This window comes from Harpia harpyja, chromosome 21 (assembly GCF_026419915.1).
Source record: "Harpia harpyja isolate bHarHar1 chromosome 21, bHarHar1 primary haplotype, whole genome shotgun sequence".
Lineage (NCBI taxonomy): Eukaryota > Metazoa > Chordata > Aves > Accipitriformes > Accipitridae > Harpia > Harpia harpyja.
This window is the reverse complement of record NC_068960.1, coordinates 20,199,029-20,270,888: the sequence shown is the minus strand read 5'-3', so window position 1 is coordinate 20,270,888 and position 71,860 is coordinate 20,199,029. Positions and strand designations below refer to the sequence as shown.

General features: G+C 44.3%; 1 protein-coding gene across 1 annotated transcript; it reads right to left on the bottom strand.

The window, feature by feature from the left end:
* Positions 1-36,386: 36,386 nt before the first annotated feature.
* LOC128135009 (olfactory receptor 14C36-like) lies at positions 36,387-39,760 on the bottom strand. The gene is made up of 2 exons (XM_052773426.1): positions 38,618-39,760; positions 36,387-37,388 (listed from the first exon to the last, which is right to left on the bottom strand). The coding sequence occupies exons 1-2, from the start codon at positions 38,868-38,870 to the stop codon at positions 36,403-36,405; spliced, it is 1,239 nt and encodes a 412-aa protein (XP_052629386.1). The 5' UTR covers positions 38,871-39,760; the 3' UTR covers positions 36,387-36,402.
* Between the last annotated feature and the right edge of the window lie 32,100 nt (positions 39,761-71,860).

The following is a 71,860-nucleotide window of genomic DNA, read 5'->3' as shown; positions in this document are numbered from 1 at the left end:
ACTCTCCTTTGTACTGCATTTGTTGAAGTAAGAAACTAATTGGATGGGATATCAGGTGTTTGGGGTTTTTTTCCTGTTTCACAGCTAGGACATGGTTGATTCTCCTTTAATACCTGTATTGGTTTTGTGTGACAAGGTTTTGGTAGCGGGTGGGGTTACAGGGGTGGCTTCTGTAAGAAGCTGCTGGAAGCTTCCCCTGTGTTCGAGAGAGCCCATACCAGCCGGCTCTAAGACAGACCCGCCGCCGGCCAAGGCCGAGCCAATCAGCGATAGTGGTAACGCCTCTGTGATAACATTTTTAAGAAGGAAAAAAGTTGGGACGGCGGTATTTCGGCAGCCGGAGAGAGGAGTGAGAACATGTAAGAGAAACAACCCTTTGGACACCAAGGTCAGTGAAGAAGGAGGGGGAGGAGATGCTCCAGGCACCGGAGCAGAGATTCCCCTGCAGCCCGTGGTGAAGACCATGGTGAGGCAGGCTGTCCCCCTGCAGTCCATGGAGGTCCACGGTGGAGCAGATATCCACCTGCAGCCCAGGGAGGACCCCACGCCGGAGCAGGTGGGTTCCCGAAGGAGGCTGTGACCCCGTGGGAACCCCGCGCTGGAGCAGGCTCCTGGCAGGACCTGCGGATCTGTGGAGAGAGGAGCCCACGGAGCAGGTTTTTTGGCAGGACTTGTGACCCCGTGGGGGGCCCACGCTGGAGCAGTCTGTGCCTGAAGGACTGCACACCGTGGAAAGGACCCATGCTGGAGCAGTTCGTGAAGAACTGCAGCCCGTGGGAAGGACCCACGTTGGAGAAGTTCGTGGAGGACTGTCTCCCGTGGGTGGGACCCCAGGCTGGAGCAGGGGAAGAGTGTGATGAGTCCTCCCCCTGAGGAGGATGAAGCGGCAGAAAATAACGTGTGATGAACTGACCGTAAACCCCATCCCCGTCCCCCTGTGCCGCTGGGGGGGTGGTAGAGAATCCGGGAGTGAAGTTGTGCCCGGGAAGAAGGGAGGGGTGGAGGGAAGGTGTTCTGAGATTTGGTTTTATTTCTCATTACCCTACTCCGGTTGATTTGTAATAAATCAAGTTAATTTTTCCCCAAACTGAGTCTGTTTTGCCCGTGACGGTAATTGGTGAGTGATCTCGCTTGTCCTTATCTCGACCCACAAGCTCTTTGTTATATTTTCTCTCCCCTGTCCAGCTGAGAAGGAGGGGGAGTGATGGAACAGCTCTGGTGGGCACCTGGCATCCAGCCAGGGTTAACCCATCACAATACCCTAGTGTTTTCTGTTGAATAAAAAGGTGACTATGTCAAATAACAGGAGTTCCTCCATTCACGTTAGAAACATCCTCTCCCCACATTTGTTTGTTGAAAAGCTGTGTACATGGTTAGAAATTTTGGTTGGAGGGTTGCTGCTGTTGGGCAGATAGCAAGTGCCATGAAAAGAGGATGCCCGAATTCCAAGCGCGTCTGACTTGGTTGTGCTGGTGGCTCTTGTGTGTGTCTCTGCCCTAGGTCAGATGGTGAATTTGGGCTTCTTAGAAGAGCTGGGGAGAGTGGGCGAGGGAGTGGTTTAAAACTGTGTGTTGGACTGAAGTATTTCTTGCCTTGCTGCCTGAAGTGGTGTCATGGTCATTCCTGCAGATGGGGAACAGTTTTGAAGAATGGAGAAGTAAAATTAATCCATGAACCTGCCCGGATTTATTCTGGTCCCACCCCTCCAAGAGCTGCCAGAAGTGGTTGCCCTTAAATGAGGGCATCTAATTTAGCTGGCAGCTTTGTTATGAAAACTGCTGTATTTTCTTGTGGCTATTTCTATAGAGAATAGTAAAATTCTTGTTAGGGTTAGGCTCTCTCTTGCTTCTAATTTTGCACAAGGAGGGGCTTTTTGAGCACCAAAGCATCCCCATTTCTTACGGCTTTGTTTTGTTTGCCTTTGTTCAATGTTCATTCTGTTGGTTCCGTGCTGTACTGTAATTTATGTTCTCGGACTCAACCATAAGTTATAACTTTCATCAGTGTAAATGTTGCAGAAGCAGTTTCGGTCTCCTTTCAGGGAGATCTTTGGATTACGGATGGGTGTGGGTGCTCGTGTTCCTGCCAAAAGTTGACAGGCCTGGTCAGCTAGGGAAAAAAAGTGTCATTTACAGTTTATATGAACAGTTTTCCTTCAATGTATTGTTCCTTTTAAAGATTTACAGGTGATGTTTTGCTATTTTCGTATGAGAATTTAGGGACTTTTAACGCAAAGCTCTCCACTGAAATGTAAAAAGAGTGACCGATGTGTCCTGGAAAGAAGTGCAATTACATAGACTGGCTAGTGTTACTCTTGTAGTTTACAGTTCTACATAAAACACAGGTGTGTGTTTTTTCACTTGGGCTGTGCAGTGGTGAGAAAACCCCACAGACAAAGACAAAACCCCACCCCTGGAACTTCCTCTGAAATTAGAGGTGGGTGAGACGTATCATATTTTCTGCTTCTTCCGCTATCCTGCTTTCTCTTAAACTTGTTTGTATCACTATCATAAATTCCTTGCTTACTCTAGAGCCAAGAAAATGTAAGGTTTTTTTTTTTTTCTTTTTTACAGGCCGGTCATCTCCTGTCAGGCAGACACAGCCATGAAGATGTGCTCAGTCACAGAGGCAGAAGGACTAACAGGTGGGTGCATGGTTAGTGATGGTTTTCCCTTTTGAACAGTACTGTCAGTCACTTCAGGGAATAATGTGTTGGAGGGGATTCAGATTGGTGGTAATTACAGAATCATGATGTGATTATTACTGCAGTAGTCTGAGGGTATGAGAAGAACAAAGGTTTGAGGAGAAGAGGGTAATTTTAATCAGCTGTGAGATTTTTTTACAAGGCAGCTTTTGTGGGTCAGTGATGATGATGCTGGAGGTGGTGGCTGAGATTCTGTAATGGATATTGTTTTGTTCTGGAATTGAATCCCAAATCACCCTCTGAGAGTCTCAGTCAGGCTACTGACTCTGGGAGCATACAGTTTGTTTTCTCAAAAGGGCAGGTAGTTGCAGGGAGAGCCTGTGTGGAAGTTTTAGTAGTTTGGGGACAGAGGCCAGTTGGGGGCTGGGGCCCTCGGGGGAGGGGGCTGTTTGTGCCCTGTGCCCTTGGGCTGGCGCTCACAGCTGGGAACGGGCTTTCCAAAATCCTGTTGGAAGGAGCCAGACGTGGGACCTGTGGCCGAGGTGGGGGCCAGGGAGCAGCCCTGGACCAGCCGGCCTCAGGACCTGCAGCAAACTTGCCTTCAAATCGGCTCTCCCAGCAGGACAGTGCCCAGGAGTCACTTTGATTGTTGCTGTTCTCCTTCAGGAAGCATGGTACGCACCAAGCACACCCAGAGCTGCGCCCGTGCCAGGAGAAGACTTGCAGTGCAGCCGGGGCTGATGGCGACAGTTGCCACCAGCTGTCCCACCAGCTCAGGAAGATGCAGGTAAGATGCCACAGAGGGGAGAGCAAGTGGTTGTCCCTTCTCTTGCAGGAACAGGATTTAACAGCAGAAGGGAGGCAGGCTGAAAGGGCTTTGGAGGTCCAAAAGTGCCTCAGGCAGCTGGAGCAGTCACGTGACAGCAGAGGAAGAAGAGAAGGAGATGCAGGTGACCCATCTGGGACGATGTTTCCGAGGTAACATGTGCCCCACAAACACAGAGAAAGACAGAGGCATTGGGAAGTCATGGAATGGGTGGGAAAGGTGCCTGGGCGAGAGGAGAGCACGGGGAGATGGGAGGCAGTGCTGGAGATGGAGGGGAAAAATCCAGCGTGTTGGAAGTGAGGATGCTTCTGCTGTGCAGAGGCCTTCTGTAAAAGCTCCGAGTTCATCTGCTGGCTTTGGTTTTCCCAGGCTGTGCTTTGCTGAGCCTCAAATGGGGCTCCTGTTCTCGTCCAGATTTTTGCTCTGAAACCATTCAAGTGCTGAGGGCTGGGATTTTTCAAGAGCATCATATTTCTCTTTGGGCTTGCTGGGGAGGGATTGCAGTCATGCAAGACCTGTTGGGGAGCTCAGTCTTCTCTTGGGATGCTCCCTGTGGGACAGGAGGACAATTGCTTTGAGCTGCCTCTATTTCTGGAAGGATTACCTACATTTGCCTTCCATCTGAAATCCTGCTTAGTGCAACTTGTTGGGTTTTTTTAAAAAAAATGGGGGGAGGTGTGTGTGAACAGCTGAGTGCTAGTATACAGTGAATTCCCTTCCCTGCTGAGAGTAAATGGTTTTAGGATTAAAAATAGCCGTTTTGTGTTACAAAAATTGGTGGTGATGGACTCCTGGCTGACAAAATCTCTTCCCAGCTTGCTTAAACATTAAACAGCCTTCACAGTGGCGTTCAGATGATCTCGTGTGAATTCTTGCAATTAATCATGGTTGTCTAAAGCATACTACTTAAGCATACTACTAAAGTGTTTTGGTTGTTAAAAAGTAGGATGAGAAGTTCATAGAGACGTGTTCTGTGTTGGGTTTCAATGAGTTCAAGCTCTTGTTGTGTCCGGTTGAGAGTTTCTGAGGTTATTTTTCCCTCTTTCAGAGGGAGGTGAACATGCCTGTCTCGCCCTCCAGCAGCGAGGATGCCATGTCCGGGTTCAAGCCCATGCCACCCTCAAAGCTTGCGTCGTCGAGTTGAGCGTGGAGGGGCATCACCCCGCGAAGGTTTGGTGTGTTGTAGCAGTCGGTGCTGTGAGGTCTGGTGGGTGGCAGTGGGTGGAAGCAGCTGTTGGGGGCTCCGTCATTTGCATAGCCCAGCCCCCCCCGCATGCTTCGGAATGTTGGGGTCCCTGTGGCAGTTTTTGAATGGTCCCTCCCAGTTGGGTCAACGGACCCAGCGCAGCCAGTAGATCCCGTCGGAGCTCCTCTGTGTGGCGTAAATCCCTCGGCATTTGGGCTTGAGAAGAGGTAAAGTTGGAATCTGCAGCTCTCCTTAGATGACGTTCAGGAGCTGTGGGCTGTGGGTGGGGACTGGCTCTCTGTCTCTGGTCCAGTGACTGGTGTCATTGCTCATAGGAAGAGCTTTCACAGGCGAATCTGCCATTTCCCTTCTTCTGGGGGTTACAGGAGCTGTTTTGGAGGTGAGGGAGATGTAAATTCCCGGTCTTGAGCCAACCTGGATGGAGCAGAGGTGGACTGTGATTTGTCTGACCTCAACTGTGTATCTGTAATGCAGTTGTAATCGTCTCTGCCTGCACAACTGGCGTGAGGTCCTGTTTTATTTTAAAGGAGATATAGTGAATAAAATCAGTGAATGTAATGGGGGGTCTTTCTGACCAAATATATAAGTATTTATTTAGGATAAGATGAACAGTCCCTTGAACTCACTGGTTATACTGACTTAACTCTGTGTTGCCTAAAAACGGGACCAAGTTTGGCTCGGCCATGGGTGTCTACGTTAGAGACATCCACGTTTAGTCGGATGAATCACACCCCAGTCTCCTGTGTTCCTCATCAGGTCTCTGGCAACTCTGCTGTTAGCCCTTATTGAAGCCAAGTCCAGTCTCTCATTGATTGATTGATTGATTTTAACAGAAAGGAAAGTCAGTCTTAGACATTTGGTTGCAGAAGAAAGTTTGTGTTTGAAGATCGTGCTTGGATCTTCGAGTAGGTCTAATTAGATGCCTTTTCCTCTTTGCTTCATCCCTGATAAGCTTAGGCGCTCTCTGTTTGTCCTGTTTCTGAGGACCACTACCCAAGGCGCCTAGCATTGCAGAGGGAGATGCTGCGTCTCATTTTGCACTGTGAGTTTTGTTAGTCATCAGGAATGAAGTACTTTTAGGAGATAAGCTAACTACATTGCACTCAAGTGAAAAAAGTGCTCTGTAACTCCCGAGAAATAATACTGGATTGTAATCAAAATATAAGTACTTTGAGCAAAAGATGCTTAAAAAGTTAGGTAAAAATTATGAGCACGGTGCAATTATTTTAGTTTGGATTTTTACATATTTTCGATTTAAAGTTTGAATGTAAACGAATCTGGTTGAATTGATGTGGAAAAGATGTTCAAATTGCCAAGTATTTCTTTCAAACAAGACTAAGCAAAGTAGCAGCTAGAGAGAGTGTTTTGGCTTTAAAGTGTTTTGTATTTGTGAACCCAAATCTCCAAGTTGCTGGGCTGCTGGACAGGGTGAGACCTGTGCCAGCCAATTCATCTTTTAGCTCCAAATGGCTTTTGATAGAGAAGCAGGTCTCCTGGGGATTGTGGGGACGTGCTCCTGCATCTGGAAAAGATGGCTGAGTTCCTGGTGTAAGAAGGGCACTGGGGTTTAGAGGTCAGAGTTGAGGCAGGTATGGCAGATGGCAACAGCTGTGATCTTCAGTGTGAAAAATTTATTCTTGTATATTCAAGCAGGTTTTTTTCTCTCCTGTGCTAATCCAGTGTGGAGTATGAGCCAATAAAGAGAAACCGACGCTGTACACGCTGGACACACTTAAGTATTTGTTTTAAAATATGTGTGAGGTCAAGGTAGCACATGCTTTGCAATTTGTGTATTTACTGCAGCAAATTTTCTGCTCTTCCTGGCTGTCTTCTGTGGTTTTCAGCCTGCTTCACCTCCGCAGAAAGAGATACCGTGCGTATGCAAGAGGCCGTTATGCGTCTTCCCTTAGGAGATGTTTTTTTGTGTTCTGCTCTTGAATTACGATCTGAATTATTTATGCCAACGTTTCCAATAGCTTTTGGATTCCCTGGTTCAAGTATTCTGCACCTACCCCAGCTACCTGTTACAATGCACAACTCCCACCAGCCATCAGTTTTTATTTCATGTCATTTTTCATGAAGTAACACACATTGCAGCCAGAATCCTGTGTTGCTGTTGCATGGTTTTCTTTACAGTAGTTTTCCAGCTGTATTCCTCCTCCCCATGATAAAGAGTGTTGCCAAGTATTTCTTGTTATCTTAGAACACACATGGTAAGGATGGTTGCTGGATGTCTCATCCTTTTTAAGGCTGTGAAGACATGCTCTGACAAGGCCTTTTCCCAGTCCCAGGTATTCAGGGATGCAAGCTGTGCCTATCCCCATCAGCTCTGTGAAGGATTTAAGAGAGATTGTGGGCCTGAAGGTTGAACGATGCTTCTGTGTCAGAAGCTGAATTTCAGCAAGCAAAAGCAACTTCCCCGACTCTTGAAGTTGTGTGTCCTTTTAATGCTGCAAAATGTCAATAATGATCCTTGCGTACATCTTTCTCAATTCAATGTACAGTGGCTGTCTTCTCCTTCAGCTAGTTTGGAGCTTAAAACCCAGCTTAAAAATACTGGATAGGGTAATTTTTGGTGGACATGGCCTGAGCCTGCTTGGAAGGAAATTGGTCTGGTTACACAAGTCTTTATGTAAGACCCAAAGAGAGCCTAAGGTTTTGAGTGCCCTAGAATGCTCTTTCCAAGTAGGTTAACAGGCACATAGACACCCTGTAATGGCGTCAGGACTCCCCAGGACATCTTCAGGGCAGCTATGTTTTATGTAAGCCACTGTTTTCATGCAACCTCAGCTAGCGTTGTGCTGCTCTTTGCAGGATCGGGTGAGCGGTGTTGTCTTTGGCTGTGTGGGCTTAAATGTGTTTCTAACGCGCGTGTCAAATAATTGCCTGTTAAACAGACTGCCAGTGTGGCTGAAGCCAGTGCTTCTGAAGAAGGTGAAATAAGAGCTTTGAAGATAGGGTCCTGCTGTGAATAGGATCCAGTCAAGTAAGTGTTGATTATGTCCAGTCTGATCTTTGCAGATTGTGGAAAAATTGCAGAGATGTTTGTTTTAACAAGAGAGACATGCCTACCTTTTTGTTTTTTTCCCCCAAACCTTTTAGTTACCTGAAGAAACCCTTGGGTCCACCTCCACCGTCATCTACTTGCTTTCGTTGCGGAAAACGTGGCCACTACATAAAGAACCGCCCGACAAATGGGGTACGATTCTGGGGGACTTGTGATGTTACTTAGTTTTTAACTATTTTACCTTGGCAGTTACGTAACAAATACATGAATACTCATATTAAGACTTGTTTCTGTTGGGGTGAAATGCAGAGGTTATATGGCAATGTTGCAAAGCCCTTCAAAATTCCAGGGGAAGCTGGAATTACAAATGTGCAATTTCCTTTTTTCTAGGTGGTAGACATTCAATATATCCATAGGTGTTTCTCGGTGAACTTTCATGCATGTTTTTATATCTTTCAGTATTAGTGGAAATGTTTCTGTTTTCCACTCTTTTTAATGACAGTTCACAGTTTTTATGGTTTTGTACAAAAGCAAGACATTTCTCTTTGCCCCATCTCTTGAATATTTGCGTGTTTTAATTACACTAAGTCCCTGGTTGAGGATTGATGCCATTTAACCTTAGTCACTGAAGGTATATGCATGAGGTCCGAGTTCAACCTTCACGTGTATAGGCAGTGAATGTAGGTATCTGCAGTGAGTGATTCAGAGCACTGAATTAGTGTCTCTGAACTGCGCTGTGGAGGAGGAGCAGCGGGTTTGTGTCTCTTCTCTGAGTGGATGGTGAGCTAAGGGATATGTCACCCTTAAGGAACCTGAAGTTAAGCCAAAGGATGTCGCTTGAGTTGAAAAACCCTGCTCAAGCCTTTGGAACATCCTGGCTCTATTTGTTTAGGAAAAGAAGTATTTCAGTTGAGCATCCCTTACGCTAGGTAAAAGGAGAGGGTTAAAGGCTTTTGCTGCTTAAAATAATCACTGGAAAGTCATTTTAAGTGTGGGTCTTGAGGTACGTCTGCTTTTCTTTTCTGAAGAGGACACAAATTTTGAGTCTGTTGCCAGAATGAAAAAGAGCACAGGAATTCCAAGGAGTGTCGTGCTAGAGGTACCCGATGCAAAGGGTGCTATGCTGACAAACACTGGAAACTCTGCAATACCAACTATGAAAGCATAAGTATGGAATTAAGTGGACTGACCAAAAAGCGAAGGAGAGAAACCACGCCTAAATATCTGAGTGGCAATGCAACTGAGTTGGCCAGCATGTGTCATTAGAGGGGAGGAAGCACTGTCATTGTATCTTAACCTTAAAATCTGTGATACTTTGTAATATTAAAAGAGGGTGGTCCTACTGTTTGTGTCCCTGGAATTTGGTTCAGGTTGTGGTATGCCAAGAATGTATGTTTCTGCAAAACATTTCAGTAGCGTTTACAGTGGATTTGTTCTCTTTGCAAGCTCATTTTGCTTCTGTTTTATGTTTCAAAAGCTTCTTGCCAAGTTTAACAGATGGCTGTTGGACTGAGATTTCCTCCCCCTCTGACTTTGAGGAAACCCCATGTGTGAAACAGACTGAAGTTTTCCTGTTGCTGTACACTAAGAAAATACTGCCGTGTGCTGACAGGAGTGGCTGTTTTAAAATGCCCTTGGTAGCACTTCTGGTTTTCCATCATGGATGTCCTTTTGTAGAAGCTGTAACATAGACTTCTTGCTTTTATAAAATGTAATTGCTCGGAGACTAACGTTATCCTGAGCCTGCAATTTACATTTATCCTCTGGCAAAGGAGAGGTGGGATTCATTTCACCTGCTTTCTAGCTGTGAAAAGATTCTTTTTCTAGTCTGAGCTTATTTCTTAGTTGATGCAATGAATGGGAGAGTTCTGCAGAAGGAAGGTTGTTCCTCCCTCCCTCTTCTAGTGTTGTGGCTATCGAAAAGTAGTTTAAAGTAAGCGCCTATGCTTTAGGAGGCTAATGTGGAGTGAGAAGAATTCCATCTCTTCTCTTGCTTTGATAAAATCCAAAGCTTGGAAAAGTTTTCCTCTACCCATCTTTAACTCGTTTCTTTTTCCTTCCCCACCCCTCCTCCAGGGAAGCTTATGCTAGAGGAAGGATGGAGAAGCCTCCCTTTTTACCAGAGGAGCCGTCCTCTTCCTCCTCCTCCTCTTCCTCCACCTCAGATGGTCCTGTTCCAGACGAGTTCTCGTGTCTCATCTGTAAGAATATAATGACTGATGCAGCTGTTATTCCCTGCTGTGGCAACAGTTATTGTGAGAAATGTAAGTGTTACTCCCATGTTTGTTAATTCTAAACCTCCCATCTGATTTTCTGAAAGCAGAAAGAGGAGAGAACGAAATTGCTTTGTTACCAGTTCTATTTTACACTTAAGTATACCCTGAACAGAAAAGGGCTCTTCTGGTGTGAAGGGAGAAAAAAGCCAGGAAGCTTTTTCCCCTTTTTATGTACCTAGTTAAGTCTTCTTCACAAGCAGAAGGACGAGTATGAGGAGAGTGGCTAATTGTGCAGGTGATTACAATATTAGATACTGAATGCGTTTAGTTTGTCCACAGCCCTTTGTCTCATACAAAATTATATAGCCAACTCTGGTGAACTTACAGTGGTCTGCAACAAATGGATAGTTAGGCATTTAATCCCCATTCTTCTCCACGGGAGAGTTGGTTAAAACCTTCAGAACTCAAACCTCCTAATGGTTTTTTGAACCTCTTAATGTTTTTTTTGAAACATGTTTTGTTCATTAACCTTGAGGTTGGGGACTTCCCGCTGTACTAGATAGTGGGGAAAAGACTAGTTGCAACATCAAGACACAGCCTAGGCTCCATCTTCAGATGTTCCAATGGTGAAATACAAAACGGTATGGTTATTTGCTGCATACTAGGAATTTTTTACACTATTGAACATTTATAGCTTCATGCTCTTAGTTCAAGACCATATTCAGCCATTAATCATATACATGTGTTTATGATTGGTGAGAACCCCCAAAACTTCCTTAGTTTGGCTAAATACTCTTTTGCTTATTCTAATTCTACACAGGTATTAGAACAGCATTAGTGGAATCTGAGGAACATATATGCCCAACGTGTCAGGAGACAGATATTTCGCCTGATGCTTTAATTCCCAACGAGTGCCTACGCCAGGTAACATGACGACTTTTACATAAAGTGCTTGTAAGAAAAGGCTATTTGTAAAAAGCGGAAAGGGAAGAAAATATTAATTTACATCTCCTTAAGCAAGGCGTAATTGAATAAGGCTAAATTGACTTTTCCAATACACTATTTGTTGCTGTCTCAGAAGCTTACGACTCTTTAGAGACAATCTGGCAAATTCAGGTCCCGCTCTTACTTAACACGATTGCCTCGCTTTCACATTTGGCGTTAACGCTGAAGGACTTGAAATACAGGTCCTCTGAGCTACCAGTCATTAGTATCAGTGTTGAATGTGACGTGTTCATACATCTGTATGTTGGTTTCTTTTAGGATTGATGACATTTAGAGGAATACACGAGTAATTTTCCTCTGTGAAGGCTTTTGTTTGTATATCTGCTGAAGTTTCATCTTACCTTCTTGTAAATGCTTTTCTGCCTGTAGGCTGTGAACAACTTCAAAAATGGAACTGGCTACACAAAAAGGCTCCATCAGCAGATTTGGCAGCAGCAACAGCAGCAGCCGCCACCGCCTCCGCCACCACTCATGACTGTTACACCTGCCGCTGCTCTGGTGAGTGCCTCTGAACCATGTACATCTTCCTCTCTGTCAATCAGCAATTTGTTGCAAGAGAAGGTAAGCTTTTTTTCAACATATGCAGTGATTCTTATATTGTAGTAGAGCTTCTTTTCCAACTGTCTGTGTTTATTCACAAGGGCTGTCGGGTTCCTGTGCGAAGACAAGCAGCATTAGCAAGTCGTCTGGGCCGCCAAGGACAATCAATACGCACCACTGGTAAGGAAGTGTAACTTTAGAATTCCTTTCAAAAAATTATCTTCAGATAAACTGAATGGGATTTTTTGCTTTTTCCTCTCTCCACTCCAAAAGGTCATCCAGGGAGAGGCAGTACAGTTGGCTCAGCAGGTGGCAGACCAGGCTGGGAACTGTAAGTATTCTGCAGAAATTCAATGTATTACTACTTGTAAGCTGTTAAAGGAGGCCGTAGCACTTAACTTCTGCAACGGCTGATTCATAATGAAGTGAGTATGCACAGATAGTTGTGGAGGATACAAGTGGTCGTTAATTTTTCAATGGCCTGATTTGAATTGGCTTTAACAAAGGGGATCTGTGCTTGCAGTGAAATTATTTAAAATAAACCTCCAGTACCTGATTGAGAAGAGGACTCTGACAAAGGAACTCTTTTTGAGGAAACCAGAATTACCTATCAAAATTAAATACAATTAAAGGATCAGGTGGAAAGCCACCCTTTTGGTTACTGGCTGCACAGGGCTGTAGAAATTGATTTCCCAATAGGAGTCAGCCTCCAACATTCTTTTTTTTCTAACAACTTAGTTGATGCCGATTGAGCAAATTCTTGGAAAAGTCAACACTGTTGTGTTATGACCATTTTGAATGTCTTCAGTTTAGTCAGCCCAAATAGCCAAGCTGCTTTCTCTCAGTTGGTGAGAGAGGAGTCTGTTTTATCTATGATTGCAGGGTCAGGTCAGCCCTTCCTTTTGGTATGTATGTGTTATAGATAGGTTGTAAGGGTGCCCTGTGTTTATAAAATCTTAAAGATAAATCAAAACAAACCCCAGGATCCATCCCACAGATTGTCTGAAATCTGCAATTGAGTAAGCAGGAGAATAACAATTTGGGGACAAGAGCAGGCCAAAGACATCATGGTGAGGCAACAACGCAGGAAGCATACGTGGAAGAAGATGATAGAAGTCTGGGAGAAGATGAGTTACTATCTGTGCAGTACTTTGCAGATCAGAAGTGTGAAGTGTTGGCACGTGCGAGATGGGAGTCTCTTTTAAGCCTGGGCAGCCTCCATCCACAGTCGCAAAGCTGAGTACGAGGAGATCAGACTGAGGGAAGTGTTGGGGGTGAGGATGTGGAAGGCAGGTAGGAGGGTCAAGAAATGAGTGTAGTCTCCAATGAACAGAGAGCAGGGAGAAAAAGGCTTCGGTTGAGAACAAGAAGTGCTTGCCACCATGCTCCCGCTTCATTAGCTTTCCTCTTTAAAATGAGGGGAGAGAGAGTAACAGAGTGACGCATGTGGGGGGGTTTTCCTTTGAAGCTCAAATCGAGGCCGCCCGAACAGTGAACGTACCCAAAGGACTCGGGCCCCAACACTACCAGCATCAACACCAGTCTTTGTGCCTGTGCCTCCACCTTCCGTGTATCCTCCAGCACCCCATGCGCTTCCTCTTCCACCGGGGGGACCACCAAGACCGTTTCCTCCTCAGTTTCCACCTGGTCAGCCTCCGTCTGCTGGGTACACTGTCCCCCCTCCAGGATATCCCCCATCTCCTGCAAACCTGTCATCAGCTTGGGTACCAACAGCAGTACCAACGGCTCATTCAAATACCAACCCAACGAGACAAGCACCTCCTTTATAGAGTCATAGAATCATTTCGGTTGGAAAAATTTGTCAGAGCCCCTGGTTTTAACGTAGTTGTGCGTAAGGTTCTCTGTGCCTGTCTCGGCATTGTGTTGTCACCGTAAGCTTGTAACGGGCTGCGGCTGGGTGCTGCTCTGGGGCTACTGACCCAGCTTCAAGGCAGAAAAAAAAGTGGCTTTCTCTGAATGCTGTCGTCAGGAACAAGGTGCTTTAGCTTGCCAGCAGGTGTCTGCAGGCTTTTTTCCGCATGAGTTTGTGCGGTAGGAATGGAAGGTGTAGGTGGTTTTACTTCCGTGAAGGTCATGGGGCTTGGGGGTTTTCTTGGTTGGTTGGATTTGGTTGGTTTGTTCTTTGTTTTTTTTCGTTTTGGTTTGGTTTGTGCTATCAATTTTGGGGGTTCAGGAGCTGATTTCCAGTCATTCCTCCTCCCAAGTGGTGAGGGTGGAAAAGGCTGGAGTGATACATTTCTACCCGGCTGGAGGCAAGCCGACCTCATGAGTGGGAGAGACGCATTCACAGTGAAGGCTCATACAGCGCCCTGATGGCTGAAGGCAACTCCCTGAACTGTAATAGTGTAAACTTATCCGTTGTCTTCCAGAGGATGCAGGAGAAATGTCTTGCAGCTTTGTGAAGCTATAAAGGAGTGACAAAACTTGGAACAAATCAGTTGAACTTCTTGTATAAAATTGGGATCTCTCGCAAGAGAAGTATGTTGGAGATGTTCCCTATGGTGGACAAATCCTAGCAAGAGTTGGCAAAATATTAAACTGCCACAGACTTCTCATTTAAAGAGAAGGCTGGTGGATGAATAGGTAGTATGCCACGTATGCTCCTTTGTCTCATAAGATCTCTTCTTTGTATATGCCTGGCAGTCTGGTACAGTTGAGAGAGAGAGAAGGAAGTTTGGTTTTTTTTTTTTTTTTTTGAATTCCAAAAGGGGAACGAATGCTATTGGGCATAAGTCACTCTCTCAGTAAAACTTTCCAAGTGCCATTTTCCTCAACTTTTAAGGTGTGAGATCAAATTTTCAGTAATACATGCAAGCAACTGAAAAATATCTCCTACTGACTAAAAGAATTTGCTCTTCATAATATCGGATATATCTTATTGATATTGTCCTTTATGTCAGTCTCTAATTATAGCCTCTGTAGGAGGAATGGAGCAATGAAAGGCAGCTAGATGGTGGCCTTCTGTACATGGAAAGATCTTGGATGCTAGCAAAGTCTAAAACCCATTCTTGTGTTGTGCAAACTTTCTGAAGTGCAAGTTGTACACTGCAAGTAATACGTAAAGCATGTAGGAAGTTGCTGCTGTAGGTGTTTTAATTTAGATGTAATGCACAGCAATTAAACATAGGCTTTCCTTCTGTATGTGTTATGAAAATGGTATCGTAAGAAGGAAGATACTCATTAGGAACGTTTTTACTTATGAAGTGGAAGTAGGCAATGCCTATAAACAAGGCAAGGCAAATTAGGTCAAGGCCTCGTTACACTTGTAAGTCAACAGCCGTTCTGACTGAGGAGATTAGTTAATAGGACTACCATCCTAATACCACCCCCTGCCCCCTCCAGCTTTTTGGAAAACGCATAGAAAAAAGTTTGAAAAATGAGCTCATAGAGAAGGGGGTGGGGGAGCCCACTAGGTGACTAAAAGCCATGTCTGTAGTTGGACAAATCTACTCTGCGCGAGAGAAATCCATCTTCCCTCAGTGGCAGAGTAAAGGCAACAATTAGAAATGAGGAGTTGTAATAAGCTATCTTTTTAAAATCAAGTGTTGAAGCTGTCCTTTGAGCATTTCCTCATCCCATTCCAGCCAAAGTGGGTCAGATACCTTAAATAGTTCTAAGCGTCTCTTGACTAACCCAGCTAATATTTGAAGTTGTCCATTTGTGAAGTAGGAAAATGTCCGGTTTGAATAATGCCATCATTAATCCCTGTAGCCTTAGGGTCTGGATATGGACTCTTTGACAAGCATGATGAGTTGTAGAGACCTTTTCACTGTGTCTCCCCCTTTTGCTACTAGTGTTTCTGTAGAGACCCTTGATCCATTAAGTACAGTTCTTACCTCCTTTCTCTCTCCTGGTTTCAGCTGGTAATGCAAAGTAGGGTGGTTTTTCTCCATTTTTCCCTTTCTAAAGCAAGGGTCCTATGGTGTCAAAAATAAAAATGCTCATGCTGCTTTAAATTTAATGTTGTCCTGCCATGTCAGTCAGTCCTGTGCTGCTTCTGATTGCAAGGAAGTCTAAAGAGGCAGGGCAAGCGGAGGGTTGGGGGTGAAAATGGTGCCTTGCTGTGCTTGGAGTTCCAGGGGCAGTAAGCTTGTGGGCTTCCAAACCCAGGTGCCTGGTGTCCTGCTCAGCCTAACTGGGCAGTGAGCTAGCTAAAGCAGATTTGAGCACCTTCTACAAACAGAGCTTAACTTGTGCTGCTCTGCGTGCTGACGTACATCTCTTGGATTTAGATTAAAACAGATGTATGTAGAGCTAAGCCTCTGCGCTATAAAAATGGACCACTGTGTTAAGAGCACAAGGCTCTGCTAGCAGCAGTAGCTGCAGATGTGTTGATGTTTTCATTCATCCTCTTCCATAGGCAAAACCAAGGTAATGCTGAATTTACTGCAACAACTCTGTTTAACAGTCCGCTTTGTCCTTCCTCTGCAGTCAAGTATAATGTCCTTTTAGAATCAGTAGAAGCACAGCAACTACATTGAACTAAAAGAAGCCCGTGTTCAATTGTCTTGTTTAATGGGATTAGGAAGCTGATGGGAATAACCTTAAATCAAAAGTGCTGTGAAACTGAAATGTGTCCAAAACTTGTGCTGTATGTAGTGTCACCCTTAGTGGATTTCAAAGCTTTTCATTTCCTGGCGATCAGTTCTAACTGTCTAGCGCAATGCAAAGAAGCTGTCTTAAGATGGTAGCAACTTGGATCTTTTCTTATATCCACAAGTGTTTTTTAAAAAAGTAGTTGTGGCTTCTAAGTTAGGTCAAGTTATCTCAAAACCATAAGCAGGGTCTGTTTTCCCTCATTTATGCTAATGCTGGGCAAAAGAGCAGAAGCTGATTTGGAAACCTGTAAGTGGAAAGGTGTTTTGCAGTAAGGTGGTGGTGGTTGTTTTGTTGTTTTTTGTTTTTTTTCTTTTGTGGAGTCTTCAGTATTTTATTTTCTCCCCCAGTACTCCTAGGCTGCAGAACCAGCCTCCAAGGCACTATGGAATTACTTCTGCAATTAGCTTGGCTCCTCCTAAGGATATAGATTCCATTCATACTCAGAAGCTGCTTGAAGCGATGAAAGCATGTGGGGTATTTGAAGACGAGGAAGAACTGAATCACAGGTATAACAAGACTGTAAAACTTGTTAATGTCCTGGGGTTTTTTTAGGGCAAACTTAACGTGAGTTTTCTTTACAGGCTGGTGGTTCTTGGTAGACTGAATAACTTGGTCAAAGAATGGATTTCAGAACTTGGTGAGAGCAAGGTAAGGTTTTTTGATAGGTTCTTATCAAAACAGCTGAAGCCTTTTTGTTTCTTCTAAAGGCTTTACTGCTAGGATTTACGCTAAAGTTCAACATTTCACTTCCTTCTTAAGTATCAAGGAGTTCTGTAGTAAGTGCCATTGAAATAATGTATAAAAGATACTTCAGATGAAGACCTTCAAGCCCTTGGGGCACTGAATAAATTTGTGAAGTGGCTCTATCAGTTGACTTGTAGCAGTTAACAAAGCTGAAACAACATATTGTGGGGGGGAGATAGATGGTAACTGGGCAGTAAACTTGCCCCAGACAGCCTGCAGCCCTCAATCTAGTTTGAAGTTATTACTCTAGAGTTGCCTTTGGTATGGCTCTTAGATGGTGTTAATTTGTGTGGGTCTGCTGCAGGGAAGACTGGTAAAAGGTCTTAATTTGTTTAAATTGATGAAACAACTGCTACATTACTCATCTTTGTTGTCGTTGTTTGTGAGTTGCAAGCCCTCCCTTCAGAAAAACAGTATCAGTCTATTAGACTAAGAACTCAGTATGGGAGGGAGAAGACATTGTTTATGGAGGCTGTTGTAGTCTTTGTAAGTAACTTATATGCTAGTTAAACTTGCACGTAGGTCAACGTGTATGTTCTATTGTCCAGAAAACTCTTTGTCTTCTACCCGCAGAATTTTCCCCCTTCAGCAGTAGCAAATGTTGGTGGCAAAATATTTACGTTTGGTTCTTACAGGCTTGGAGTACACACTAAAGGTAAACTTTTGTTGTGTGGTCATAGTTGTAATGTTTGAAAGTGTCTTCCAACAGTAACAGAAGAAATGGCATCTCTTTGCAGGTGCTGACATAGATGTGGCTTGTGTTGCTCCTAGACACGTCGAAAGATCGGATTTCTTTCAGTCGTTCTTTGAAAAACTAAAATGTCAGGAGGAAATAAAAAAGCTAAGAGTAAGCAAGCTCTCTCCTTGATAGATTGTGCAACTCCTCCAATAAGAATATTGATGTTAAAGACTCCTGTTGGTAGTGATTGTCTTACAAACCAAACTTAAAAAGGGACTTGTTTCTGAGCCCCTTGTAAAATCCTGTCTACGCAGCATGAAAGTGTTGAAGTGAAGCTTTTAGTTCCCTTCCCCAATGACTGTACACCCCATAAGAATCTCTGTGGTTCACTTCTCCCCTACCCATGGTTTGGGAATGAGTGGGCTATAGTATCAAAAAGCAAGGTTGTCCCGAGGAGCCTTGCTTTCACCTGAGCTGTAGTAAGGGGCTTGGCAAGAAGGTAACTGTATGCAGGTAGAGGAAGGGGCAGCCTGAGAGCTAAGGAAGTTGAATGTGATGTGGAAAGGCTTCTGTCAGTACCTTTGCCGTGGTGTTCCTCTGGGTGTACTTTAGGACCTCTAATTCCTTCTTCTCTGGTCCTGTTCTTCTGTGGCTACTCAGCCTGAGACTTTGTAGAAGAGATGCAGAGTCAGCTTTACATGAAGTCAATAGGAGCTGTGCTGTGAACATACAAAACTGCCTTGTAAAATGACCCTGCGGTGCATACGTTGTGTACCTTGCGTATAGAACCAAACTCCTGAGAAGTGTTTCTCTCAGCCTGGTCTTCCTTGTGCAGACATTTTGAAAGACTTCATCTGCATAGCTAATGAGGCTTTGTTTAGATGACCGAAGACAGACTCAGTGGGCTGTGGCACAGTTCTAACGAGTGGTCTACAAAATTGAAAACTGTCGCATAAGGTAGCTGATAGCATCTCAGGCATGGTAGAAAATAAAAATACAGGAGGCTAGTGCACGCTGTCAAAGGCGGACAGAATTTTCTCGATTTCTCTGGATGTTAACCAGTAGTAAGATAGCGACAGAAATCTCTTGCTTTTCTTCCTCACCACCAAGGTAAGTACCTTACAACCTCTGATACTGATGGCTCATTGTGCACTGTTTGTTCATTACAGTCCGTGATCAGCCTCTGAATCTCTTGGCTAAATAACTTGTTAAAGCTAGTATTTTACCGTCTTAGTGCTATAGTGCGTGCAGCTTATGAAGAATTCCTTTGGTTTGGAAGCAACTCAAGTCTTTATACTGAGTAGTTAGCAGTGTAACTTCTGCATTTGATCGTAGTTTAGGAGAAACATTAAAGTAGCAAACCATGTTTTCTTACACAGTTATCCTCTCCTTTCCAGGCAGTTGAAGATGCATATGTACCAGTTGTCAAGTTTGAGTTTGATGGCATCAAGGTAAGCATTTCTTTTTTTTCTTGCTTTGGAATAGGATAACTTTTCCAGGGAGCTGTGACTGTGCTATTTTGGACTACAACCTATCCCAGGAGAAGATATTGCAGTAGAACGGGAGCTTATAGGAAAATAAGGCCCTAGGGAGCCTAGCAGGCATGGGAGCATCAGGGACATCTTTTTCTAGACCTGTGCTGTAGACCAGGGTAGCCTGCTTGAATAGCATTTATCCCTAGGATCGTGCAGAGTGGGAGCAGAGGCGGTGTCCTTGCTAAGTCTTCTTAGCTCTGCCAAGCTAGGTATCTACAGAGGGATGTGTACAGTGTAGTTCACTGCACGAATCATGTGAGCAGACTAAATGTTTTGCTGCAAATCCAAAATGAAGTGGTCATGGGACAAACAATCTGGAAAATGGAAAGTAAAAGTACTCATTTGATTCCTGCCTAGGTTTGTCAGCTGCAGGAATCCTGCTATCTTGAATACATCTTATACAATGAATCAAGACCTGCATGCTGTAGTCCCTAAGGAAGTTACTGCTTGGTATCACTATCACAAAGAGATTTATTCAGTGACCTTTTTGTGGCCTTTATGTGGTACAGACTTTCACAGGATAATCTTCTTGCCTCAGACTGTACTAAAAAGCAGATACTTCAGGGTCAAAAGGGCTTCCTGCGTAAAGAAAATGCTCTCTCCTTTGCTGAAGTATAGTTGAGGTGACTGAACTTAAGTCTTAATTCTGTGAATAATTTTAAGTTCCCTTTTCATTGAAATTCTAAGTCTAGAGTAATCTTTTTCAACTTAAAATGCCCTCTTCCTTTCCCTAGCTTAAAAAGAAAGGGGTGATGCAGTGAAGGTTTTGTAAATAAAATTCAGAACTTCGAGAAATTGCATTGAGTCTTCTGGCAAATAAATGTCTTGGGAGATGTATCTATAGTCACCTAATTCTAAATACAAATGTTAACCACTCTTTTTAGACTTGACTAACTGTCCCCCACCAGTGTGCTGTTCGCAAACTGCGCGGCATTCTAACGGTTGGCACTTTTTTCCTCTTGAGATTGATCTCGTGTTTGCAAGACTGTCTGTGCCAACTGTTGCTGATGATCTTGATCTCAGAGACAACTCGTGTCTCAGAAGCCTGGATATAAGATGTATACGGAGCTTAAATGGTAAGCATATTTGCACATCTTTAACAAGAAAATGTTACTAAAATTGGTATGGAATGCAGGTTACACACCCCAAGTTTCTGTACAGGATGCAGAAACTGATCCCCTGTATCCTTGAGATCTGAGGAGGTGGCGAGTGGGCTTAAATTTAGCTGTTTCAAGTTGTGTGTTTAGATAGACCTGTGTTTCATGTTTCTTTGATTGGGGGGGGGGGGTGTTGTTCCAGTTTGCCACAGAAACTGCTTCAGCTGAATAGGTAGAGCACTTGATAGAGAAGAATGTGTGGTAGTGCATTTAAAAAAAAAAAAACAAAAACCACAAAAAAGGCTATTTAAAATACCTGAAGCCAAAGTTGCTCACTGTTTAACACTGACTGGTTTAACTGTTCCTGGCTGTCAAAAGAAACTTAGCTTTCGGAATCCTGTAGAAGGGCCTTATTGAAAATTGTTGGCTGGAGTCTAAAGTATGAAAAAGCTGTTGAGGGCACCAGTTACCTGAGGTGATGCTGAATGTTATGTGTAACCTCTAGTTTTTAAGGTAATACAAAGCAAGTAATGCAAACTTGTTTCCATAGACTTGCAGGAGAAACTGTAAGCTGTTGATCCAGTATAGCACAGAACTGACTTGTACCTGTTACTAGGAAGTTCTGTACTTCAGCTGTTTTTTCTTACAGGCTGCAGAGTTACTGATGAAATACTGCACCTAGTGCCAAATAAAGAGAACTTCCGGCTCACGCTCCGTGCAATTAAACTGTGGGCAAAGCGTGAGTAATGTGATTGTTTGTGATCTTTAAACTTTTCAGAGGCACCTCATGCTGAAAAAACAATAGCATTAGAAGTCCTTCATCTTTGGATGGCTGTTTAAATAACAGGTTTTAGTTCAAGACCTGTTTTTTAGTTTAGATTCAAGGACTGTCCGTGGGGTAGAGATTCTGTTTTTTTTTTAATGGGGATAGAGTGGGGAGATGAGGGGAGTGCCTACAAGACAAGGTGCTACCTTGCTTACCAGGAACCTGACTAGAAAGGATAAAAATGCCCAGTGAAGTAGAAAAACTTGATAGGTAAGGAATAAGAAAATACTGTTTGCGCATGTGACTAGAGCAAGTGCTAGAAGAATGGCAGAACCTTCTTCTTAAGGGAAGTTGGAGCGAAGCAGTAGCTGTAGCAGTGCAGGCAAATTTCAGAGTAGCAGTATTTTGGGAAGTGGTGTGGTAACGATTCTTTTTCTCATCGCTGTAAGGACCGACAGTTTTGGCCTCGTTGCACTGCAGAAATAACTGACTTGGAGGCTGAAGTGTGCTAGGTATTCTATAGAATGTGAAGGTGGTGCTGTAAATTAGAAGGACTATACTTGGGTATGGAAAGACTACAGGCTAACGACAATGTATGCATTGTAGGACGTGGCATTTACTCCAGCGTGCTGGGATTTCTTGGTGGGGTTTCCTGCGCTGTGCTAGTAGCGAGAACGTGTCAACTCTATCCAAACGCTTTGGCTTCTACTCTGGTGAACAAGTTCTTCTTGGTTTTTTCAGGATGGTAAGAGCTATTTATGACTCTTGATTTGCGTAAAGCAGTAACAGTTTCTGAGGTGGTTCTTTATATAAGATTTATACCAACAGCATTCAGTCCTACCCTGAATTACATGGCAGAGTTTTAAATGGGCAGTCAGTTCCTGGCTTTTCTTGTATAGGGAGTGGCCAAAACCTGTATTGCTGAAACAACAGGAAGAGAGCAATCTCAACTTACCAGTATGGGACCCTAGGGTATGTAGACATGGAATTTGGAAGCCTTTAAACTTTCTTCTAAGCTAAGCTGCTGGTGCTGAGCACAATTGTTTGAACATCATAGGTGAACCCATCAGACCGATCCCACGTCATGCCTATCATCACCCCAGCCTATCCGCAGCAGAACTCTACATACAACGTATCTACATCAACGCGAGCGGTAATGGTAGAGGAGTTGAAACACGGTAAAGTTCTCTCCATGCTTATTAACTGCTTAAAAGGTATAATTCTTGCAATATGAAACCACATGACGTGACTTGGTTATATTCCGTGCGGTGTTGTGCCCTTTTAGGCAGAAGAGTTCTCTGAGAAGTATACCTGTTGCAGGCAACAAGGGACGAGTTTTACAATGAACTGTTGTAGTAGACGTGTATTGTGTCAAGGGAATTCCTGCTTTTTGATCTGTCAATTACTGTTCAAAACCGTTATCTTGTAAAGTTTCTCTCACGTTCTGCTAGTCTTAAAAACAAAATGGTAGTAAGGTTTTCAACCTTAATTGTAGGTCTTGCAGTTACAAATGAGATTCTCCAAGGAAAATCAGACTGGTCAAAGCTCTTTGAACCACTGAACTTCTTCCAGAAATACAAGTATGTATGAAATCTGTTACCTGAACTTGAAATGATTTCCGTACTGGTTAGCATAGTGAGTTTTAGCTTGCAGTCTAAATGCAAGATGGCATTGATATGTTTGTTTTTTAGAAGCTGGAGGTAGTCATAGGAATTTTGGTAAGGATAAGCATAGGGAAGATCGAAAAACTGTTTGTGTTTTGCCACTGACACTGTTTTTATTAAAAAAAATCAGCTCTGATACTTAGAATGCAGCAGAACGCAATTCTGAAGGATGTAATCAGTTTTTCTTCAGTTAATGCTGTGCTGCCTGCAGGATATAATGTGTCTTGTCTGGAAGTAATTTTCTATACGTTTAAGGCAGTTTTGGTTTCATTTGAAGGAATATCAAGTCCTGAGCTAGGATATTAATTTTTCTTTTCTTCTAGACATTATATTGTGCTGACTGCTAGTGCCTCTACTGAAGAGCATCACTTAGAGTGGTAAGTCTTGCTTTGAGTGTGGGTTCAATACATCACTGATGCTCAATTCAGTGTTGCGCTTCATTTGGTTAATACAGTTCACAAAAGCAAAGTATTCAACTGTGCAACTAGGCATGGAATACAGTACGGAGTTAAGTAGACAGTTCCTCAGCAAAACTAAAAGCTTTCTTGTGAAGGGAAGTTAACATAAGTCATCTTGCTGTTTAAGAAGTTAACCTAAAGACCCAAGTCATGATGAGAAGGAACGACGAGGGTTAGTGTGCGTATGCTCTGTGTCATGTGGAGAAGCAGATGCCAGGAGTCTAAGGAGACTACTTAGCCAAGGCTACTTCAGTTAGGAAGATGTTCCTTGTTGCAGAGACTGAAGTAAGTAGGGATTACTTGATGTCATCAGATGTGTAGTGGACACTGGAGAGCTTGATCTTTTAGTGACTTATAGAGCAGTGGTCTCCAAACTTTTGTGCACTCCTGTGAGCAAAAAAAAAAAAAATAATTTTTGAACACATAGTTGCAGTCTATATCTACTTCTTTACAAGTTACGTACACATTACTGAAGTTCTAGTCTTTTCTTCCCGGACCCAGTGGATTGTCTTGTGCACCCCCTGGGGTACATCCCCGCCGACACTTTGAAGACGACTGTTGTAGAGCCTTAGAAGACTTGGTTTCATAGCTTTTTTACTGGATGTAATATTTAATTTAGGACTAGATTGCACTCAATGCTAAGTTGCTCTGGTTATGTAGTCAGGCTGTTCCAGAGCCTACTGTTCTCCAGTGAAGTGAAACAAGGCTGTTTAATTGGGGTGAAACCTGACCATCTGCACAGAGCACCTGAATGCTGATAAATAGTGTTTACTAAGTTTTAATCTAGTAGTGTGCTCAGGCATCTTGTGTTTAGTGCTGGAAATGATCATCTCTTGTTGCTATAAGAACAAGTTTAGTTCACCAACTCTTGAATGGATTTGGGAATAGATTGCACATCTCTGTTGTTCATCAACATAAGATACTTGTGAAGAACGTACAGAGTTCTGACTGCCTTCAAAGCTAGCAGTGTTTTAGGTAGAAGGGTAAAATGCCAGTACTTCATTTAAAAGAAGAGCCTTTGTGGTCATGATACATTTCTTGGGTAAGTTTCTGATGAGACTGTTGACTAAATCATTTGTTTATTAAAGGAACTATATTTTTCAGTTTGGCTGGAAAAGGGTAAACTCTTTTCACAGATCAATCTGCAGGAAGACTAGCATCTTTACTCAGGTGTAATGGAAGAGTTGTGCTTGAGCCTTTTCTAAACTGTTGTTCTCCTTGACCTTTGGGGTAAAAAGGAGTTTTGGTGCACTTCAAAATGCAGCCAGAGGTGCTGGGAATCTGCTGCTTGTTGATATTTTCATCATAGTTTATATGTTGAAGTGTTGTATCTGACCTGTTAAGACTACAAGTTAATCTTACTGCCTCTGTCTTTGGAACCTTTAAAGCTCCAGTGTTACTGGAAACATCTCCAACTCCAGTGTGTGTGATATAACTATCTAGTATCTGCTCAGCCGAATGAATCTTACTACTTACTGACTGGTTAGCATTTTTGTGTTAGCATTGTATTATAAAAGGGCATATAACTACTGTGCTGGATCCAGTCAAAAATGAGTAAATGTCTCTTGTTCTTATCAGGATTGGCCTTGTGGAATCTAAAATTCGTGTGCTGGTTGGCAACTTGGAGAGGAATGAATTTATATCTATTGCACATGTAACGCCACAGTGTTTCCCTGGCAGCCGAGACCTTTGTAAACAGTGAGTTTCATTACTTTTCTGAAGTCGAGTTTGGCCGATGTATTGTACCTTGTTTATGTTCCTTCACCTCAGCTTACCCGTGAGAGATGTTCAGTTACGTACCTACTGTTTTGTAGGTACGAGGTCTGACGGGCAAGGTTCTGAGCATGTAGGATCTTTTTAAAGAAGGGAGAACTTGAGGGAGGGGTTCTCGGAGAACTTGAGTATGGGCTGACTCCAATCTTTAGGTGCTGCGTACAACTAAACTGTTTTGCTTAATCCCTTCTTGAGAGTAGATACTAGCATCCAAATAACTGGCATCTGTGCATAAATGATAGATTTGTGAATCTGTCTTTTTAGGAGTGGCTATGTGTCAATGTGGTTTCTTGGAATCGCGTTTAGGAAAGTGGAAAAAGCAGAAAGGGTTAACGTTGATTTAACGTACATTATACAGTCATTCAACGATACAGGTAAGCCTCTATTTTGCTCTAGTCTCGTAGGGTTTCATTTTCTTTATTCTAGCGCAAGCTGCTTTACAAAGTGAATTGTGCTTCCTTCTGGTATTGGCTATTAGCTATTTCTGTAGAGCGTGACATGTAGAAGATTAGCCTTAAAAACATACTATTTTGACACTTTGGCAATGTAAGTCCACCTTGAAACAAAAGTGTGTACTACAGTCCTATATACCATATCGCATATGTGAAATAACAGTTCTGCAGATCATAGTAAACACGCGCAAAGGAACTGTGATTCCTGAAGTGGACAGTCAGATGTGAAGCCAGGAGAGAGATGTCCATTTACTGGGTGTAGCTACACTTGTCAAAAGCAGTTGTCAGTTGCCGAACTTTGAAAGTGGGAATGAACTGTATCAGGCTCTAAAATAAGTTGTGAATGCCTGTTGACAGTATTGTTTCCAAAATAAGAGTTTGTGTATGATACCATCCCAGAACTTTGAAAGGCAGTGAGTGGTCACATTGTAGTGACATGCAGTCTTGCACGTCAAGCTCTGTGTTCATCTTCCGTTATTCCTTTTGATAGATGCAGAAATAAAGTAATGTCGCAAGCGTTGTTAGATAATGCTAGAATAAAGGGGTTTGGGGGTGAGCAGTCATTTGAAAGTAGAGGTCTTTTCCACAGTCTGTTTACTTCTTCCCAAGCTGACTGCTCTTGTGCCTTTCAGAAGTGCATGTGTGCTGAGAGGCTCATGCCTTGCTATCATAATGACAAACTACGGAAATCAGGTTACTCTTCTGAAGTGACAAGTGTGTTTGGCCAAAAAATTCTAAACAGTGGACTCCTTTAAACTCTTCATCAGTGCAAACAAACATTTCTCCATGGTACCAGCATGAGCTGCGTGTTGTGTTGCTCGGACATGAGTAAATGCAGTAAAAGCGGACCTTCTTTTTAGCTCATGCTTTGGGATATGAGAAAAGCACAGAAAAAAGGCATCAAAACTCTTGTCTGAGTTTCAAGCCAGGTGGGGTGACTTCCTCAGACTTGCACTGTGACCTGAACTGACGCTTGTCTTGTACGTTACATCCAGTAGCACTGTGTTTGAATGTTGTGGCAAATGTAAATCCTGTCAACAAGGTTTGTGTACTGCTGAGAGGCTAGAACTGATGTTAAATCCTGTATTTCTGTGCACAAACTTGATTAGCATAGCTGTGTGCTCTCAGTTTAGTGAAGCACAGCCTATAGTATGTTTCAGATATAGGGTTTGAACCCAGAGAGCTTGACCAGAAAAGGTATTTCTTGAGAGGTGTGGTATCCTTTGGCAAATGTGGGAGTGAGCAGTAGTTATGTGCAAGAAAGCTTTTATCATGTGCCGTGACTTTGAGAGAATGTTTTTAGAGGGCAAAGTTGATGGGCTCAAGAGTGTAAGGCTCACAGTTTGGAAGGCTTTTGATAAATGAACTTTATCTCACTTTTGCATAAAAACATTACTGAATTTACTTTGAAGCAACTGTTCCTACTGGTGTGAATGTTCATATTTGTGCTTTTATTTCACTTCTAGGTCTCCTGCAGAAAGACTTGTTGTAAGCCTTTTTGTTTTGGTTGCATGTCCTTACTTTGATTCCCACTCTGTATGTTAGTAAGCTGACTTTCCAGCTATGCTCACGACAGGCTTGTGTAAACTTGTCTAAATGTGACTTAATTCTGTAAAAACTGCTGTGCTACTGTAGGGGTTTTTAGTTGCAGGAAAGGTTGTTTGTAGGCAGTTAAGAAGAACTGGTTTAAATTGTAGTGGTTCTGATCAGTCAGATGTCCTTCAAATCCAGTCTGTCTTGGACAGGTAGAGTTTTAACACCTAAATTACTGAAAAGTTGTATGATGTTACAGAACTGTTAGGCAAAAACCCACAATCGCCACTGTAAATATCAAATAAAAAAAATGAGTCTGAATCTTGAGTGAGGTGTCTGTTCTCTCATCAGCTGAGCACAATTGGGTTGACTGAGAAAGTCATCTAGATCTATCTTCAACCAGCAAACTAAGGGTTAAGGAGTATGATCTCTTCCAGGTTAAAATCAGCTCAGAGGTGAGGTGCATGACTAGCAAACCACAGCTGTAACTGAGCACAGAAATGCATGTTTGAACTTAAAATAGCTGTTACGTATCTGGTGTGTACTGGATGTGAAATGGGCATCTTGGGTCACATTCATCTTGAGACCACTTCTTGTTCTTTGTTTGGGCTGGGCAGAGTTCAAGGCTTGCTGTTTCTAAAGAAGCCATATGTAACTTTGACAAATACCCAATGCAAACATTCCCACTAAGCTACAACACTAAATTTCCTGTTAGTTTACAGCCAGGCTAACAACCTCAATGTGCTAAAGGAAGGTATGAAGATTGAGGCAGCTCATGTGAAGAGAAAGCACCTCCACTATTTTTTGCCTGCAGAAACCTTACAGAAAAGAAAGAAGGTATAATAAAAATTGGGCTCTCTGGCAATATTTTTTTTTCTTTTTTGCTTTAATAATTACTTGAAGACTTCATTATTTTGTTGTTGTTGTTTCAGCAAAGCATGCCAGGTACTAGTCAAAATGCTGGTGGGCTTCAGCGCAAAAGGACTTCTTCAGATGGAAGCTGTTTGGACAGTTCCAGAGACACGGAGTCCAGAACACCAGATAATTCGCGTTCGTTACATAAGATTTCTAAAGTGGACACCTCTACAGCCGAGAGAGAAAGGTTAGCACCATAACCTTAAAGCTGCGAAGAAGCTGCTTTTTAACTGACTCGCAACGTGAATGAGGTCTGGGATTTCTTGTTTGAATCTGTGTTGTTCATAAGCATGTGGAGGGCTCTAATGGCTTCAGGAACAAAGCTGTCATCTCCTTTGGGCTCGTGGGGGGAGGCAGGTTAAAGAAATCCTTGAAAAAATGAATCTAATGTACATGAAGACATGTAGGAAGAAAGGAGAAGTTGATACCGGAGGAATTATTTGGTCTTGAATGTAGATCCCCTTGGGTTAGTGTGTAACTTGAAGCCGGAGTGTTTTCTATGTAGGTCATTTTGTTCTTTCTAACAAAAAGTATGGTTAATGCCAAGCAGTGCTATGTTCTAACGAAGTGCTGATCTTGATCACAGCAACCCTAGAGCTGCTGCTGCTTTGGTGCAGCAGTATGAGAACTCGGGCAGTAAAAGTGTGTGTCACTTCCTGGGAGGTCTGCTTGTTCATAAGCTACTTCAGCGCAGGAGGAATATGTAATCTTGAGAGTAATAGCCCAAGAGTACCAAATGTGTAATGCCTGCTGTGATCAGACCGTTTGGTACTGTAGGAGTAGCATTAAAAATGAAATAAAATGGGATGCCTGTATGGGTAGGGCAGATACTGCTTTTCGTGAATGTACAGAGTGCTGGATATACTAAGCTGGAAGACAGTACAAGTACATAGAGACTGACTAAAGAAAAGGCTTAAGTTTTAAATTTGCGGTCTGAAGTTCAGCAAAATGAAGATCTCCTGCTAGATTGCCCATGAGTTTTTTGCTTGGTAGAGCTGTGACAATGAGCTAAGAAGACAGACATTTGTCTTGCGTGGGCTTTCTGGAAAGGAAATGTATAGTATTTTACAAACTAGCATTTTATAACTCTAGCGTCTGACTCTTACAGAAATGCTGTGTACCAGAAATCTAACGGTGCTAACAAGAGCGAGAAGCTACCTCGTGTAGCTGTGCCATCAGTGTCTAAGGGACTCTCCATTCCTGTTACTGATTCAAGTATGTATTGAAGTAGCGGGTGGAATGCAGTCTTTAATTTCATGGCTGAACTCTAGAAGCGCGGTGTCTCTTACAGAAACGGAGGCTACAGTTGCAGTAAGAACATTGGGACCTCCAGTTGGCAGCACCATTCCAGGACGTAACACAGTTTCTCAACCAGGAGCACGTTTTGTCCAAGGACAGCATGAATTAAGTGGGACTCGAATTACAGATCCTAAGAACACTGCACCTAAACGACCTTATTCACTGACCACTGAAGGGCCTCATTCACCTACATCAGAAGAACGCCCCAAAACACTAGCAGACGGAGAAAAGGTAAGGAAGGGGGGTTAGGCCAGGGAGGGTCTGAAGTAGAAGTAATTCTTGATGTACAGTGAATGACATAACTGAGAAGAAATGCATATATACATCCCCAATGGATTCAGGAATCTAAATTTAAGCATAATGCTAGTTTTACTAGGATGTAGGTGTGAGAAATTGTCTTGAACGTACTGTATAGCTATGAAACAAATTTTTTTTCCCAAGATCTGGCACTAGTGACTGTTTCTGGTCTGGTGGCAGGCTCTCTAAATACTACTGTACTTGTATATTACTGCACTGACCGATTGCTCAATGAACTGGCTTATCTGGAAGCAGTTCTTAATTCAGAAAAAACCCCAAATCTCAAAAGGAAGAGGATATGAATCTTATAGATGTAGAAGTATGAGCTAATCTTGTTCTGGCAGATGATTTTTGAATGCCTCTTGATAGTTTTGCTGCTTTCGAAATCGGCAGCCTACTCAACAGGTTGTCCACTGCTGAAATGACCATGTGGAGTTGTTTGTTAAATCTTGTTTTTGTGGAAGCTTTCGATTAATGCTTGATTTGTTTTCTTGCTATACATAACTCTCCTTAAAGAGCTGTTTGTGTGGCTTGACCTCTGATTTGAGGCAGAGGCAAAGAACAACTAGAAAAAACTCAATTTTGACACTTGTAAAGAATCAGCTTGCAGAAGTGTTACCTACTATGGAATACTTCAGGTACAGATTTCAAGGTTTGGGTAGTACGACTTTTTGCGAGGCTTGAGATTCCTGTGTGGTAAGGGTAGTCTTGTCTAAATGTTGTTTTAAGAATGGCCACTAATACATTTAATGTGTTGACTGGAAGCTGTACTCAAATATGAAGGTAACTTTAGAATAGCAATTATTTTGAGTCTGTGTATTCTGTTCTTCTAGGTAACTGGCCAGGGTTCAGCATTCAAAGGCGGTGGCAATCCAGAAGATGTCAGCAGCAGATCTACAGACAATGTAATTAGGAAGGGGTTGTACTGAGTGGTCTAACTGAAAAGCTGAATGGACTCTTCTAGTGCCTAGACTACCTCACATCAATACTCTACGCGTTTATTGATGTAAACAAAAATATGCTTTTTAGTTTAACTTTTTTCAGTCTTCATTTCCCAAATATATTCTTGTAAGAGTTATCCCTATTAGTCTTTTAAAAAGTCTTGACTGTCACTAGCTGAAACAGCTTTGGAAAAGGCCACAAAACCCAAGCTGCCCTGTGACTTGGATTCAGAATGTATGTAAACAGGTTAACTAGTTACTGCAACCACGTTGTGGTTTCAAGTGTGTATGAACGTGCTTGTATTCATTTGTGGTTTCCTGGTGGACGTGCATATATTGTTCTTCTCTTACACTAATTTCCCGTTTGGCACATACACTCCTGTGCATCTGTCACAATGGTGCTCAGCTTCCTCAGCTAGCAGCTGTCCCCTGCCTAACACGGCCACGCACTACACAAGTATTGGCTCCCATGGAGGCCCATAAATAATTTAAGTATTGAAGAAAATGCAGGAGAGGATGCTACCAAGGTATGGAGATGATAGACGTGCCCCATGCCGTTGTATCTGATTTTTGTCTTGAGACTGCTCCAGCATGAGACTTGAGGGGTTTTTTTTTGTCGCTGGGTAGGAAAGCTAAACTCAGAACACACAGCCGAAGATGTACTTAAACATTGCAATAGCCAAGGCTGTTGTGACACTGCTACCCACCTGCAAGGTAGAGTCTTGAAAGGAATTGGCATGCAGAGAGTGTTTTCAGATAAACCCTGAAAGCTGTTCTACGTGGTTACATGAAAACTTGTAGTAGTCTGAAGGTCTGGTTCTGTAAACCGGTAACACTGCTTACCTGGTTAAGTGCATGAGGGTTTTTTGAGGGGTGGGGAGAGATTCTGATCCTATGAAACAAATGTTGTGCTATCTATTGTAATTTCTTTATAACTTGGTGTTTTTGTAAATGAAGTTGTATGTTTTTCCAGAGTATTTTTGTATGGACTGTAAATTACTGTCTTCCAAAGAGAAATTTAAAATCTTCAGTCTCTTTTTTTTTTGTTTTTTTTTTTTTTTTAAATGCACGTGGGATGTGCTTAAAAACCCCAAACAACTAAACCAAATGTAAGGTTGGGGGGCGGGGGGGCGATGGGGGCAGTGCCACAAAAAATATGTTCTACAAAATGATGATGTCATGGTAGAGTAAATTTGAGGAGACTAGGAACGCTGCTTTCCTGCTTCTAGTATTTCCAGGTTTTGACTTAACACCCTCTGAATAGTGCAGCTTGCAAACTGCATTGACAGCTGAAGTCCCAGTTTTCTGGGCGGACAACAGATACCCCTGACTTCTTTTAAAATTAGTTGCTTGGCTTAAACCACAATTCTGAGCTCTGATCATCTTAAGCATCCACCTCAAACCCTAGTGACAAGACCGAAGGGGCATGTAGCTATCTTGCACGGACTTCATTCTCCAGCATTCCCCCTACCGCTAGTATTCCAGACTTGTGGAGAAAGCATGACCATGTCAATAATCTTACCTTTTTTCCTTATTACCTCTGGTTTCCAGCTTGCTTCAAGTGCAATTCATCTCTTAGAAAATGTGCCTTAGTGGGTTTGAGAGGTCTTATCCCTCCTTCTCCCCTCGAAAAAACCCCCAAACTTAAGAGTGCAAGGCTTAGGTTTACTCACAGGTTAAAGTTAAGAAAGAGAACCCATGTTAGTTAAGTGGCTTTTAGCAGAGCTACCCCTTGAGTTTATAAAATGGTTACTTTGGTTTTGTGACCTGTGTTAAAACCATGGTCTTTCAATACTGTCAAGTCTGTGTACTAGTTACAGTAGGTATACAACTTCAGCACTTGTGTAAATAAAACTCCATCATGAATTTGAAGGAATTAAAGCTGAAGGAGGTGATAAGATAAACAGCAAAGCAACTATGAAAAGTGCTTTGTAATGGTCTACAAGCCTGTAATATTACCATGCTTTTAAACAAATTCTTCCACTTGAGTATTCCAAGACTCTTGAAGGCTGTTGTGCCCTTAACCTCTAGTCAGCACATGCATTTCTGCAACTGGTCTCAAACTAACCTAGCTAATTGATATCAAAGTATATGCCTTTACATGGATTTTTTTTTTAACTCTTGCTTTGCAGAATTATCTTCTAATTGTTCTTTTTTTTGTTGTTGTTTTTTTTCCCCCCTCACTCTTAGGGTGTTAAGAAGAAGTTTAGGAAGAAGTCAGGTTACTAGTTTCCTGGACTTGATCCAGCACAAGTCAGATTACACGCTTTATTTTAATCTACCCTGAGTCAACGCTTGGCCCAGTGCAGAGTGATGTTGCTGTTCTGGAGTTTCCCTGGCTATTGCAGAGGTTGGATGCTGGCCCAGGACTATGCAGATTAGATTACCGCTGTTTTAAATAAAGTTCAGACTGCACCAATTCAACTGAAATGTTTTCCTTTGTTTATGGAGCAAGTCTTCTGTCAAAGTGATTGAAAGGCAAGTTCCTCATGCGTAAAGACTCCTCTCCCTACAATACACAGAAGGAAACAACCCAAGCTAGAGACAATATTGCCAAGCGTGGCTCCTGTCCTTTTGGGTGAATCCTTCCGGCAGGCTTTTATATGCTCTGGGAAACGTCTGCGGTTCTAACTTTGCAGCTGCTGTTGACTCTAGCAGTCCTGTCTGAATGTGGTCCAGCGTAGGTCACCAAGAGTCAGTGCTAGAAGAAGCACTTCTTAGCTGTTACCAATTGCATCATCACATCACTTCCTGGCATAGTGTCTTACCACTGATCATCTGGGGACAGAGATTTTTATTCATTTGCCAGATGGAGCTGGTGGTAGGGCAAGTTCTTTCTGGAATACCTGAAGGAGAGAAAAGCTGTGCGTGGCCTTCTTTCTCATTTGTATTTTTACTGAAAAGTAAAGCAATCGTGCTAGCTTTGCAAGATGCTCACGGTTATCCCCAAACCCCAAGTAAGTAAATGCCTAAACTAAACCAAAACCCAGTAACAAACACATTGTTTTCTCTTGCTTCTACCACAATACATCCCCCTAAGACCCTAAACCCAATACTGAATGTATTTAATTGTGATCATGCTGAACACGAGATGACCAGAGCCAGAAAATATCTTGGACTTGAAGGTGAGGGAGGCTCCTTGATACCAGACGTCCTGCAAACTTTGCTGTTTTCTGTCTGCTTTCTTAGCTGGTTGCTGGGTGTGTGGCTTGGAGGTCCGGCTGGAGGGGGTGAGGGATGCATGATCAATCTCCTTAAAGAGGAGCAGCTCTGCACTGAAATTGTGTATGGCTAGTAACTTTGAGCAAGACGTTCCATTGCAGGAATTAACGTCTCCTGTGGTTTTACATGTTAGGTCTAAGCAAAGGAGTGGGTCATGTGAAGTCGCCTCCGCGACTTTTATTTTATTTTATTTTAGTACATTTTATTTTTCCTAAGGCTCAGCCTAAACCTCCTAAGAGGCAGTTTGTGGCTGTTGCCTCTGCCATAATAATCATAGTCCTCTGCGGAAGACAGCTTGGCTCTGTGATCTTTCCGGGTAGGTTTAGGCTCTTATTAGGTTGCCCCATGTCTCCTTTAGCAGGCTAGAGAGGCCCGGTTTCCTCAGACTCTCCTCACAGCTCATGCTTTAGGCTCCCAGCTCCATTTTGGCAGTTTCTCCACTTTCCTTTTGAAATGTGAAGCCCGCTGGCTCATATGGCATTGTCATGGTTCCCAGGCCCTTCTCCTCAGGGCACTCCTTAGCCAGTCAGGTCCCTTCCCATGCACATGGAGGTATTGTGCAGCTTGTGGGCGGAGATAAAAACAGTTCAATAGGTGAAGGAAAGAGGTAGAAAGCCACCTTAAAACTAACAAGCACTGCAAAGACAATCACTCAACACCTCCCACAAGCAGACTGACACCCAGCCGCTCTCCCTGCAACAGGCACCTTGAATGACAAAAAAATCCACCTCCTTTTGCCCCTGCCCCTGGTTTTGTTGCTGAGCATGACATCATATGTTAGGGAACATGCCTTTGGTCAGTCGGGGTCAGCTGTCCTGGCTGTGTCCCCCCGAGAACTTCTTGCCCACCCCTAGCCTACTCACTGGGAGGGAGCAGAGTGAGAAGTAGAGAAGGCCTAGACACTGTGCAAACACTGCTGAGCAATAGCCAAAACACTGGTGTGTTGTCAATACTGGTTTAGGCAGACATGCAAAACATAGTACCCTACAGGGCTGCTACGAAGGAAGTTAACCCCATCCCAGCCAGACTCAGTCCACTTGAACGGGGGGGCCCAGAAATGGACGCAGTAGCGTACAGGTGGTGTAGGGAGTGATGAGCAGGGGGAGACCATCATTTCCCTCACTCTTTTGGTGAGGCTCCTCTTCTACACAGTCGAGGACACTGCTGGCTTCCTTTGCCACCAGGTCGCAGTGCTGGATCATGTTTTGCCTTCTGTCCCCCAGAACCAGCAGGGCCATTTCCACAGAGCTGCTCCCCAGCCAGGCAGTCCCCAGTCCCTGCCACTGCAAGGTGTTAGTCTATCCTAGGCACAGGACCTGGCCTTTGTCCTTCTACTATTTCATTAAGTTCCTGACAGGACAGTCCTTCTGCCTGTCAGGTTGCCCCTGAATGGCATCCCAAGGCACAGGAATGGATTTCCCAATCCAGTGCCATCGACAAACATGGTGAGAGTTGCCTCCTCCAGGTCGCAGCTAAAGGTGTTAAACTGCACAGGGCCCAGGAGCATCCCCTCTGCTGCCCCACAACGTTCCAGTACATCCCATCTCAGCCTGATCGTCCAACTGGTGTTTTACCTATCCCTTTGTCTACCCTTCCAGACCGTAATGTCCTAAGTTGGGTAGAAGAATATGAGGGAGACCATGCTAAGAGGTTTGCTGAAGCTGAGGAACATGACATCCACTTTTTATCTCCTCAGGCACAACTGCAGGCTATCAGCTTGGCGAGGCATCATTTACCCTTGGTAAGTCCATGTTGACAGTTCTTCCCCTTTAGGTGCCCAGAAATGTCGCTCAAGAGGACTCTGATTGATTGCACACTCTTCACCAATGTCAGATTGTACAGTCTGGGGTTCCCTGGGTTGCACTTTTGGCCTTTTTCAAAGATGGGTGCGACATTTGCTTTTCCTCTCTCACAAGTGACCTCTGCCAATCCAACGACCTTTGAAAAGGGATATTCCAAAGAAAAACCCATTTTCCCCTGTAACTTCACTACCACCATTCTGCCTGTTATACCACATGCTTAATGTCTCTAATCTTTTTCATATATTTTCCCCTGTCCAGGACAGAATGACCATTTCTAACATCATCTTTTCAGCAGATGGTCTGGGCAAAGGCTCTTTCTACTCTTCTCCAATTTTCCCCTCCCTTTAATCTTTGGTCATTTAGATACCTCTCACCTATGCTGCTGTTTTGAGCTTCAGACACTAAAAGCTTACCTGTCCTTCAACAGTCTAATTGTCTCCTTAGCCAACTCTTTAATTATGTTTATATCTGTCTTTTTGTATCTACCTGCCTAAAATATTTCTCATAAGATTATCCCTTGTAGAAAGGCAAACTCCTTAGGAGCCGGCTGTACTTAGCATATGCTTGCGGAATGTGTTTTATTGTTTATGAAACTTGACCATGCTTTACTGTTCTTTGCTTGCAAAGAGGAAGAATCCTTCTGTGCCTGTGGGCAGCGAGTTCTCTAAGGAGAGCAGGTGGAAGATGGTGCGAAGGATCTGTAACACCCAGCTGCAGACTTCAGTGGAGAGTTCTGATGCAAGGAAAAGTGAGGTAAGTCCCAGAGGGCTGATGAGAAAAATGGTGGCATTGGGGAGGTGAGGAGCAAGGTTGTCCATACACAGTCAGACCTCAAGGCACTGCTTCTTCTACCTGTTCAGACCTCCTGAGGAGACACTCTGGATCATTATCACTTGGAGAATGCTGCTATAACCTCTTCTCTAACTAGAGAGTCACTGCAAGTACCTTCATTTTGTTTAATTAAAGAAGGAGTATAGCTCCTTGTTCACACAGTCGCTGGGTCACACGAGGGAGGTAGATGATGAAGTAAAAGTGGGGTGTCCACATGTCTTTGTGGACAACATTATCACAAGAATGAAAAGCGAGAGAAGAAAAAACCTCACCCAATAACGACAACAAATAAAACTAATAAAGAAAGGCTGGGCCTGTAATAAGTTACATTACGAGTCATATGCTGAAGAAGATGGACACAACAGCTTCTGGAAAAATTCCGTCATCCATTTCCACACTGCATCCTTGAGGTCCTGGTTCCTCATACTGTAGATGAGGGGGTTCACTGCTGGAGGCACAACTGAGTACAGAACTGCTATCACCAGATCCAGGGATGAGGATGAGATGGAAGGGGGCTTCAGGTAGGCAAATGTGGCAGTGCTGAGAAACAGGGAGACCACGGCCAGGTGAGGGAGGCAGGTGGAAAAGGCTTTGTGCCGTCCCTGCTCAGAGGGGATCCTCAGCACCGCCCTGAAGATCTGCACATAGGACAGCACGATGAAAACAAAACACCCCCAAAAGACAAAAGCACTAAACACGAGAAGTTGAAATTCCCTGAGGTAGGCATCTGAGCAGGCGAGCTTGAGGATCTGGGGGATTTCACAGAAGACCTGGTCTACAGCATGGCCTTGGCAGAGAGGGATTGAGAATGTATTGGCAGTGTGCAGCAAAGCATAGAAACAACCACTGCCCCAGGCAGCTGCTGCCGTGTGGACACAAGCTCTGCTGCCCAGGAGGGTCCCGTAGTGCAGGGGTTTGCAGATGGCAATGTAGCGGTCATAGGCCATGACGGTGAGAAGAAAACACTCTGCTGAAATGAAAAAGACAAGCAGAAAGGCCTGGGCAGCACATCCCAAGTAGGAGATGGCCCTGGTGTCCCAGAGAGAGTTGGCCATGACTTTGGGGAGAATGCTGGAAATGCAGCCAAGGTCGAGGAGGGAGAGGTTGAGAAGGAAGAAGTACATGGGGGTGTGGAGGTGGTGGTCGCAGGCTATGGCGGTGATGATGAGGCCGTTGCCCAGGAGGGCAGCCAGGTAGATGCCCAGGAAGAGCCCAAAGTGCAAGAGCTGCAGCTCCCGTGTGTCTGCGAATGCCAGGAGGAGGAACTGGGTGATGGAGCTGCTGTTGGACATTTGGTCCCTCTGGGCATGGGGATCTGTTCAGGGAGGTAAAGAAAGTGAGAATTTAGTCACCTTCTGTGAGCAACACCTACTGCATTTTTTTAGAAACCCCTCAAACTACCTCTCTCCTTTTCAGGAAGACCTTTGGCAGGTCCCTTGAGCTCTGGTTGGTGACCACTGAGGGTGCCACTGGGAACAGCTAACTCTGCTGTCGGATTAGGAAGAGAAAGTAATGGGTAATAGGGGAATAGAAACCGGGACTGATCAGATGGCCACTGGCCAGGGGAAGTTACCTATTAGCAGGTCCTGACAAGCAGGTCAAATCATCCCTGAAGAAACCACAAAGGCGATTTTGGTGCTGTCTGTAGGCAGAAAGGTGGGAAGGGAATTTGGGAGGTGCCTCGCAAACCGTCTGATCTCTTTCAGGGTAATGCTCTAGGAGTCTCCAGCATTGTACAAACTCGATTACCAACCCACTGTGTCCCCACCCCCGCCAGGGCAGGAAACAGCAGAGACTGGAAAGTGCCTTCCTTTTCGGCTAGCCCCTGTCTTGACCTTCCTCTTGAAAAATCGACTCCAGAGGTATCCTGGGAGCGACCTGGAGCTCTGAGCAGTCCTGACCCACGCAGCACCCTCCTGACAGCAGGAGGACCCTGCCCTGCCTGGGGTTGCTGCTTCCACCCACAGATTCTCTTTGCAGCGCCGTGAGGAGCTCCCCGGGCAGGCTGAGTGCTGACCCGGGCAGGCTGAGTGCTGACCCTGGCAGGCAGCAGAGTCCCTGTCCCGGCACACAGCCCCCAGGAGCGCAGGGACCCTGCTCGGAAGGACAGCCCTGGGCACCCCTCACTGCACTCCTGGCTTCTCACCCCTGCAGTCATCCCCAGGAGGAGGCAGCTGCCATGCCCTGTCCTACTGAGAGTGCAGCAGGGAAGCCCTGCTCTGCAGCACATCCTTCTCCTTTCTGCTAGGGAAACTGCAGAGTCCTCCTGACAGATCCTACAGGCAGTGAGATGAACCAGCCTTCGGAGATCCCTCCAGGATACTCATTATCATTGTGCTGCAGCTCAGAGACTTACCAGGTAGAGGGCTGTGAAGACTTTGCCGTCAGTGAGCTCTTAGCATCCTCCCACCCCGGACTCTTGAACCTCTCTCTGCCTCACTCCTCTCCTCTTGGCACCTTGCAGGCAGTGCCCTCAGCCCTGCTGCGCTTTGCCGAGGAGCCGCTCCTGGGCAGAGCTGTCTCTCTGCACCACTGCCCACTTACCATGAGCTCCCTCCGTCCCAGGAGCCCGGCACAGCTCAGCAGCAGAGGACCAGCCCAAGGCAGCACTTTCTCTGCCCCCTCTGGGCTCCCTCCGGGGGTCCCTGGGGCTCCAGGGGAAGCTGCTGGGAAAGAGATGGAACAAATCACTGCTGTTCTCTCCCTCAGCTGGGGAGAGACACTTATTGCCAGCACTGTCCTTTCTTCTATCAGAAAAAGAGTTGGCCATGAGAATCACCTTCCTTTGTTCCACCATGAGACAGGACACCTGGACAGGGACAGGGAGGGATCCCCTTTACCCCTCTGAGGGAACAGGTACAGCTGAGTCAATCGAGGCATCTCCTTCAGGCTGTGCAGTCCTGGTGCTGGAAGGGGACTCCGCTCCCTCCTGTGACGACTGCCACAAACCCACAGGAGCTGGGATTCCTCTCCTCTTGCCTCGCTTCAGGTGTGCACAAAATAGGCACCGGCATGTGAGCTCCTTGTCTCTGCTCCCATGCTAATCAATGCAGAGGGAGGCTGGGAGGGAGATGCAAATACCTGGTGACATCTGAGGTGCCAGAGGTGGTCCTAGCTGCAAATGCCAATGGAGCAGTTCATAGAGACAGGCCAACATCTGGGGGCATCCTCTTGGAGGCTGCTGGGAAGTTCCTTTGGCCATCTGAAATGACAGCTGATACCCAAATTAAGGGCAGCTGAACTCATTGTGTTCAGGGCAGCTCACAGAGTGATTCAGCTGAACAACTGTCCCCTGGGCCACAGGGAGAGCTCAGTCTCTCTCTTCTCCATCAGCTGTATTTCCTACATCTCCACTGATTACACTGGCAGCTGTCTCATGTTCAGCCCCACGTTGCCTTACAGAATCTGGGGCAGGTACTCTATGGAATGGTCACATCCAGGCCCACAGAGCTACATGAGATGCCAGGGCTGGCAGGGACCACACAGCACCTGCAGGAAAGCAATTCCCGTTCAGGGCAGGGATGTCACAGATGTTCTTGTCCTCCTGGTTGTGTTTTGGTTTGTACTAATAGTCTCGTCTTTGGGGGGATTTCATGGACTGGGGTGGGATGCAGCTACAGGGACACAGATGCCTGCTGGCAGTTTAGACGCCCTGGGACCCTCTGCTCAGGCTCCATCTGCAGCGCCTGAAGGGCTCTGGTCTCCTGCAGGTCCTCTCTGACAGCTGGCAGTCCCAGGCACGTACCTCAGGTAAAGCTCGAGAGGCGGCACTGGGGCTTATGGTCAGACAGAGGAACTCTGCCTGAAAACCTAGGAAACCTTTTTAATTTTTAAAAAAGGAGCACCGTTTCATCAGCTGAAATGTTCAATACTTTCCATAAAGTGTCAGTGGGATTTCTATCATGCCAAAAATGTGAATTTTCAGGATGTGCACCAATCATGGGAGAAGATACATTGACCTTCCCCTGTACTTGCCTTGGCAGTACTCTGTGTATTATACTGTACATTTATTCTCAGTGATCTGTCTGGTATTTCCACCCGTCCTGACTAAATTGACCATGTCTGAAGTCACCTTTCCAGCAGACTAACTGGACATATGCCCTTTCCATTGTTCTCGAGGTTTCCCTTCCCCTTACTCTGTGACCATTCATATGCCTCTCACCCATCCAGTTGCTGCTCTGAGCTTTGGAGAGGGAAAAAACTTTCGTGTCTTTCAGTAGCCTGCCCAATTGTCTCTTTAATTATGTTTATATATATCGTGTCCTGTCTGTCTATCTAAAATAAGTCTTGTATGGTTATCCCCTAAGGAAGATGAACCTCATTGGAGGCAGCTTGGACTTACCATACAGTTGAGAAGTGTGTTTTATCATTTATCCTGTTTTACTTTGGGTTTTTTTGGAGTTTGTTATAATTATCAGAACTGTGTGCAGCCAGTTCTCTAAGGAAAGCAGGGGGAAGTTGGCACAAAGGAGCTGTCACCTCCAGTTGCAGACTTCAGTGGAGAAGTCTGATGTCAGGAAAAGTGAGGTAAGACCCAGGTGGCCAATGAGAGAAATGGCAAGGCTGGGGAGGTGAGGAGCACGGTTGTCCCTACAGTGTCGGACCTCAAGGGACTGCTTTTCTTACTGGTCGAGACCTCCTTGGGAGACCCTGGACGAGGACCAGCTGGGGAAGGCTGCTATCACACCTTCAAAGTGGTCATTGAAATCTTTCCCTTTCACTCCACTCCTGAAACCTCTTTAATTAGCAGTACAAGTCTCAAAGACTTGAGGAAGATGACGGAAGAGACATGACTCCTGAGGGCTTTGTTAATTTTAATGAGCCGTGTAGTGTATTTGGTCCTCTGAGTCCATGAACTTGAGATCCTGAGAGGAGATAGAAGTAATCTCTCAAGAAGTCAAAGTCAGAAGAAAAACCCAAAGCATTAATGGGTCCCACTGAGAGCCATTCCTGATGAAGCCTCCCCAGGGACTCGTTAGAGCAGATAATGGGAAGCTGTGATTACAGGTAGGCAAAGGCACTGTGCAGGTGGCTCTGATGCTGAGAAAACCCTTTGTTTTATGAAGCAGAAAGGCCTATCCCTTAAAAAAGATCATCTTCTGTCTTGCCAAAATCCCAGTGTCCCCCTCAAAACCCTCCCTGCCCAGGACTGTCCATGCCCCTCCTCACTCTTTGCACATAGAGTCACACGCTGAGGTTTCTGCTGTCGAGTTTTCTCCCCCGATACAGGGCAGCAGAGTGACCAGTGTCATTGAAATACCTTGGGTCTGGATGACCAAATCTTACCTATCTGTTACAGCGTCTTCCTAAAGGAGTGCCTACGTCATCGAATCACATTCCTTTTCATCCCCTCCAGGGTACGTGACGTGTGATGCTGATTTAGGTGAAGCAATAGATGAGACTGGTCTCACTCAACATCAGGCTCAGTGCAGATGTCTATGACTGATTGAGTTGTCTAGTCTTCCCTCTAGCTAACGGAGAGAAAGAAGTTGCCTCAAATGAGGTATGCAGGGGTACTTTTCTGGTGGTGACTAGCTAATGCTCCAGAAGGGCTCCTGAAGTTCCCGTGTCTTGTTTCCAGGCTACCCCAGGACATCTCAGACAGCAACAGCCTCTCAACGTGGCCAAAGGAATCAAGCCCCGAATGTAGATTTTGTCATGAGTTGAAACCCACCGCCTCTGGGAAGGGAGGTGCTGTCCCTCACAGAGCTCAGGGCTCTTCCTGGAGGCAGTTTGATGTGGGATGTGCAATGGCAAGTGAAGGACAACGCTATGACAGTGCCCAGACTTCCCAGGGGCTGCGAGGAGACAATAAGGCCCCAGTGCCATGAGAACAACCTCTCTCCTCGTAGACCTCAGTGGCACAGACAGCTGCTGTGGCCAAGGGGAGAAAGACTCAAGCCGACGCAGGCAGGATGAAAGCTCTTTGGGAAGGACCGGCTGGGAAGGCAAGGAGGGGCGGTGGTCCTTTATCCGGCAGGTCAGCAGGAATGCATGGAGCTCTGCCTTGGGATGGGTGATGAGCCAGCGAGGAGCTTCTGGGTCAGGATCAGCAGGCAGACAGCACTGTTGATGTTGTAGAGGGTGCCTGCTGCAGAGCACCTGGTCAGGAAGCACCAGGTGAGCCCTTCTTCAGGCAACAGGCAGAAACCTGGTGTTCACAGGCCCTGGTCCTCATGAGGACTCGAACCACCCAGATGTCTGCTGGAAGGACAACACAGCAGGACACATGCAATCCAGGCGGTTTCTGGAGAACATCACTGATAACTTTCTGAGAATGGGCTTGGAAAGCCAAAGCCCACCTGAAGTTCCATCCATGAGTACTGAGGGAACTGGCGGAGGTGCTTGCCAAGCCACTCTCCATCATCCATCAGCAATCCTGGTCAACAGCGGAGGTCCTAGAGGACTGGAGGCTTCCAGTGTGATGCCGATTGACAAGAAGGGTTGGAGGGAGGATCCGGGGAACTACAGGCCTGTCAGCCTGACCTCGGTACCGGGGAAGATTATGGAACGGTTTGTCTTGAGAGCACTCACATGGCAAGTCCAGGACAAGCTGGGGATCAGGCCCAGTCAGCATGGGTTTACAAAAGGCAGGTCCTGCTTGACCAACCTGATCTCCTTCTATGACCAGGTGACCCACCTAGTGCATGAGGGAAAGGCTGTGGATGTTGTCTACCTCGACTTCAGCAAGGCCTTTGACACTGTCTCTCATGGCATACTCCTTGAGAAGCTGGCGGCTCATGGCTTGGACGAGTGTACTCTTCGCTGGGTGAAAAACTGGCTGGATGGACGAGCCCAGAGGGTTGTGGTGAATGGGGTGAAATCCAGTTGGCGGCGGGTCTCAAGCGGTGTTCCCCAGGGCTCAGTTTTGGGGCCAGTTCTGTTTAATATCTTCATCAATGATCTGGACAAGGGGATTGAGTGCACCCTCAGCAAGTTTGCAGATGACACCAAGTTGGGAGGCAGGGTCGATCTGCTCAAGGGTAGGAAGGCTCTCCAGAGAGATGTGGACAGGCTGGATCGATGGGCTGAGCCCAGTTGTATGAAGTTCAACAAGGCCAAGTGCCAGGTCCTGCACTTCGGTCACGGCAACCCCATGCAGCGCTACAGGCTTGGGGAAGAGTGGCTGGAAAGCTGCCCGGCAGAGAAAGACCTGGGGGTGCTGGCTGACAGCCGGCTGAATATGAGCCAGCAGTGTGGCCAAGAAGGCCAACGGCATCCTGGCCTGTATCAGGAACAGTGTGGCCAGCAGGAGCAGGGAGGTGATTGTTCCCCTGTACTCGGCACTGGTGAGGCTGCACCTCGAGTCCTGTGTTCAGTTTTGGGCCCCTCACTACAGGAAAGACGTTGAATTGCTGGAGCGTGTCCAGAGAAGGGCAGCCAAGTTGGTGAGGGGCCTGGAGCACAAGTCTTATGAAGAGCAGCTGAGGGAGCTGGGGCTGTTTGGTCTGGAGAAAAGGAGGCTGAGGAGAGACCTTATCGCTCTCTACAACTACCTGAAGGGGGGTTGTAGTGAGGTGGGTGCTGGTCTCTTCTGTCAGGTGGCTGGTGATAGGATGAGAGCAAATGGCTTCAAGTTAGGGGAAGGGAGATTTAGGTTGGATATTAGGAAAACTTTCTTTACTGAGAGGGTTGTCAGCCATTGGAATAGGCTGCCCAGGGAAGTGGTTGAGTCACCATCCCTGGAGGTATTCAAAAATCGCATAGACAAGGTAGTCCAGAACATGGTTTAGTGGGCATGGATGATGGTTGGACTCAATGATCTTGAAGGTCTTTTCCAACCGAAATGATTCTATGATTCTAAGAGCTGCCCTGATCAGCAGTGGTTGGCCGTGTGTAGGGTTGGGAGAGAGTGTCAAGGGATTTCAGTGGGAAACAGAGGGAAGGTGGATGGCTTTAGCAAATCCTTAAACCATACCTGAGCCCAGAAATGGAAAGGAGTGGTTGTCTATGGGTTGAGGAGGAGAACTAAGAGGTTTGTCCTGGGAACATGGCAGGAAGGAAGACCCTTCTTGTGCAAATCAGGGACGAAAGAGACATTTCCATGTTGTGTGCACGCCTCGGTAGGTGGTGAATGCCCGCTGCTGAGGGTGGCTGTGCTCAGTCATGCCCCATGAGCTGATCTTGGTCTCTTTTCCTCCTTCTGTGAGCACAGAGAGTCATCGGTAAAGCCTGGGACATCATGGGGTCAGAGTGTGGTCGGAAGGAGGGGTGGTGGTTAAAATCTTCAGGGAAAACAGGCACAGGCATAGGACAGTGTAGGGCAGCCTGTGGTCGGGATGGCCAAGGGCTTTGGTGGGGCTGGGACCCCCAGCAGAACTGAGGTCCATGTCCTCTGAGCAACGGCAGCTGTCTCTTCCACTGAGGCCCATGAGGAGACACCAGTTCCTTAAAGCCCCGGCCTTTTGCTGCCTCCTCACCCTTGGTAGAGCCTGGGAGGTGTCCTACCACTGACCCGCACTCGGCATCGCAAACCCTCACATCTCACTGCCCTCAGGAAGAGCCCTGAGACACCCGTGATGAAAGGACCCTATTCCTAGGGGATGGGGGTCAGGGCTTGGCTGTCCTGCTTGATAAAACACACCAAGCAAGGGCTTTCACAGCCACTGCCACCTTCATTTTTCTACCTGTAGCCAGTGCTTCTGAGCTCTCCTTCACCCGCCCACAGGGATGGTCACCTCGTCTGCTCATCCCCTCCACGGTCTCTCCAGTGGTGGTCCTCAATGGGGCTCGCAAACACCCTCAGAAACTTGGAGGTTTGCTGCTGACTTTTGGGTTTCCGCAGCCTTGTTCTATCTTCTGTCCAGGGCTGCAGTTCGGGAACTCGGCACCAGAGGGCTCATTAACATGCAAAACTCCCTCACGAGCCACCTCTCTCTGCATCACTTTCCTTAATTCCCCAATTCTTACGTGGTTCATCAGAGAGATTTCAGGAGTGTAGTCAAAGCAAAAAGGTTTCTCTAATAAGTAACAGTAGGAAAGGATTTCTTCTTTTTCCACTTTTCCTTATTTTTCTGCTTCCAGATTCAGTGATATCAGCAATCTGTGATTGATATTGATCCTGAGCATCTCCTAATTGAGTATGAACATAGAGGGAAGTCAGGACCCTTTACAGAGGCCACTCTATGGGCAAGTTTTGTCCTGTCCCCACCCCCCACCATTTCTCTCATCAGCCACCTGGGATTTACAGCAGCCTTGTGTGGGGACAGAATTTTTAGGAGGGCCTCTTGCGATAGGACGAGGGGGAATGGTTTTAAACTAAAAGAGGGTAGATTTAGAGTGGATATATAAGAAATTTTTCATGACAAGGGTGATGAAACATGAGAACGGGTTGCCCAGAGAGGTGGTCGATGCCCCATCCTTGGAAACATTCAAGGTCAGGTTGGACGGGGCTCTGAGCAACCTGATGAAGTTCAAGATGTCCCTGCTCAGTGCAGGGGGGGTTGAACTCGATGACCTTGAAAGGTCCCTTCCAACCCAAACCATTCAACGATTCTATGAAATCAGAGCTTTCTCCACTCACATCCGTAGCTGCATGTCTTAACCCCTTGGCACCCATTCCCACCTGCTTTTCTTGGAGAAGGAGCTGCACCCAGACACAGGAGGATGCTTCTTAATTGCCAGCAAGCAAAACCAAATGGCAATAGTTCAATAAAAAACAAAATACATGCCTCAGGTGTATATTAAGTCCACGTTACCTCCACTGAAGTCCACTTCCCACAGTGGATGACACAATACTGGGTCAAGCACAGATGCCAAGACCCACCCAGACACCTCCTTGCTGGGACTCTCCTTGTCCACATTCACTCTTTATACACAAAAAAAGACACACGCTGAAGCCGTGAACTCCCTCAATTCACAGAGAGAAGCAAAAGTGAATGAAATGCTGTCTTTTGGATAGCCAAAACTGCACTAAATCCCACCCAATAGTGATTACAGGAGCATCTTCAAGTAGACCCTGCATCACCTAGACCCACTGTGGTGGGTTGACCCTGGCAGGTGCCCACCAAAGCCACTCTATCACTCCACAACTCAGCTGGACGGGAGAGAAAATGTAACGAAAGGCTCGTGGGTCAAGATAAGGACAGGGAGAGATCACTCAACTAATTACCATCACGGGCAAAACAAAGTCGACTTTTGGAAATTTGATTTCTTACGAATCAAATCAGAACAGGATAATGAGAAATAAGAACAAATCCTGAATCACCTTCCCCCCACCCCTCCCTTCTTCCCAGGCACAGCTTCCCTCCCAAATTCTCCACCTGCCCCCCTACAGCAGCACAGGGGGATGGGGAATGTGTGTTGGTGTCAGTTCATCACACGTTGTCTCTGCTGCTCCTTCCTCCTCAGGGGCAGGACTTCTCACACTCTTCCGTGGGGTCCCTCCCACGGGAGACAGTTCTCCATGAACTTCTCTGTCATGGTTTCAGCTGGAATAGAGTTAATTGTCTTCCTAGTAGCTGGTACAGTGCTATGGTTTGGAGCTAGGTGTGAGAAGAATGTTGATAACACTGATGTTGTCAGTTGTTGCTAAGTAATGTTTAGTCTAAAGTCAAGGATTTTTTAGCTTCTGATGCCCAGCCAGCAAGAAGGCTGGAGGGGCACAAGAAGTTGGGAGGGGACACAGCCAGGGCAGCTGATCCAAAGTGGCCAACGGGGTATTCCATACCAGGTGACGTCATGTCTAGTATAGAAACTGGGGGAGTGCGGCTGGGGGGAATCGCCACTCGGGGACTAACTGGGAGTCGATCAGCAGGTGGTGAGCAATTGCATTGTGCATCATTTGGATATTCCAATCCTTTTATTATTACTGTTGTCATTTTATTAGTGCTATGATTATTAGTTCCTTCTTTTCTGTTCTATTAAACCATTCTTATCTTATCTCAATCCACCAGTTTTACTTCTTTTCCTGATTTTCTCCCCCATCCCACTGGGTGGTGGGGAAAGGGAGTGAGCAGCTGCGTGGTGCTTAGTTGCTGGCTGGGGTTAAACCACGACAGTAGGATATTAAAGGGTAAAAACGCCTGTAGGGGTGTGCATATATACACACACGCTTATAATATATACATCTGTCTGTGCATGTGTAGATATATACACACAACCCTACAGACAATTTTTTAACTAATACCCTACTACCTTTTAATGAAAAAAACTGAAGTACAGAAACAACTCTTACTAACAAGAAACATCTACAACACCATTCATTTCTATTGATCAATTTCCTCTATTTTTACAAAAAAAAGAAGTCCTCTGTCAGTTAATATTGCAAACCTGAAGACACCAAGGGAGCTGCCCCTGTGGTAGCAGCTGCTAGGGACACACTGGTAACGCTCAGGCCAAGGCTGTTTGCAGTGCTCATGCTGCTTGCCATGCTGACAACCAAAGAGGTGGTGCAGGGGGCTGAGGTCGAAGCAGCCGAAAAGGTTCTTGAGGGCTGGAGAAAAGTTGTGTTCTCAGCGCTGCTGTGCTAGAAAGGAGACTAAAAGAATGAGGATCACAGAGCAAATAAACCACAGTGGAAGATGCTGGGGGAAAGAAAAAAACCCCAAACCAACAAATGTTTACTAGTACCCCTCGAAGAAGAATGGAAAAATAAAACTAAATATATAGCTGAATGGAACCACAAATTATATTTAGCATGGCAATTACAGTTTCTCCCAGACTATATGTATTATTATGAACAACCTATATTTGTGTGGTCAACAACCCGGCCTCATAAACATCCCTGTAATTAATTTGAAAGAACAAAAACCAGGGGTAAATAAATGCAGTGTTATTTTTGCTCCCTTTAACAGAGTGTTTGGCTCCTTAGCTATATACAGACAGTTGACTCCCCACACCTGATGAAGCAGGAATCTCCAGCTAGGGATGAAGATACTGGCTGTCTTCCAACCCAGAGCTTTCTAATGCAGTGTGCACAGCAGTGTTTTATGAACAGAAGTTTGGGATCTTCATAAATTCCTGTTTGGGCTCAGTAAGACGGAGGGGAGCCAGAATTCTCTGTGGCTCCCTTTACAAGAGGGTCTCCATCTTTGCTCACAATACGCTCAAGCAGCAGAGACTGATCAACAGCTTTATTCCAAAAATCGAGAAAGATTCGCACTCCTAAAGCTGGAGAGAAGGGGTATGACAACTTCCCTCAACTGAGTGTTTCATCCACTTTTAGTTGAGGGGCTTTAAGCAACTCATTAAGCAATAGCTCATTCTTAGGCCCTGGAAACACCCTCATTGTGCTTGTTCAGTGCATTGAACAAGCTTTGATTACAGGAATACGTTTATTAAATTTGGGGACATGCAATAATACATTCATAGCAACACAGTAAAGAGTCAAAAACCCAATCACACACCTCTCTTACAGGCAAAGCTTCCACTTGCTTTGGTTTTGTTTGTTTTTGGGGTTTTTTTTGGTCAATTATAAATGTATTCAACAAAACCTACACTGGGTTGCTTTACAGACTGTTATCCTACATAGCAGAAAAGGTACAGTCGTGGTAAAGACCTGCAAAAACACTCAAAATGAGTGGGGAAAATTAACCTATGCTATACCATCTAGACCAAACCAGAAGTGAATGTAATGACCCCTTACAAGTCTTGCCAGAAATACTTAAGACTTCTGCTTTCATATATACTATCCAGAAGCAGGACCAACTTTCAGTTTCCTGACAGTCTAATGCCTGCCTCATTTGGGAGAGCAGAAAATATGTAACTTAAACCAGCTGTTACTTCTTTAGCTTGGTAATCAGAAATCGCTGTTGCATTGCTCACAACGACAGGTTTACGCCCTTCTGCTCAAGTAGTAGCAAAGGCTGTACATAATAAGATGTAAATTCAATATCAAAGAAGTAAGAGAGGAAAGACAGCCCGACAAAAATCGCAACAAAGACACCAAAGCAGTGCTGAAGGCAGACAGCCAAGCACTGCTATGTCAAATGATTCACAAAACCTTACCTTTTCTTCTTTGTGTGCATGCACTTGGCTACAGCGTTGATGATAACGTTCTCTTCTTGCAAATAGAGCGCACTGGAAAAATGGAGCAGAACTAAAACTGCAGGGACAAAATAAATTACAGCATTTTCTAGCTTTAGTTAATGCTGTAGCAAGCAGGTACGATGTTTTATTTTCGTCATATTACCCTCAACGCACTTGGTTGGTTATGGCTAGTCAACACGTCCTATTTTAAGGCCACATGTTCAGTTACTCCAAGTTTGCCAGAAACTTTTCTTTGGTGTAAGATTACATATAGCGGGCCGCCAGCTGATTCTTCAGGAAAAACAGAACAGAAATGACTCAGTCCTTGCTAAGTATGATCATGAGGAACACAGGCTGCTTTAATTAGATTCAAAGAATTTTTAAAACTTTTATTTAGAAAGTCTTAACTTCTCCACATTTCAGAAACAGGGACGTTAAATTTAGCACAGAGGCTATGCTGGTGGCACTCTTGGACTTTCTGCTCTTCCTTTGGAAACACGCACGTACCTGGGCATGTGTGGAACCTTGGAAAAGGGTGAACTTACACATGCTTGCCAGACTTGCTTAGTAGCCAAATTTTTCAGCTTTCTCTTCGTTGCACGTACTGCAGAGAGTGAGCTGGATGGTCCCCGCAGCAGGCGGCTGATTGCCAGGCTGCCACACACTAAAACCAAAACAGGGTAGGTTAGCTCTCCTCTGGTTTCAGGATTCCTGGCATTTTCACTCCACCAGCACAGAATAAAGTACCACCCAGTTCAAATGCAGAGGAAGCAAAGACGGATTGGGGTGAGAAAGGAAGACAAACAAGAGTCTGAGGTCAGCCAAAACGAGGAGAGATGAGGTGTGAGTAAGAAACAAGGTTGGGTGAAGAGAGCAGGTGATTCAGACAGGGTCTTCCCAGCAAAGAGGAACTGCCCAGGGACGAGCAGTCCCAGTCTGATTTTCTTGATTTCGAGCCCTTTCCTGAAGGTCAGACAGCCGAGAGCTCAACAGGCTGCATCTTCTGCCACAAGGTAAGCATCAGCCCCCAGGCTGCCGTTTTGCCAAGAGCCCCCCAGAAACTACACAAGGTGCAGCAGCCTGGAGCCCCGAGCCCTCGGGCCACGCTCGGAGCTGGGCACCCCAGGGGTAGATGGTGGCTGAAGAAACCCTCAGGCACAGGGAAGGGGAGGGAGTCCATGCTGACCAGCATGCTAGGAGGCAGCAGGCAGTGCTCAACAGCCCACCCCTCGCCTCCTTCTCGGAAAACACCCCACTGGACTCTGCTTAGTCCAACCTGGCCCCGCAGGACTCGAGCAAAGGCAGAGCAACAGCAGAGCTGGCCAGGAAGCAGGGGGCTGCGGCTGGTCCCCCCAACCCCTCTATTACTTGCTCTCTCTAGTTTCTACAGGGACATCCATTGCAACAGCAGAAGGCGACTTCACATGAACGACTTCTTTGCTTAGACCTAACAAGTCAAACCACAGGAGACGCTAATTCCTGCAATGGAACGTCTTGCTCAAAGTTACTAGCCATACACAATTTCAGTGCAGAGCTGCTCCTCTTTAAGGAGATTGATCATGCATCCCTCACCCCCTCCAGCCGGACCTCCAAGCCACACACCCAGCAACCAGCTAAGAAAGCAGACAGAAAACAGCAAAGTTTGCAGGACGTCTGGTACCAATGAGCCTCCCTCACCTTCAAGTCCAAGATATTTTCTGGCTCTGGTCATCTCGTGTTCAGCATGATCACAATTAAATACATTCAATATTGGGTTTAGGGTCTTAGGGGGATATATTGTGGTAGAAGCAAGAGAAAACAATGTGTTTGTTACTGGGTTTTGGTTTAGTTTAGGCATTTACTTACTTAGGGTTTGGGGATAACTGTGAGCATCTTGCAAAGCTAGCACGATTGCTTTACTTTTCAGTAAAAATACAAATGAGAAAGAAGGCCACGCACAGCTTTTCTCTCCTTCAGGTATTCCAGAAAGAACTTGCCCTACCACCAGCTCCATCTGGCAAATGAATAAAAATCGCTGTCCCCAGATGATCAGTGATAAGACACTATGCCAGGAAGTGATGTGATGATGCAATTGGTAACAGCTAAGAAGTGCTTCTTCTAGCACTGACTCTTGGTGACCTACGCTGGACCACATTCAGACAGGACTGCTAGAGTCAACAGCAGCTGCAAAGTTAGAACCGCATACGTTTCCCAGAGCATATAAAAGCCTGCCGGAAGGATTCACCCAAAAGGACAGGAGCCACGCTTGGCAATATTGTCTCTAGCTTGGGTTGTTTCCTTCTGTGTATTGTAGGGAGAGGAGTCTTTACGCATGAGGAACTTGCCTTTCAATCACTTTGACAGAAGACTTGCTCCGTAAACAAAGGAAAACATTTCAGTTGAATTGGTGCAGTCTGAACTTTATTTAAAACAGCGGTAATCTAATCTGCATAGTCCTGGGGCAGCATCCAACCTCTGCAACAGCCAGGGAAACTCCAGAACAGCAACATCACTCTGCACTGGGCCAAGCGTTGAGTCAGGGTAGATTAAAATGAAGCGTGTCATCTGACCTATGCTGGATCAAGTCCAGGAAACTAGTAACCTGACTTCTTCCTAAACTTCTTCTTAACACCCTAAGAGTGAGGGGGGAAAAAAAACAACAACAAAAAAAAGAACAATTAGAAGATAATTCTGCAAAGCAAGTGTTAAAAAAAAAATCCGTGTAAAGGCATATACTTTGATATCAATTAGCTAGGTTAGTTTGAGACCAGTTGCAGAAATGCATCTGCTGACTAGAGGTTAAGGGCACAACAGCCTTCAAGAGTCTTGGAATACTCAAGTGGAAGAATTCGTTTAAAAGCATGGTAATATTACAGGCTTGTAGACCATTACAAAACACTTTTCATAGTTGCTTTGCTGTTTATCTTATCACCTACTTCAGCTTTAATTCCTTCAAATTCATGATGGAGTTTTATTTAGACAAGTGCTGAAGTTGTATACCTACTGTAACTAGTACACACACTTGACAGTATTGAAAGACCATGGTTTTAAAACAGGTCACAAAACCAAAGTAACCATTTTATAAACTCAAGGTGTAGCTCTGCTAAAAGCCACTTAACTAACATGGGTTCTCTTTCTTAACTTTAACCTGTGAGTAAACCTAAGCCTTGCACTCTTAAGTTTGGGGTTTTTTTGGAGGGGAGAAGGAGGAATAAGACCTCTCAAACCCACTAAGGCACATTTTCTAAGAGACGAATTGCACTTGAAGCAAGCTGGAAACCAGAGGTAATAAGGAAAAAAGGTAAGATTATTGACATGGTCATGCTTTCTCCACAAGTCTGGAATACTAGCAGTAGGGGGAATGCTGGAGAATGAAGTCCGTGCAAGATAGCTACATGCCCCTTCGGTCTTGTCACTAGGGTTTGAGGTGGATGCTTAAGATGATCAGAGCTCAGAATTGTGGTTTAAGCCAAGCAACTAATTTTAAAAGAAGTCAGGGGTATCTGTTGTCCGCCCAGAAAACTGGGACTTCAGCTGTCAACACAGTTTGCAAGCTGCACTATTCAGAGGGTGTTAATTCAAAACCTGGAAATACTAGAAGCAGGAAAGCAGTGTTCCTAGTCTCCTCAAATTTACTCTACCATGACATCATCATTTTGTAGAACATATTTTTTGTGGCACTGCCCCCATCGCCCCCCCCCTCCACAACCTTACATTTGGTTTAGTTGTTTGGGGTTTTTAAGCACATCCCACGTGCATTTTAAAAAAAAACAACAACAAAAAAGAGACTGAAGATTTTAAATTTCTCTTTGGAAGACAGTAATTTACAGTCCATACAAAAATACTCTGGAAAAACATACAACTTCATTTACAAAAACACCAAGTTATAAAGAAATTACAATAGAGAGATAGCACAACATTTGTTTCATAGGATCAGAATTTCTCCCCACCCCTCAAAAAACCCTCATGCACTTAACTGGGTAAGCAGTGTTACCGGTTTACAGAACCAGACCTTCAGACTACTACAAGTTTTCATGTAACCACGTAGAACAGCTTTCAGGGTTTATCTGAAAACACTCTCTGCATGCCAATTCCTTTCAAGACTCTACCTTGCAGGTGGGTAGCAGTGTCACAACAGCCTTGGCTATTGCAATGTTTAAGTACATCTTCGGCTGTGTGTTCTGAGTTTAGCTTTCCTACCCAGCAACAACAAAAAAACCCTCAAGTCTCATGCTGGAGCAGTCTCAAGACAAAAATCAGATACAACGGCATGGGGCACGCCTATCATCTCCATACCTTGGTAGCATCCTCTGCTGCATTTTCTTCAATACTTAAATTATTTATGGGCCTCCATGGGAGCCAATACTTGTGTAGTGCGTGGCCGTGTTAGGCAGGGGACAGCTGCTAGCTGAGGAAGCTGAGCACCATTGTGATAGATGCACAGGAGTGTATGTGCCAAACGGGAAAATAGTGTAAGAGAAGAACAATATATGCACGTCCACCAGGAAACCACAAATGAATACAAGCACGTTCATACACACTTGAAACCACAACGTGGTTGCAGTAACTAGTTAACCTGTTTACATACATTCTGAATCCAAGTCACAGGGCAGCTTGGGTTTTGTGGCCTTTTCCAAAGCTGTTTCAGCTAGTGACAGTCAAGACTTTTTAAAAGACTAATAGGGATAACTCTTACAAGAATATATTTGGGAAATGAAGACTGAAAAAGGTTAAACTAAAAAGCATATTTTTGTTTACATCAATAAACGCGTAGAGTATTGATGTGAGGTAGTCTAGGCACTAGAAGAGTCCATTCAGCTTTTCAGTCAGACCACTGAGTAAAACCCCTTCCTAATTACATTGTCTGTAGATCTGCTGCTGACATCTTCTGGATTGCCACCGCCTTTGAATGCTGAACCCTGGCCAGTTACCTAGAAGAACAGAATACACAGACTCAAAATAATTGCTATTCTAAAGTTACCTTCATATTTGAGTACAGCTTCCAGTCAACACATTAAATGTATTAGTGGCCATTCTTAAAACAACATTTAGACAAGACTACCCTTACCACACAGGAATCTCAAGCCTCGCAAAAAGTCGTACTACCCAAACCTTGAAATCTGTACCTGAAGTATTCCATAGTAGGTAACACTTCTGCAAGCTGATTCTTTACAAGTGTCAAAATTGAGTTTTTTCTAGTTGTTCTTTGCCTCTGCCTCAAATCAGAGGTCAAGCCACACAAACAGCTCTTTAAGGAGAGTTATGTATAGCAAGAAAACAAATCAAGCATTAATCGAAAGTTTCCACAAAAACAAGATTTTACAAGCAACTCCACATGGTCATTTCAGCAGTGGACAACCTGTTGAGTAGGCTGCCGATTTCGAAAGCAGCAAAACTATCAAGAGGCATTCAAAAATCATCTGCCAGAACAAGATTAGCTCATACTTCTACATCTATAAGATTCATATCCTCTTCCTTTTGAGATTTGGGGTTTTTTCTGAATTAAGAACTGCTTCCAGTTCATTGAGCAATTGGTCAGTGCAGTAATATACAAGTACAGTAGTATTTAGAGAGCCTGCCACCAGACCAGAAACAGTCACTAGTGCCAGATCTTGGGAAAAAAAATTTGTTTCATAGCTGCACAGTACGTTCAAGACAATTTCTCACACCTACATCCTAGTAAAACTAGCATTATGCTTAAATTTAGATTCCTGAACCCATTGCGGATGTATATATGCATTTCTTCTCAGTTATGTCATTCACTGTACATCAAGAATTAATTCTACTTCAGACCCTCCCTGGCCTAGGCCCCCTTCCTTACCTTTTCTCCGTCTGCTAGTGTTTTGGGGCGTTCTTCTGATGTAGGTGAATGAGGTCCTTCAGTGGTCAGTGAATAAGATCGTTTAGGTGCAGCGTTCTTAGGATCTGTAATTCGAGTCCCACTTAATTCATGCTGTCCTTGGACAAAACGTGCTCCTCGTTGAGACACTGTGTTACGTCCTGGAATGGTGCCGCCAACTGGAGGTCCCAATGTTCTTATTGCAACTGTAGCCTCCGTTTCTGTAAGAGACACCGCGCTTCTAGAGTTCAGCCATGAAATTAAAGACTGCATTCCACCCACTACTTCAATACATACTTGAATCAGTAACAGGAATGGAGAGTCCCTTAGACACTGATGGCACAGCTACACGAGGTAGCTTCTCGCTCTTGTTAGCACCATTAGATTTCTGGTACACAGCATTTCTGTAAGACTCAGATGCTAGAGTTGTAAAATGCTAGTTTGTAAAATACTATACATTTCCTTTCCAGAAAGCCCACACAAGACAAATGTCTATCTTCTTAGCTCATTGTCACAGCTCTACCAAACAACAAACTCACAGGCAATCTAGCAGGAGATCTTCATTTTGCTGAACTTCAGACCGTAAATTTAAACTTAAGCCTTTTCTTTAGTCAGTCTCTATATACTTGTACTGTCTTCCAGCTTAGTACGTCCAGCACTCTGTACATTCATGAAAAGCAGTATCTGCTCTACCCATACGGGCATCCCATTTTATTTCATTTTTAATGCTACTCCTACAGTACCAAACGGTCTGAACACAGCAGGCATTACACATTTGGTACTCTTGGGCTATTACTCTCAAGATTACATATTCCTCCTGCGCTGAAGTAGCTTATGAACAAGCAGACCTCCCAGGAAGTGACACACACTTTTACTGCCCGAGTTCTCATACTGCTGCACCAAAGCAGCAGCAGCTCTAGGGTTGCTGTGATCAAGATCAGCACTTCATTAGAACATAACACTGCTTGGCATTAACCATACTTTTTGTTAGAAGGAACAAAATGACCTACATAGAAAACACTCCGGCTTCAAGTTACACACTAACCCAAGGGGATCTACATTCAAGACCAAATAATTCCTCCGGTATCAACTTCTCCTTTCTTCCTACATGTCTTCATGTACATTAGATTCATTTTTTCAAGGATTTCTTTAACCTGCCTCCCCCCACGAGCCCAAAGGAGATGACAGCTTTGTTCCTGAAGCCATTAGAGCCCTCCACATGCTTATGAACAACACAGATTCAAACAAGAAATCCCACACCTCATTCACATTGCGAGTCAGTTAAAAAGCAGCTTCTTCGCAGCTTTAAGGTTATGGTGCTAACCTTTCTCTCTCGGCTGTAGAGGTGTCCACTTTAGAAATCTTATGTAACGAACGCGAATTATCTGGTGTTCTGGACTCCGTGTCTCTGGAACTGTCCAAACAGCTTCCATCTGAAGAAGTCCTTTTGCGCTGAAGCCCACCAGCATTTTGACTAGTACCTGGCATGCTTTGCTGAAACAACAACAACAAAATAATGAAGTCTTCGAGTAAGTATTAAAGCAAAAAAAACCCCCCAAATATTGCCAGAAGAGCCCAATTTTTATTATACCTTCTTTCTTTTCTGTAAGTTTTCTGCAGGCAAAAAATAGTGGAGGTGCTTTCTCTTCACATGAGCTGCCTCAATCTTCATACCTTCCTTTAGCACATTGAGGTTGTTAGCCTGGCTGTAAACTAACAGGAAATTTAGTGTTGTAGCTTAGTGGGAATGTTTGCATTGGGTATTTGTCAAAGTTACATATGGCTTCTTTAGAAACAGCAAGCCTTGAACTCTGCCCAGCCCAAACAAAGAACAAGAAGTGGTCTCAAGATGAATGTGACCCAAGATGCCCATTTCACATCCAGTACACACCAGATAGGTAACAGCTATTTTAAGTTCAAACATGCATTTATGTGCTCAGTTACAGCTGTGGTTTGCTAGTCATGCACCTCACCTCTGAGCTGATTTTAACCTGGAAGAGATCATACTCCTTAACCCTTAGTTTGCTGGTTGAAGATAGATCTAGATGATTTTCTCAATCAACCCAATTGTGCTCAGCTGATGAGAGAACAGACACCTCAAGATTCAGACTCATATTTTTTATTTGGTATTTACAGTGGCGATTGTGGGGTTTTGCCTAACAGTTCTGTAACATCATATAACTTTTCAGTAATTTAGGTGTTAAAACTCTACCTGTCCAAGACAGACTGGATTTGAGGGACATCTGACTTATCAGAACCACTACAATTTAAACCAGTTCTTCTTAACTGCCTGCAAACAACCTTTCTTGCAACTAAAAACCGCTATACTAGCACAGCAGTTTTTACAGAATTAAGTCACATTTAGACAAGTTTACACAAGCCTGTCGTGAGCATAGCTGGAAAGTCAGCTTACTAACATACGGAATGGGAATCAAAGTAAGGACATGCAACCAAAACAAAAAGGCTTACAACAAGTCTTTCTGCAGGAGACCTAGAAGTGAAATGAAAGCACAAATATGAACATTCACACCAGTAGGAACAGTTGCTTCAAAGTAAATTCAGTAATGTTTTTATGCAAAAGTGAGATAAAGTTCATTTATCAAAATCCTTCCAAACTGTGAGCCTTACACTCTTGAGCCCATCAACTTTGCCCTCTAAAAACATTCTCTCAAAGTCACGGCACATGATAAAAGCTTTCTTGCACATAACTACTGCTCACTCCCACATTTGCCAAAGGATACCACACCTCTCAAGAAATACCTTTTCTGGTCAAGCTCTCTGGGTTCAAACCCTATATCTGAAACATACTATAGGCTGTGCTTCACTAAACTGAGAGCACACAGCTATGCTAATCAAGTTTGTGCACAGAAATACAGGATTTAACATTAGTTCTAGCCTCTCAGCAGTACACAAACCTTGTTGACAGGATTTACATTTGCCACAACATTCAAACACAGCGCTACTGGATGTGACGTACAAGACAAGCACCAGTTCAGGTAACAGTGCAAGTCTGAGGAAGTCACCCCACCTGGCTTGAAACTCAGACAAGAGTTTTGATGCCTTTTTTCTGTGCTTTTCTCATATCCCAAAGCATGAGCTAAAAAGAAGGTCCGCTTTCACTGCATTTACTCATGTTGTCCGAGCAACACAACACACAGCTCACGCTGGTACCATGGAGAAATGTTTGTTTGCACCGATGAAGAGTTTAAAGGAGTCCACTGTTTAGAACTTTTTGGCCAAACACACTTGTCACTTCAGAAGAGTAACCTGATTTCCTTAGTTTGTCATTATGATAGCAAGGCACGAGCCTCACAGCACACATGCACTTCTGAAAGGCACAAGAGCAGTCAGCTTGGGAAGAAGTAAACAGACTGTGGAAAAGACCTCTACTTTCAAATGACTGCTCACCCCCAAACCCCTTTATTCTAGCATTATCTAACAACACTTGCGACATTACTTTATTTCTGCATCTATCAAAAGGAATAACGGAAGATGAACATGGAGCTTGACGTGCAAGACTGCATGTCACTACAATGTGACCACTCACTGCCTTTCAAAGTTCTGGGATGGTATCATACACAAACTCTTATTTTGGAAACAATACTGTCAACAGGCATTCACAACTTATTTTAGAGCCTGATACAGTTCATTCCCACTTTCAAAGTTCAGCAACTGACAACTGCTTTTGACAAATGTAGCTACACCCTCTAAATGGACATCTCTCTCCTGGCTTCACATCTGACTGTCCACTTCAGGAATCGCAGTTCCTTTGTGAGTGTTTACTATGATCTGCAGAACTGTTATTTCACATATGCGATATGGTATATAGGACTGTAGTACACACTTTTGTTTCAAGGTGGACTTACATTGCCAAAGTGTCAAAATAGTATGTTTTTAATGCTAATCTTCTACGTGTCACGCTCTACAGAAATAGCTAATAGCCAATACCAGAAGGAAGCACAATTCACTTTGCAAAGCAACATGCACTAGAGTAAAAAAATGAAACCCTACGAGACTAGAGCAAAATAGAGGCTTACCTGTATCGTTGAATGACTGTATAACGTATGTTAAATCAACGTTAACACTTCCTGCATTTTCCACTTTCCTAAACGTGATTCCAAGAAACCACATTGACACATATCCACTCCTAAAAAGACAGATTCACAAACCTATCATTTATGCACAGATGCCAGTTATTTGGATGCTAGTATCTACTCTCAAGAAGGGATTAAGCAAAACAGTTTAGTTGTACGCAGCAGCTAAAGATTGGAGTCAGCCCATACTCAAGTTCTCCGAGAACTCCTCCCTCAAGTTCTCCCTTCTTTAAAAAGATCCTACATGCTCAGAACCTTGCCCATCAGACCTCGTACCTACAAAACAGTAGGTACGTAACTGAACATCTCTCACGGGTACGCTGAGGTGAAGGAATATAAACAAGGTACAATACATCGGCCAAACTCTACTTCAGAAAAGTAATGAAACTCACTGTTTACAAAGGTCTCGGCTGCCAGGGAAAGACTGTGGCGTTACATGTGCGACAGATATAAATTCATTCCTCTCCAAGTTGCCAACCAGCACACGAATTTTAGATTCCACAAGGCCAATCCTGATAAGAACAAGAGACATTTACTCATTTTTGACTGGATCCAGCACAGTAGTTATATGCCTTTTTATAATACAATGCTAACACAAAAATGCTAACCAGTCAGTAAGTAGTAAGATTCATTCGGCTGAGCAGATACTAGATATTTATATCACACACACTGGAGTTGGAGATGTTTCCAGGGACACTGGAGCTTTAAAGGTTCCAAAGACAGAGGCAGTAAGTAAGTTTAACTTGTAGTCTTAACAGGTCAGACACAACACTTCAACATATAAACTATGATGAAAATATCAACAAGAAGCAGATTCCCAGCACCTCTGGCTGCATTTTGAAGTGCAGCAAAACTCCTTTTTACCCCAAAGATCAAGGAGAACAACAGTTTAGAAAAGGCTCAAGCACAACTCTTCCATTACACCTGAGTAAAGATGCTAGTCTTCCTGCAGATTGATCTGTGAAAAGAGTTTACCCTTTTCCAGCCAAACTGAAAAATATAGTTCCTTTAATAAACAAATGATCTAGTCAACACAGTCTCATCAGAAACTTACCCAAGAAATGTATCATGACCACAAAGGCTCTTCTTTTAAATGAAGTACTGGCATTTTACCCTTCTACCTAAAACACTGCTAGCTTTGAAGGCAGTCAGAACTCTGTACGTTCTTCACAACTATCTTATGTTGAGGAACAACAGAGATGTGCCATCTATTCCCAAATCCATTCAAGAGCTGGTGAACTAACCTTGTTCTTATAGCAAATGGAAGCAAGTTTGTCTTCTGCTTTTCATCTTCCCTGATGCAAAACTAAGCCCCGTTTGCTGCCATTTCTGTCACTGCAAAAACGTCAGCTTTTACTGCAACCAGAACCTTCCTCATCTTTATTATGAGATACAATAAGCTTTCTTCACTCGTATTGGCTTTGTGTGGCAAGGTTTTGGTAGCGGGGGCTTACAGGGGTGGCTTCTGTAAGAAGCTGCTGGAAGCTTCCCCTGTGTTCGAGAGAGCCCATACCAGCCGGCTCTAAGATGGACCCGCCACCGGCCAAGGCCGAGCCAATCAGCAATAGTGGTAACGCCTCTGTGATAACATTTTTAAGAAAGAAAAAAGTTGGGACAGACGGTAATCAGCAGCCGGAGAGCGGAGTGAGAACATGTAAGAGAAACAACCCTTTGGACACCAAGGTCATTGAAGAAGGAGGGGGAAGAGATGCTCCAGGCGCCGGAGCAGAGATTCCCCTGCAGCCCGTGGTGAAGACCATGGTGAGGCAGGCTGTCCCCCTGCAGTCCATGGAGGTCTACGGTGGAGCAGATATCCACCTGCAGCCCAGGGAGGACCCCACGCCAGAGCAGGTGGGTTCCCGAAGGAGGCTGTGACCCCGTGGGAACCCCGCGCTGGAGCAGGCTCCTGGCAGGACCTGCGAATCTGTGGAGAGAGGAGCCCACAGAGCAGGTTTTCTGGCAGGACTTGTGACGCCGTGGGGGACCCACGCTGGAGCAGTCTGTGCCTGAAGGACTGCACACCGTGGAAAGGACCCATGCTGGAGCAGTTCGTGAAGAACTGCAGCCTGTGGGAAGGACCCACGTTGGAGAAGTTCCTGGAGGACTGTCTCCCGTGGGTGGGACCCCACGCTGGAGCAGGGGAAGAGTATGATGAGTCCTCCCCCTGAGGAGGATGAAGCGGCAGAAAATAACGTGTGATGAACTGACCGTAAACCCCATCCCCGTCCCCCTGTGCCGCTGGGGGCTGGTAGAGAATCCGGGAGTGAAGTTGTGCCCGGGGAAGAAGGGAGGGGTGGAGGGAAGGTGTTCTGAGATTTGGTTTTATTTCTCATTACCCTACTCCAGTTGATTTGTAATAAATTCAGTTAATTTTCCCCAAACTGAGTCTGTTTTGCCCGTGATGGTAATTGGTGAGTGATCTCGCTTGTCCTTATCTCGACCCACAAGCTCTTTGTTATATTTTCTCTCCCCTGTCCAGCTGAGAAGGAGGGGGAGTGACAGAACAGCTCTCGTGGGCACCTGGTATCCAGCCAGGGTTAACCCATCACATCACTTAAAACATTTCACATTAAAAACTATTTGGCTCTAAGCCCTCTGCCCATAACTCCTTGTTGTATACCTAACTGCGACTGCCATCAAGCTGTAGCTGACACGATTTTTAAGTGAACAAATTTAAAAGTTCAGGTAAGAGGTATTACCTACTACAGCTATTTTTAAACAGGAAATAAGATGTCTTTCAGAGGTCGCACAAGAATTAAATCATTTGCCTTAAAGCGCAAGCCAAACTTTGAAGTATAACCAAGGTGCCCGCAGAACAGGGGTCTGGTACACACAGCTATTTTGCTTGCTTACTTGAGCAAGGCAGGCAAAGCACTCATTTCTTCAGAATAAGAACACCACACACATTACAGTACCTTAATTCCTCACCGTTTCCCCTTATTTCAAGACTCACAGTTAGTCAGCCCAGTCACACAGGTTCAACAAGTTATTATTGGCACGTCTCCCTTGAGGCAGCGACAAATATCATGTCAGAAGCAGTCATTTTCTCTAACCACAATTGAAGTGGTTCTCACATTACATTTCACTAAGTAGATCAGCACTCCTGCAATTTACCTATCTACTACCAAGCGTGCTGAGATGATCATTTCCAGCACTAAACACAAGATGCCTGAGCACACTACTAGATTAAAACTTAGCAAACACTATTTATCAGCATTCAGGTGCTCTGTGCAGATGGTCAGGTTTCACCCCGATTAAACAGCCTTGTTTCACTTCACTGGAGAACAGTAGGCTCTGGAACAGGCTGACTACATAACCAGAGCAACTTAGCATTGAGTGCAATCTAGTCCTAAATTAAATATTACATCCAGTAAAAAAGCTATGAAACCAAGTCTTCTAAGGCTCTACAACAGTCGTCTTCAAAGTGTCGGCGGGGATGTACCCCAGGGGGTGCACAAGACAATCCACTGGGTCCGGGAAGAAAAGACTAGAACTTCAGTAATGTGTACGTAACTTGTAAAGAAGTAGATATAGACTGCAACTATGTGTTCAAAAATTATTTTTTTTTTTTTTGCTCACAGGAGTGCACAAAAGTTTGGAGACCACTGCTCTATAAGTCACTAAAAGATCAAGCTCTCCAGTGTCCACTACACATCTGATGACATCAAGTAATCCCTACTTACTTCAGTCTCTGCAACAAGGAACATCTTCCTAACGGAAGTAGCCTTGGCTAAGTAGTCTCCTTAGACTCCTGGCATCTGCTTCTCCACATGACACAGAGCATACGCACACTAACCCTCGTCGTTCCTTCTCATCATGACTTGGGTCTTTAGGTTAACTTCTTAAACAGCAAGATGACTTATGTTAACTTCCCTTCACAAGAAAGCTTTTAGTTTTGCTGAGGAACTGTCTACTTAACTCCGTACTGTATTCCATGCCTAGTTGCACAGTTGAATACTTTGCTTTTGTGAACTGTATTAACCAAATGAAGCGCAACACTGAATTGAGCGTCAGTGATGTATTGAACCCACACTCAAAGCAAGACTTACCACTCTAAGTGATGCTCTTCAGTAGAGGCACTAGCAGTCAGCACAATATAATGTCTAGAAGAAAAGAAAAATTAATATCCTAGCTCAGGACTTGATATTCCTTCAAATGAAACCAAAACTGCCTTAAACGTATAGAAAATTACTTCCAGACAAGACACATTATATCCTGCAGGCAGCACAGCATTAACTGAAGAAAAACTGATTACATCCTTTGGAATTGCGTTCTGCTGCATTCTAAGTATCAGAGCTGATTTTTTTTAATAAAAACAGTGTCAGTGGCAAAACACAAACAGTTTTTCGATCTTCCCTATGCTTATCCTTACCAAAATTCCTATGACTACCTCCAGCTTCTGAAAAACAAACATATCAATGCCATCTTGCATTTAGACTGCAAGCTAAAACTCACTATGCTAACCAGTACGGAAATCATTTCAAGTTCAGGGAACAGATTTCATACATACTTGTATTTCTGAAAGAAGTTCAGTGGTTCAAAGAGCTTTGACCAGTCTGATTTTCCTTGGAGAATCTCATTTGTAACTGCAAGACCTACAATTAAGGTTGAAAACCTTACTACCATTTTGTTTTTAAGACTAGCAGAGGGTGAGAGAAACTTTACAAGATAAAGGTTTTGAACAGTAATTGACAGATCAAAAAGCAGGAATTCCCTTGACACAATACACATCTACTACAACAGTTCATTGTAAAACTGGTCCCTTGTTGCCTGCAACAGGTATACTTCTCAGAGAACTCTTCTGCCTAAAAGGGCACAACACCGCACGGAATATAACCAAGTCACGTCATGTGGTTTCATATTGCAAGAATTACACCTTTTAAGCAGTTAATAAGCATGGAAAGAACTTTACCGTGTCTGAACTCCTCTACCATTACCGCTCGCGTTGATGTAGATACGTTGTATGTAGAGTTCTGCTGCGGATAGGCTGGGGTGATGATAGGCATTACGTGGTATCGGTCTGATGGGTTCACCTATGACGTTAAAACAATTGTGCTCAGCACCAGCAGCTTAGCTTAGAAGAAAGTTTAAAGGCTTCCAAATTCCATGTCTACATACCCTAGGGTCCCATACTGGTAAGTTAAGATTGCTCTCTTCCTGTTGTTTCAGCAATACAGGTTTTGGCCACTCCCTATACAAGAAAAGCCAGGAACTGACTGCCCATTTAAAACTCTGCCATGTAATTCAGGGTAGGACTGAATGCTGTTGGTCTAAATCTTATATAAAGAACCACCTCAGAAAGTGTTACTGCTTTACGCAAATCAAGAGTCATAAATAGCTCTTACCATCCTGAAAAAACCAAGAAGAACTTGTTCACCAGAGTAGAAGCCAAAGCGTTTGGATAGAGTTGACACGTTCTCGCTACTAGCACAGCGCAGGAAACCCCACCAAGAAACCCCAGCACGCTGGAGTAAATGCCACGTCCTACAATGCATACACTGTCGTTAGCCTGTAGTCTTTCCATACCCAAGGATAGTCCTTCAAATTTACAGCACCACCTTCACATTCTATAGAATACCTAGCACACTCCAGCCTCCAAGTCAGTTATTTTTGCAGTGCAACGAGGCCAAAACTGTTGGTCCTTACAGCGATGAGAAAAAGAATCGTTACCACACCACTTCCCAAAATACTGCTACTCTGAAATTTGCCTGCACTGCTACAGCTACTGCTTCGCTCCAACTTCCCTTAAGAAGGTTCTGCCATTCTTCTAGCACTTGCTCTAGTCACATGCGCAAATGGTATTTTCTTATTCCTTACCTATCAAGCTTTTCTACTTCACTGGGCATTTTTATCCTTTCTAGTCAGGTTCCTGGTAAGCAATGCAGCACCTTGTCTTGTAGGCACTCCCCTCATCTCCCCACTCTACCCCCATTAAAAAAAACACAGAATCTCTACCCCATGGACAGTCCTTGAATCTAAACTAAAAAACAGGTTTTGAACTAAAACCTGTTATTTAAACAGCCATCCAATGCTGAAGGACTTCTAATGCTATTGTTTTTTCAGCATGAGGTGCCTCTGAAAAGTTTAAAGATCACAAACAATCACATTACTCACGTTTTGCCCACAGTTTAATCGCACGGAGCGTGAGCCGGAAGTTCTCTTTATTTGGCACTAGGTGCAGTATTTCATCAGTAACTCTGCAGCCTGTAAGAAAAAACAGCTGAAGTACAGAACTTCCTAGTAACAGGTACAAGTCAGTTCTGTGCTATACTGGATCAACAGCTTACAGTTTCTCCTGCAAGTCTATGAAAACAAGTTTGCATTACTTGCTTTGTATTACCTTAAAAATTAGAGCTTACACATAACATTCAGCATCACCTCAGGTAACTGGTGCCCTCCACAGCTTTTTCATACTTTAGACTCCAGCCAACAATTTTCAATAAGGCCCTTCTACAGGATTCCGAAAGCTAGGTTTCTTTCGACAGCCAGGAACAATTAAACCAGGCAGTGTTAAACAGTGAGCAACTTTGGCTTCAGGTATTTTAAATAGCCTTTGTTTGTTTGTTTGTTTTTTTAAATGAACTACCACACATTCTTCTCTATCAAGTGCTCTACCTATTCAGCTGAAGCAGTTTCTGTGGCAAACTGGAACAACACACACCCCCCAATCAAAGAAACATGAAACACAGGTCTATCTAAACACACAACTTGAAACAGCTAAATTTAAGCCCACTCGCCACCTCCTCAGATCTCAAGGATACAGGGGATCAGTTTCTGCATCCTGTACAGAAACTTGGGGTGTGTAACCTGCATTCCATACCAATTTTAGTAACATTTTCTTGTTAAAGATGTGCAAATATGCTTACCATTTAAGCTCCGTATACATCTTATATCCAGGCTTCTGAGACACGAGTTGTCTCTGAGATCAAGATCATCAGCAACAGTTGGCACAGACAGTCTTGCAAACACGAGATCAATCTCAAGAGGAAAAAAGTGCCAACCGTTAGAATGCCGCGCAGTTTGCAAACAGCACACTGGTGGGGGACAGTTAGTCAAGTCTAAAAAGAGTGGTTAACATTTGTATTTAGAATTAGGTGACTATAGATACATCTCCCAAGACATTTATTTGCCAGAAGACTCAATGCAATTTCTCGAAGTTCTGAATTTTATTTACAAAACCTTCACTGCATCACCCCTTTCTTTTTAAGCTAGGGAAAGGAAGAGGGCATTTTAAGTTGAAAAAGATTACTCTAGACTTAGAATTTCAATGAAAAGGGAACTTAAAATTATTCACAGAATTAAGACTTAAGTTCAGTCACCTCAACTATACTTCAGCAAAGGAGAGAGCATTTTCTTTACGCAGGAAGCCCTTTTGACCCTGAAGTATCTGCTTTTTAGTACAGTCTGAGGCAAGAAGATTATCCTGTGAAAGTCTGTACCACATAAAGGCCACAAAAAGGTCACTGAATAAATCTCTTTGTGATAGTGATACCAAGCAGTAACTTGCTTAGGTACTACAGCATGCAGGTCTTGATTCATTGTATAAGATGTATTCAAGATAGCAGGATTCCTGCAGCTGACAAACCTAGGCGGGAATCAAATGAGTACTTTTACTTTCCATTTCCCAGATTGTTTGTCCCATGACCACTTCATTTTGGATTTGCAGCAAAACATTTAGTCTGCTCACATGATTCGTGCAGTGAACTACACTGTACACATCCCTCTGTAGATACCTAGCTTGGCAGAGCTAAGAAGACTTAGCAAGGACACCGCCTCTGCTCCCACTCTGCACGATCCTAGGGATAAATGCTATTCAAGCAGGCTACCCTGGTCTACAGCACAGGTCTAGAAAAAGATGTCCCTGATGCTCCCATGCCTGCTAGGCTCCCTAGGGCCTTATTTTCCTATAAGCTCCCGTTCTACTGCAATATCTTCTCCTGGGATAGGTTGTGGTCCAAAATTGCACAGTCACAGCTCCCTGGAAAAGTTATCCTATTCCAAAGCAACAAAAAATTTACTCACGTAAAGAAAAAAAAAAAAAAAAAAAAAAAGAAATGCTTACCTTGATGCCATCAAACTCAAACTTGACAACTGGTACATATGCATCTTCAACTGCCTGGAAAGGAGAGGATAACTGTGTAAGAAAACATGGTTTGCTACTTTGATCGTAGTTTAGGAGAAACATTAAATGCAGAAGTTACACTGCTAACTACTCAGTATAAAGACTTGAGTTGCTTCCAAAACAAAAGAATTGTTCATAAGCTGCACGCAGTATAGCACTAAGACAGTATAATACTAGCTTTAACAAGTTATTTAGCCAAGAGATTCAGAGGCTGATCACGGACTGTAATGAACAAACAGTGCACAGTGAGCCATCAGTATCAGAGGTTGTAAGGTACCTACCTTGGTGGTGAGGAAGAAAAGCAAGAGATTTCTGTAGCTATCTTACTACTGGTTAACATCCAGAGAAATCGAGAAAATTCTGTCCACGTTTGACAGCGCGCACTAGCCTCCTGTATTTTTATTTTCTACCATGCCTGAGATGCTATCAGCTACCTTATGCGACAGTTTTCAATTTTGTAGACCACTCGTTAGAACTGTGCCACAGCCCACTGAGTCTGTCTTCGGTCATCTAAACAAAGCCTCATTAGCTATGCAGATGAAGTCTTTCAAAATGTCTGCACAAGGAAGACCAGGCTGAGAGAAACACTTCTCAGGAGTTTGGTTCTATACACAAGGTACACAACATATGCACCGCAGGGTCATTTTACAAGGCAGTTTTGTATGTTCACAGCACAGCTCCTATTGACTTCATGTAAAGCTGACTCTGCATCTCTTCTACAAAGTCTCAGCTGAGTAGCCACAGAAGAACAGGACCAGAGAAGAATGAATTAGAGGTCCTAAAGTACACCCAGAGGAACACCATGGCAAAGGTACTGACAGAAGCCTTTCCACATCACATTCAACTTCCTTAGCTCTCAGGCTGCCCCTTCCTCTACCTGCATGCAGTTACCTTCTTGCCAAGCCCCTTACTACAGCTCAGATGAAAGCAAGGCTCCTCGGGACAACCTTGCTTTTTGATACTATAGCCCACTCATTCCCAAACCATGGGCAGGGGAGAAGTGAACCACAGAGATTCTTATGGGGTGTACAGTCATTGGGGAAGGGAACCAAAAGCTTCACTTCAACACTTTCATGCTGCGTAGACAGTATTTTACAAGGGGCTCAGAAACATGTCCCTTTTTAAGTTTAGTTTGTAAGACAATCACTACCAATAGGAGTCTTTAACATCAATATTCTTATTGGAGGAGTTGCACAATCTATCAAGGAGAGAGCTTGCTTACTCTTAGCTTTTTTATTTCCTCCTGACGTTTTAGTTTTTCAAAGAACGACTGAAAGAAATCCGATCTTTCGACGTGTCTAGGAGCAACACAAGCCACATCTATGTCAGCACCTGCAAAGAGATGCCATTTCTTCTGTTACTGTTGGAAGACACTTTCAAACATTACAACTATGACCACACAACAAAAGTTTACCTTTAGTGTGTACTCCAAGCCTGTAAGAACCAAACGTAAATATTTTGCCACCAACATTTGCTACTGCTGAAGGGGGAAAATTCTGCAGGTAGAAGAGAAAGAGTTTTCTGGACAATAGAACATACACGTTGACCTACGTGCAAGTTTAACTAGCATATAAGTTACTTACAAAGACTACAACAGCCTCCATAAACAATGTCTTCTCCCTCCCATACTGAGTTCTTAGTCTAATAATAGACTGATACTGTTTTTCTGAAGGGAGGGATTGCAACTCACAAACAACAACGATGACAACAAAGATGAGTAATGTAGCAGTTGTTTCATCAATTTAAACAAATTAAGACCTTCTACCAGTCTTCCCTGCAGCAGACCCACATAAACGAACACCATCTAAGAGCCATACCAAAGGCAACTCTAGAGTAATAACTTCAAACTAGATTGAGGGCTGCAGGCTGTCTGGGGCAAGTTTACTGCCCAGTTACCATCTGTCTCCCCCCCACAATATGTTGTTTCAGCTTTGTTAACTGCTACAAGTCAACTGATAGAGCCACTTCACAAATTTATTCAGTGCCCCAAGGGCTTGAAGGTCTTCATCTGAAGTATCTTTTATACATTATTTCAATGGCACTTACTACAGAACTCCTTGATACTTAAGAAGGAAGTGAAATGTTGAACTTTAGCAGAAATCCTAGCAGTAAAGCCTTTAGAAGAAACAAAAAGGCTTCAGCTGTTTTGATAAGAACCTATCAAAAAACCTTACCTTGCTCTCACCAAGTTCTGAAATCCATTCTTTGACCAAGTTATTCAGTCTACCAAGAACCACCAGCCTGTAAAGAAAACTCACGTTAAGTTTGCCCTAAAAAAACCCCAGGACATTAACAAGTTTTAGTCTTGTTATACCTGTGATTCAGTTCTTCCTCGTCTTCAAATACCCCACATGCTTTCATCGCTTCAAGCAGCTTCTGAGTATGAATGGAATCTATATCCTTAGGAGGAGCCAAGCTAATTGCAGAAGTAATTCCATAGTGCCTTGGAGGCTGGTTCTGCAGCCTAGGAGTACTGGGGGAGAAAATAAAATACTGAAGACTCCACAAAAGAAAAAAACAAAAAACAACAAAACAACAACCACCACCTTACTGCAAAACACCCTTCCACTTACAGGTTTCCAAATCAGCTTCTGCTCTTTTGCCAGCATTAGCATAAATGAGGGAAAACAGACCCTGCTTATGGTTTTGAGATAACTTGACCTAACTTAGAAGCCACAACTACTTTTTTAAAAAACACTTGTGGATATAAGAAAAGATCCAAGTTGCTACCATCTTAAGACAGCTTCTTTGCATTGCGCTAGACAGTTAGAACTGATCACCAGGAAATGAAAAGCTTTGAAATCCAATAAGGGTGACACTACATACAGCACAAGTTTTGGACACATTTCAGTTTCACAGCACTTTTGATTTAAGGTTATTCCCATCAGCTTCCTGATCCCATTAAACAAGACAATTTAACACGGGCTTCTTTTAGTTCAATGTAGTTGCTGTGCTTCTACTGATTCTAAAAGGACATTATAGTTGATTGCAGAGGAAGGACAAAGTGGTCTGTTAAACAGAGTTGTTGCAGTAAATTCAGCATTACCTTGGTTTTGCCTATGGAAGAGGATGAATGAAAACATCAACACATCTGCAGCTACTGTTGCTAGCAGAGCCTTGTGCTCTTAACACAGTGGTCCATTTTTATAGCGCAGAGGCTTAGCTCTACATACATCTGTTTTAATCTAAATCCAAGAGATGTACGTCAGCACGCAGAGCAGCACAAGTTAAGCTCTGACTGACATAAAGGACAATATCAATAAGATATATCCGATATTATGAAAAGCAAATTCTTTTAGTCAGTAGTAGATATTTTTCAGTTGCTTGCATGTATTACTGAAAATTTGATCTCACACCTTAAAAGTTGAGGAAAATGGCACTTGGAAAGTTTTACTGAGAGAGTGACTTATGCCCAATAGAATTCGTTCCCCTTTTAGAATTCAAAAAAAAAAAAAAAAAATCTTCCTTCTCTCTCTCTCAACTGTACCAGACTGCCAGGCATATTCAAAGAAGAGATCTTATGAGACAAAGGAGCATACGTGGCATACTACCTATTCATCCACCAGCCTTCTCTTTAAATGAGAAGTCTGTGGCAGTTTAATATTTTGCCACCTCTTGCTAGGATTTGTCCACCATAGGGAACACCTCCAACGTACTTCTCTTGCGAGAGATGCCAATTTTATACAAGAAGTTCAGCTGATTTGTTCCAAGTTTTGTCACTCCTTTATAGCTTCACAAAGCTGCAAGACATTTCTCCTGCATGCTCCGGAAGACAACCGATAAGTTTACACTATTACAGTTCAGGGAGTTGCCTTCAGCCATCAGGGCGGTGTATGAGCCTTCACTGTGAATGCGTCTCTCCCACTCATGAGGTCGGCTTGCCTCCAGCCGGGTAGAAATGTATCACTCCAGCCTTTTCCACCCTCACCACTTGGGAGGAGGAATGACTGGAAATCAGCTCCTGAACCCCCAAAATTGATAGCACAAACCAAACCAAAACAAAAAACCCCAAACAACAAACCAACCAAATCCAACCAACCAAGAAAACCCCCAAACCCCATGACCTTCACGGAAGTAAAACCACCTACACCTTCCATTCCTACCGCACACACTCATGCTAAAAAGCGCCTGCAGACACCTGCTGGCAAGCTAAAGCACCTTGTTCCTGACGACAGCATTCAGAGAAAGCCACTTTTTTTTCTGCCTTGAAGCTGGGTCAGTAGCCCCAGAGCAGCACCCAGCCGCAGCCCGTTACAAGCTTACGGTGACAACACAATGCCGAGACAGGCACAGAGAACCTTATGCACAACTACGTTAAAACCAGGGGCTCTGACAAATTTTTCCAACCGAAATGATTCTATGACTCTATAAAGGAGGTGCTTGTCTCGTTGGGTTGGTATTTGAATGAGCCGTTGGTACTGCTGTTGGTACCCAAGCTGATGACAGGTTTGCAGGAGATGGGGGATATCCTGGAGGGGGGACAGTGTACCAGCAGACGGAGGCTGACCAGGTGGAAACTGAGGAGGAAACGGTCTTGGTGGTCCCCCCGGTGGAAGAGGAAGCGCATGGGGTGCTGGAGGATACACGGAAGGTGGAGGCACAGGCACAAAGACTGGTGTTGATGCTGGTAGTGTTGGGGCCCGAGTCCTTTGGGTACGTTCACTGTTCGGGCGGCCTCGATTTGAGCTTCAAAGGAAACCCCCCCCACATGCGTCACTGTTTGTTACTCTCTCTCCCCCGTTTTAAAGAGGAAAGCCAATGAAGCGGGAGCATGGTGGCAAGCA

Excerpts from the sequence above, each read along its gene's own strand:
- LOC128135009 (XM_052773426.1), bottom strand. The coding sequence starts at position 38,870 with ATGGTGGAACAAAGGAAGGTGATTCTCATGGCCAACTCTTTTTCTGAT. Across the intron at positions 37,389-38,617 it reads TGGGACGGAGGGAGCTCATG|ATCCCCATGCCCAGAGGGAC; the intron begins GTAAGTGGGCAG and ends CTCCCTGAACAG.